The sequence below is a fragment of the Danio aesculapii genome, chromosome 13 (assembly GCF_903798145.1).
Source record: "Danio aesculapii chromosome 13, fDanAes4.1, whole genome shotgun sequence".
Classification (NCBI taxonomy): Eukaryota; Metazoa; Chordata; class Actinopteri; order Cypriniformes; family Danionidae; genus Danio; species Danio aesculapii.
This window is the reverse complement of record NC_079447.1, coordinates 43126489-43188725: the sequence shown is the minus strand read 5'-3', so window position 1 is coordinate 43188725 and position 62237 is coordinate 43126489. Positions and strand designations below refer to the sequence as shown.

Below are 62237 nucleotides of genomic sequence, written 5' to 3'. Positions count from 1 at the left end.
GGCAGTTGCAGATTAGGAAGGAAAGTGGAGACTAAACAGTTGCGTTTTTAGCCGTTTCTTGAAGACAGCAAGTGACTTTGCTGTTCTGATGTAGTTAGGGAGTTCATTCCACCAACTGGGCAGATTGAATGTGAGAGTTCGGGAAAGTGATTTCTTCCCTCTTTGGGATGGAACAACGAGGCGACGTTCATTCACAGAACGCAAGTTTCTGGAGGGCACATATATCTGCAGAAGTGAGAGCAGATATGAAGGAGCCAAGCTAGAGGTCACTTTGTAAGCAAACATCAGAGCTTTGAATTTGATGCGGGCAGCAACTGGCAGCCAGTGCAAACGGGTGAGTAGCGGAGTGACATGTGCTCTTTTGGGTTCATCAAAGACCACTCGTGCTGCTGCGTTCTGAAGCAGCTGAAGAGGTTTGATAGAACTAGCTGGTAGCCCGGCTAGCAGAGAGTTGCAATAGTCCAGTTTGGAGAGAACAAGAGCTTGAACAATGAGTTGAGCTGTATGTTCAGATAGGAAGGGTCGGACCTTTCTGATGTTGTAGAGTGCGAATCTGCAAGATCGAGCAGTTCTAGAAATGTGGTCAGAGAAGTTCAGTTGGTCATCAATTGTTACTCCAAGGCTTTTTACCATTTTGGATGCAGTGATGGTTGCTCCGTCCATCTGGATTGAAAAGTTATGGGGAAGAGTCGGGTTGGCAGAAACATCTAATGGGCTAGACTGACTGGCTAATTCGCCTTAATGTGCCCACATATCCACCTGATTATACACATTTTCTTACATTTTTTTTTTTATTTATTTATTTTTGCAGCTAGGCCTATGTATTTTTGCACAAACACACACAACTTATATATATATATATATATATATATTTTTTATATATATATATATATATAATTTTTTTTTTTTTTTGAGTAGCTCATTTCAGTTATTTTATATTTTCATTATCAATTATTTATCATTTTAAACAGTATTGTTATTATAATTGATATTATATTTTGTATATCATGATTATATGAATTCTTTACTTATGAATTATTTTTTAAATGAATGTTTCAAATGATTAAAAAGAAAAATATGCAACTATAGTAAAATGAAGTTATTCATGTTATTAACTTAAACCGCCAGTAGGTGGTGGTAAGACACTGTCTTAAGTGAATAAGACATTTATTCAGAAACAACGCAACTGTTGTATTTATGAATAGGTCAATGAATCGACTCTCATTTAAATCCACAGATTTATTCAATAAAGTAACCCACTCCAGCCTAAATAAGGACTGGACCGATGTGAATGCTACCAGGTAGGAATAAGGATCAATATTCTTGTGGATTAAACATCTTTGTTGACATTATTGCAGTGGATTTTACTGAGTTACAAGAAAAGGTAGGAAATGGTTTTAACTGCGAACTGTACTGACTTTATGTGTGATCATGCTACATGCTAACACTGTCACAGCATTTCAGTCATGCTACATGCTAACACTTATTGAGTTTTAGATTACAGAAACTCTGTATTTCTTTTCTATATTTTTGTTAGGCCACAATTTTGAAATGACATTCTGCAGGCTGAGGTGGGATATTTGCACAGCGCACAATTAACCATGGTTTTACTACAAAAAATACAGTTAACTTAGGTTTATTTTGTGTGGATAAATGTAAGTTTACTGTAGTGAAACTAAAATGTTTTTCTCATATTGCTTAAATGGTCTCATGAAAATGTTTCACATAGAAATGAATTAAATAATAATTAATAATAAAAATTCCTTACATTTATATAGCGCTTTTTCTGGACACTCAAAGTGCTTTACACATTGGGGGGAACCTCCTCATTAGCATCCATCTTGATGATGCAACGGCCATATATAAATATTTACTATAAATAAAAGTATTCTTGTTATTATACAAATATTATTCTAATAATACTGCAATTTATGTAAATAACAGTTTTTTTTCATGTCCAAAAACGGCACTTTTCAGAAGTTAACTAATACTGCATTATTTCTTTAAAAACGGCAATATTCTTTAAAAAGAAACCAGTAATTTTTTATAAGGAAGTCAATATGGTGATTGCAAATAATTCCATAAGGCTACGAGAAATTCAGCAGCGCATGAGGATGACACCACCTTCCAAGACATACACAATGTGAGCATTTCTGTATTATCTCGTGTACTTTCCCGCCACAGAATCCATATGAAACAAGTCCCTTTTGAAAGAAACAGTGAACGTGTAAAACAACTGTGATATGACTATGTGCTGGTGAGCTATAGTATCATTGGCAGGGGCGTAACAGCCATTTTAAAAGTGGGGGGGACAGCTGTATGGTCACCCAAAAGTGATTAATGATTTATTAGCAATAAAGATTATTTAATAATCTTTTAACCAAAATTCTAAAATAATTACAAAATATTAATAATAACAATAAATAAACAGAACCACACACATTTAAATTAAGCATTACTCTGTGTGAAAATATTTTTAAATACTACAATACAATTGCAAAATTGCAAGTTGATACTATACATATAATGTGTATAGACATCGCCATGTGTACTTGCGGCCGATGCGTCATTCATAAAAGCAGAACACGCATGATTCAACACGTAAATTCACCAATTACTCCCCAAATACATGCAAGTAAGTGGTTGGTGAACTTAGAGAGGAGTAGATTCAACTTTATAGTTACTTTCAGTATGTGTATCTGATATGATTAAAACACATCCGCAAATTATATTTGAATGGATTGTTAGACTTCCTTGTGTGTTTTACAAACGCTAAGTTCTTGTTTTACTAGTACTTGTGTGTATTTACATGTCTAAATCATAAATTAAGCAATAGGCCGTAAAAAAGTCTGCATAATTGTGATAATATAACACGTCTTTCTCAGCGGGGTTAAGTTAGTCTTGTTTTTGAAAAAAAAAAAAAAACAAACGTAAAAAAGAAGCACTTTTCCGACGGTCCCTTACTGAGAGATTAGCTCAGTGCGAGCTTTCTCTGGCTAAACGCATATTGCGACTGCTCAAGCAATGCTCGTAATATCGAGCGAAAAAAGAAAGACAGCTGTGAAACATAACCAGCTTTGTCTTTTTGTAGGGAATACAGTTTAGATGTTTTTAGGGTTAGAGGTTTCAGTTAATGCTGTCTGTCACTGAATGTGTCAGGAATACCGAAAACAAAACCATCTTAACCCCGCTGTCTTTCTCTGGCTCAGCGCCAGACAAGACACCAGCACCAGGGACTTTACGGTTCTCACTTCGAAACGGAACAAAAGTAGGATTCTGTAACGTTAGTGATTTACCGTGATTTACCCAGCTGTAGCTGTTGCTCCCTTCTGCATCATCCCTGTCTTTGACTGCAAAGTGAATGAATGAAGCTCGTAGCAGACGCTCAAGAGATTCGCGCTGTGATTGGCTGAGTGATCGTTCACTCAAATAAAGTAACAAATCAGAGAACACGGGCGGCCGCTAGGTCAAATAAAACGTGTGGGCCAGTCGGGGGACAGAATAACCTGTTTCCAAAAAGTGAGGGGGACGTGTCCCCCCCGTCCTCCCGGGTGCTACGCCCCTGATCATTGGTACTTACTGTAATCTGGAGGTGCATACTACTGTAGTGCTGTGCATGCGCCTGTTCTGCTGCATTTGTTTAGTCTTATCCAGAGAGTAATGGAGCTGGAGGCAGATGCAATGGGTCATGAGTAGCTTTTTGTGGATGAGGCAGGTTTTAACTTCACTACAACAAGGAGACGTGGCAGGAACATTACTGGTGTCATAATCAATTTTCCAGGACAATGTGGTGGTAACATGACTATGTGTGCATAACTATGTTGTCTTAAGTCCTTTTAAGCACCATTGTTTTAAATCATTTTAGTTTCCTGCAAAGCAGAATGACAACTTTTTCAAACATCCTCAGATCACTTGGTTTTCAGTTTAAACTTGTTAAATGTGTTTAAAAGTGCATAAACTGTTATTTAAAGCAGAAGGAATGATGATTGTCATTGTTTTAAGCAGCTTTTATCACTTTCTGTCGCTGTCTTGGCCTGAAAAAGCTGTTTTTTGGGCCTGAAAAGCACTGTCTCCTTCAAGAGTTCACACTTAGCTGATGTCTGATTATAAAGCTTGTTTTAGATGCTGTCCTGGGAGAGAGCCCTGAGCTCATAAGATCCTCGATCCCTCACGTTTGCAAGACGAGAGGGGAGTTTGAGCTCAGGTAGATCTTGAGAACTCCCCTGCTGTAGTACCTAATGAACAGTGATTGTTCTTGAGAGATAACTACTTACTGGGAGCATGTCTATGGTGCTGATTTGGATTGGTCAATTAACTTAAATTGCACGTTTTTGATGGTAGGAGGAAACCAGGGAATCGGGGGATGTAAACACGATTAGAATGCACAGAAAATTCGGCTGGCTTGGTATGGACATGAACCAGTGATGTTCTTGCTGTGAGGCAACAGTGCTAACGCGAATGCGTCAGACCGGAAACGCAAGGTCATGCGTCAAGTTTCGCATGTTGCTGCGGTGCAAAGTTTAAGCTTGGTGAACTCTGACCTGCGAAATCACATCACTTGACTGTGTGAGACCAATCGAGGAACAAAACAGGACCTCTCTGGACAGAAATTTAAAACATGGAGCAATCGCTCGCTTTTTTAAATGTCTAATCATCTTGTTTAATCCCGCCCCTTTTCTCAGCGCCGCACGACAGAATTTCACACGCACAAAGCCCAATGTGACCTCAGCTTTATTTAGAACTTATGGTATTTATAGTGGCCTAGGAATCGTCTGATTGGTGAATCATAAATTGAATAATGCAGGACCGGATGCAAGCAATCATAAGCACATGATCCTCTCGAAATTAGTTTATAAGTTAACTTAACCTATTGCTGCTTTTGGCCTAAAAAGGTAAGAAATGAGCAGATTGTTGTTTTTTTACTTACAAAGCATTTATTTTAAGTTTGTTTGCAATTCCTGCTCCCCGTCAAGGACACCTGTTGGACTATACAGGCTTACGCACACACACACACAGATACATAGCACGACACTTCCTGGCCCCAATCCAACGCCTTCGTATGCTTTCACCCACTGGAGGGGGTGAGCAGGTCTGCGACCAGCGCCTCCATGGCTGCAGGACCTGATGGCTGCCCGCCCTTACCGGACTATTTCCACACCCCCTGTTCCCATCCCCTGTGGCAATGTTATGTCTTGTCGGTGTGTTTTTGTGCTAGATTGCTGGGGCTTTTTCTTATCCCTGATCTCACGGTGCTCTAACTTAAGAGCAAGGTGAGAGGGACTTTTTTTTTTTGCCTCTTTTTCCTGACTATTTTATTTCCTGTTCCACCTCCCGTGACCTGTCTTCCCTGGAGTTGTGATGTCTGTGCACGGTCGGGGGGTTCCATTTACAGCATTTCGTTGCCTTGTACTTGTACATGTGTGATGACAATAAATTGAATCTAATCTAATCTAATCTAATTTTGAGCTTTCATAATGTGCAATAGAAGATTGATATAATGATAGTAAAGGGCAAAACAAATGTTTTAGTTTATAAAAAGGGTTAAATAAGTTCAGTGTACAGTATACTGGGACCTTGCAAAACTGACTGTAAGGGGTTGGAGAGGGCAAATTAAACATTGCTGAGAACCCCTGGGGGGTATTCCAGAAAGCTGGGTTAACTTACCATCTGCTAAACCCTGAACTCTTGGTTGATTAACCCAAAACCTGCTTACCGCGAGTATGTCGGTTCCAAAAGAGCTGATAAGAGTCAGTTAGATCAACTTCCTAAAGATAACCGCGGGTTAATGCGCGCGCACAGCACACACCAGAATGCATTTTCAGTAGGGCAAAAAAGGGCAACACATTTTACAGAGGAGGAGTTGAAGGTTTTAATGCTGGCGTATGAGGAATTAAGGCTGAATATAAAAAAAGCAATACACATTTGCATCAAAGAAGGAAAGAAATACAAGTAGATAAATAGATAACCAAATAAAAAATAATAAGAGAAAATTAGTTTATTAAATTACATATGCCACCCTCCCTTTTATTGCAGAGAAAATTTAAATGTAACTTTAACATCCTTTTTGAGTATGATGTGTAACCATTCATGCATTTCATTTTCCTGTCAGTAATTTCTTAAGGCCACAATAATAATGTGTATTGACTAGTATATAAGGCTAATAGCAATTGTAATCCTTCTGGAGCAGGAAGAGCTCTGTTCAATGTCAAAATTAAACACAAACATTCTCTTAAAAGATAATATTTGACTATTAGGGCTATGGATTAAACACTCTAGAATATTCTTTCTGTCATGTAGCTAAGAGAAAGGAGGCTGAGGCCTGTCTAACGGCTTTGGGCCACCAAATAACTCTGCTCTGTCCCTTAATTAAGGCTTATCAGTGTTTGAATTAGTTGAGCTTAAACCACAAATTCTGTCCCAGTTGTAAGTGATTGATGTCAGGTAGCTTTAGGTTCTTGATTTGCATGCAGATAAAGTTCCTTCTGCCTCAACTAACAAGCAATGTAAGACTTTATCTGCACTTTTCCATATTGGAATTTCACTATTTTATCAGAAAACAATCTTTTATTTATTTATTTTTTTTCTAAAGTAGCTTTATAAGGTCCATCTTCAAATAAAGTCTCAGACAAATAGTCATCACCTTAAAGTGAGAAATGTATAGGGGGGGGGGGGGGGGGGGGGGGAAAGTGACATGTTGTGTGAATGTAAAAAAAAAGTCATTCATTTTATTTCAGGAAATAAAGAAATGAACAGGACTTCAGAAAAAAACATTTAATTAAACATATTTTTGACAAATCATGTCTCGTAGAACTCTTCCATCTTCTTGGTCTGCTAGGGTCACTGAGGGTTCCCTGTGTAAGGCTGAGTGCAGGGTGTCATCATATAAGACAGAAAGGGGTATCCTGTGTCATTCAGCAGGTAACCAATGTAGTGCCCAGTAATGATGAAGGGTATAATACAAATATAGTATAAAAAAAATTGTGTAAAGCAAATGTATCCTGTTGGAATGTGTCATAATGAAGACTCCCTGAAAATTCAGGTATCATGTACAGACCCTGGCTATTAGCCTCAACATAGTGATGAGGTGGGGTCATCACAAATGAACTAGTTAGTGGAAGCGGTAAGGAGTTTAACAGTTGCAACACCAAAGGATTAAGGACAGAAAATGAAGTTGTTACCTGCACATTTATACTATGGACAGATTTCATATTATCAGTGTCCTTTATTGACTGATGGAGCTTGAAAAAAGTCTGCAATAGACTGATTTCACGTGGCCATTTTGAACAGCGAAATCGAGGCTGCGGTGGGAAGAAATCCACAAGTATCGCCTGAGTCACAGAGAAATGTTGTGTACCTGGCTGTATATCTTATAAGCGAAGAGAAAGCGACACGAATTTATCATTTCACCGCCTTCCGAGTGACCCGATGGTCCGTTCTGAATGAATAGTGAAAATAAAAAAGGATATTGGACCTCATTTTCAGCTAAGTTTAAGGGAAATGGCACGAGTTAGCTAACGTTTTCTTTCCAAAACACACGTTTTAGATGCCTTTTATCAAACTTAAGTTAATGAACTGATTCTTTTACTATATTAGACTTGTCATGATACAAAATTTGGGTACTGAAATGTAAGAAAAACATCCATTTCCCTTTAACATTTAAGCACTGTTGATGGCGTTTTTAAACATTGCTGATTTGCCATTGTTTTCACGTGCTCAACAGAAATGACTGTGATTGGCCGAGAAGGTCATCAGTTCACCCACTGCTGTTTACCGAGTACAAACACAGACGAGCGATCCGCTGATAAATCGACTGATCTTTGAAACGCTCGAATGTCCTATCAGTGTTTGCAATATGTGAAGAGCGGTATACTGATGACCTTCACAGCCAATTACAGTCATTTCTGTTGAGCACAGGTGAATACTATGGCAAACCAGCGCTCAGTGGCGCTTAAATGTTAGCAGGAAATGGAGGTTTTTAAAACTTCAGTACCGGTGTAGCAGTCGATTCCGTTCCCTTCTGGAATTCCAGTTCCCCCTCTACAAAGCGTGTCCGCTAACAGCGTATGCAGTAACAACCAAACACAACTGGATGTACGGAAAGCAAAGTGGTTCTAAAAGTACGTACTTTTTCCGAACTTGAAAATGAAAAGGACTAACATAACTGTAGGCCTACGTGCAATATTAGGGTGCATAAACTCAGGCATTATAAAAAAGCTAAGAATACAAGCAAGAACCAAAGAAAATATGTAATGGGAGTGTAAGATTAATTTTATTACGCTACTTTAACATTGCAAGACATGAAAGCATTGCCAACACGTTTGTCCCTTTTCATTTTCCATACATCCAGTTATGTTTGGGTGCGCTATTAGGGGACACGCTTCGCAGAGGGGGAACAGGAATTCCAGATGAGAACAGAATCGACTGCTCCACCGGGAAAACACTGTTATAGGCAACATGATGGTGCGCTTCAGAGGACTGCATTGTTTTATCGCTCATCAGGTTACATAGGCTGAAGCAGGGAAGCGTCCCCACTGTGTTTACCTGCTGCCCTGAACTGAAGCCTAGGAGGACACTTCAGCGTATTAAGCTGCGGTCACACCAGAGTTTGAGCTTCCAAAATTCTGTCGTATGTCGCTGCGAAAAGGATCGGGATTAAACAAGATGATTAGACTTTTTAAAAAGCCAGCAATTGCTTTATATTTAAATTTTCTGTCCAGAGAGGTTGTGTTTTAATCCTTGATTGGTCTCACGCAGTCAAGTGATGCGATTTTGCAGGACAGAGTTCACCAAGCTTGAACTTTGCACTGCAGCGAACTGCGAAACTGCATGACCCTGCATTTCCGGTCTGACGCATTCGCGTGTGTATGAATGAAAGACTATGGGAGGAAAAGCCCAGTGTGACCGCAGCTTTACCCTTAAAGAGGTTGTGATGTTGTTTGATGCCTAATATGCTTTTAATTGTTTAAATTAAACTGAACTGAATGATATTAAAAGTGATGTTTACACTATATCTGCGTTTTGATATCGCGGTAACAGCTGGAGGTTTGAGGTACACAGCATGTGGTTGCAATGTTTACAGTGCCGATCTTATACTTCCAGGTTTCTTCCCACCGCAGCTTCGCTTTCGTGTTTTAAAATGGCGGCCGCATTAAATAAGCGTATTAATGTACTTAATAGCATTTGGAAACCCTGAAAAAAATTATATAAAAAAATCAAGTGTGTGTGTGTGTGAGTGCATTGTGAATAGATGTATACATATGAAAGACTACATCTTAAAATGTGGATACATTTTACTAGAAAAGACAAAGCTGCCACTTATAGTATATATAGGCTACGGAAAAATGTGAAGGGTGCAGAGAGAGAGAGAGAGGAAAAGAAAAAAGAAACTACGCTACCACTACGCTATTGGTGCAGTGGTTTATGGCCAAGGAACTGTACAAAAGTGTATAAAACAGTTCAGTGCCAGGCATACTGTACAGATGGTTCTACACACTATTGCCACATTGTAGGCTACAGTAGCCTAAAACGCCCTGATGCAAAAACAAAGAGCTGCACTGAATGTTTTCTGTGGCAAGCCCCGCGGTTTGTCAAGGTTGATTTCAAAAGGTTTGTTACAGTTTTTTACGATTGCTAAAGCTCAATTTGGAAATTAATGCTCATTTTGTCAAAACACTACACACAATTTACACATCCACACAAAAACAGCAGAACACATCAGATATTAAGCAAAATAAAACACTTCATTCAAAACTTTACAATATAACAAAACACATTTTTAACACCATACGGAACACACACGTTTCATTCATATACGTCTGTTTGCTTCATTTACACACTGATGTAATCAATCTTAAACACCCGTATCATTTCTAACTGACTAATACTGCTATAATCTAGGTTTGACTTGTTTCAGAGATATTGCTATAAAGTACATGAACATACTGTATATGTATGCAAGCTAAATATTGCCCTATCCTAACTAACCATACAACAAATATAAAGCGTATTTATTCAGCTTTCTGGTGATCTTTACGTTTCAATAGCAAAAAAATAAATAAAAAAAACCCATCCGCTGTCTCCTGTTTACCAATCTTCCTCACTTTCGTGTTTCCTCTTCCTCTTACTGCAACATTGTCTTCCGGATTTAATGAAGACTAATATTTATAGCTATACTACTGTAAACATGTTTATTGAAGACCAGTGAAGTTCATACCTATTGCTTTTTATTGTGGTTTCAGCTGATTGATGTGTCTACAGTTTTGCATCAGTGTGCCTGCACACCTGATAGCTGTGTTTAACCAATTGGCTCGTGTGTTCAATTGGAAGCCTTTGCTTTGGAATTGCAAGGAAATTCCATCATGAAAAATTTGTGTCAAAAGCATCCAAGTGTGTTTAGTGATTTGCAAATCACTGTGTGTAATGTTTTGCAAAAAGTGTGAAGCTGACTTTGGGCTATCAGTTGTGAAGATCTAGCCTTGTGTTTTGCTCCTTGAGTGTACGGTTTTGCTAGTTGTGGGGAAAGTTCAATTTTAGCAGGAAAAACTGTAAATACATTAACGATTCTTTTGAAAAACAACTCATTTAAATATTCATTTGGATATGAAAAAAAAAAAACCCTATGCACTTATAACCCTCTCACGATTAAAAAAAAACTTGTATATCTGTATTTGTACGTCGATCAAAATTCTCATCAAAAGAGCCCACAATGCTCAGTAAACTCTCTGAAGCAGACCAACTCTGGAACATAACTTGCTCCAGAGCAGGTTATCTTCAGAGAGTAAGTTGCTATAGCTACTTAACATACCCCAAGAGTTACCTCCGTTTTTGATTATCCACTCACTTTTAAACTTACCCAGGTATGTTGCATAACCTGCTTTTATTAACCCCCGTTTATTTTTTTATTTTTTAAACTTTGTTTAACGGAGAAAAAATTTTTTTGAACACATTTCTAAACATAATAGTTTTAATAACTCATTTTTATTAACTGATTTATTTTATCTTTGCCATGATGACAGTAAATAATATTTGACTAGTAATATTTCAAGACACTTCTATACAGCTTAAAGTGACATTTAAAGGCTTAACTAGGTTAACTAGGCATATTATTGTATAACGATGGTTTGTTCTGTAGACTATCGAAAAAAATATAGCTTAAAGGGGCTAATAATTTTAATAATTTTGACCTTAAATGGCTTTTAAAAAATTAAAAACTGCTTTTATTCTAGCTGAAATAAAACAAATAAGACTTTCTCCAGAAGAAAAAATATTATCAGACATACTGTGAAAAATTTCTTGCTCTGGTAAATATAATTTGGGAAATATATATATAAAAATAAAATAAACATCTGACTTCAACTGTATATATAAGTGTGTGACTGGACAAACAACATAAAACTGAAAAGTCATTATTCAAAAAACATTAAGTCATTTTCAGTCACTACCACTGGGCATACTGCCCCGTCTGCTCATCTGTAGCTGCATCATCCCAGTCCGGTTTATAACTCTTTTCAAATAATTGCGGAAGACAGAGCTGGAGAAGCAGTAGATAACCGGGTCCAGTGCACTGTTTAGGTAGGTGAAAGCTATAGAAATAGAGAACAACTGACTGGTAATATTGTAAGCCTTACAGTACACATTTCCCAGTTTTTTTAAATGGAGTGCCATCAGTCCTGTTGCAACGCTTGGAAAAAAACAGAGAATGAAAACACCAACAATCACTAAGACAGTTCGAATTGCCCTTTGCCCTCTTCTGTCCTTGTCAATTTGGCGAGAACATAGAACACATGCAATTCTCACAGAGCAAAAGACCAGAAGTAACAGAGGCACAAAGAACTCCAAGACAAACAGAGCATAATGAAGTCGGATGCGTAGTGATGGCTTTTCATAGTTACTGAAGCTTCTACAAAGCGAAACATTTTTCTCCACAGTCAGAAGGGTGTTGGTCAGCAAAGGGATCTTCAGAGATATCACAACAGCCCAGATGAGGCAGGCAACACCAGCTACTTTTTTTGTGCCAACATGATTGATTTTGTGATGTGGGTGGACCACTTTGCAGTAGCGATCAAAAGCCACAGCAGTCATGAAGGCAATGCTGGCTGAACGATTGACTGACAGCATGAAGAGGTTGATCCGACACCAAGCATCTCCAAATATCCACTTCTCACCACGGATTAAGTTGTCAATACGGAATGGCAGGCTCACAAGAAGCATGAAATCAGACAAAACCAGGTTAAAGAGAAATGTGACATTGGCCCTCCAAGACCTAAAATTTTTGCTGAAGACTGACAGTGCTAAGACATTGCCAGGCAGACCGAGTAACAGCTCAATGATGAGGACAGGAGGAAGGACAGATGCCACCAGTTTCTGACTGGATGTACCACAATGATGTAAACTGGTGTTGAGCGTCATGGCTGTTCAACGGTAAGAGCTGTTTCTGAAAATACATTTAGCATTTTTATGTTTAGAATTTAGTTATAGAACAGGAAAATTATTCTGCTGTCAAATTAGGTAAATGGATTGTGTTGCAACTACCCTTACGTAGCCTACCCTTACGTAAAAAAAGTGATTTTGAAGTTAATTTTATTAGTTTTTTACAATAGCTATGACAGTTTTTTTCAATACATTCAACCAGTTTTCTAAACTCCTAATGCATCAACACATCTAAAACACGCGATGAGCAAAACGTGCCGGAAACAAACGTAAAATAACAGCCATTAAATTACAGACATTTACCATAAAATAACGAACTTTAAATTACAGAAATTTCCTTAAATTAAAATTTTGGTAAATTTATGTAATTTACCTCCGTTATTTTACAGTAAATTTCTGTAATTTACTGGCATTATTTTACAGTAAATGTCTGTAATTTACTGGTGTTATTTTACAGTAAATTTCTGTAATTTACTGGCGTTATTTTACAGTAAATTTATGTAATTTACTGGTGTTATTTTACAGTAAATTTCTGTAATTTACTTGTGTTATTTTACAGTAAATGTCTGTAATTTACTGGTGTTATTTTACAGTAAACATCTGTAATTTACTGGCGTTATTTTACAGTAAATTTATGTAATTTACTGGTGTTATTTTACAGTAAATTTCTGTAATTTACTGGTGTTATTTTACAGTAAATTTCTGTAATTTACTGGTGTTATTTTACAGTAAACATCTGTAATTTACTGGCGTTTATTTTACAGTAAATTTATGTAATTTACTGGTGTTATTTTACAGTAAATTTCTGTAATTTACTGGTATTATTTTACAGTAAATTTCTGTAATTTACTGGCGTTATTTTACAGTAAATTTATGTAATTTAGCGGTGTTATTTTACAGTAAATTTCTGTAATTTACTGCGTGATTTTTTGCTGTAAATTTCAGTAATTTACACACGTTATTTTATTTTACAGTAAATTTCTGCAATTTACCGGTGTTTTTACAGTAAATTTCTGTAATTTACTGGTGTTATTTTACAGAAAATTTCTGTAATTTACTGGCGTTATTTTACAGAAAATTTCTGTAATTTACTGGCGTTATTTTACAGAAAATTTCTGTAATTTACTGGCGTTATTTTACAGAAAATTTATGTAATTTACAGGCGTTATTTTATTTTACAGTAAATTTCTGTAATTTACCGGTGTTATTTACCGGCGTTCTTTTACAGTAAATTTCTGTAATTTATCGGTGTGATTTTTTTATTATTATTTTTTTTTTTCAGTAAATTTCTGTAATTTACTGGCACGATTTTACAGTAAAATTATGTAATTTACCCGCCTTATTTCACGGTATATTTTTGTAATTTATCTGCATTATTTTACAGTAAATTTCTGTAATTTACCGTCCGATTTGCGGATCATCACCAGTAAATATCATGCCTCTTCTAGCATGCAATCTGTTGTGTAAATAATGCCAGTGCATCTGTATCAGAGCCTGAGCCAGACACGGAAACCAAAGAGGACATAGCTAAACTTCTCGCCTGGTCTCTAACACAAAATTTGACAAGTGTCTTTCAAATATTTTTGGGTTATAAGCATGTGTAAGTAATACAAAACTTTCACACATCTTTTGTAAAATCAATTTCATTATTTCAAATGTAGAATGCATGGAAAGCAGCCGCATAGAGAGACCTTGTACGTGCAGAGAAGATTGTGTGTTTACAGGAGTTTGAGGGATAACATATGAATTTGTAGATAAATTGTTAATGGTGCCAAACACCATTTCATGTTGTTTACATCCTTGTTTACGTCCTTTTGTCCTTGCTACAACATACAGTTAACACTACAAACTATGATCGTAAGATATCCATTTTAACTAATAAAATTACTTGCAGGTTGTGGTTCACAATTCACAGCTTCTATTATTCTACACAGCCTCTATTATTGTTGAAACTGCTCCTCCTTTGAGAAGTTTTTGGCGGAATCCAGAACTGAACTTTATCTTTCTCTAATACGTTACACAACTCTGTGGACATGCCCTTTTGCTGCACATTTCCTTAGGTGTAAACTGAAGGGTTTTTGACATCATTAAGCCAGATGCATTTTTTTGTAGTCCCCAAAATTTGTTCACTGTAGGCTTTGCTAAGCTAACTCTGTAAAAGCCAATGTCTCTCTTTGCGTTGAACTTTGAAGCATCATACCTTCAAAGGTGTTATGCCCGCACAGCTACATTACACAAAAACTAAAGTTTAAAATACGATAGCATAGTGGACCACCCCTTTAACATACTATATGTCACTGCTAGTTATTATCAGTTTGGCAGTATTATCAGCTTAGATCAGTTTAGAGCTTTTTAAAAACTTCCTCTTTTTGAGTCAAGTATCATCAAGATTGAAAAAGCACGTCTTCAATACAGAAGCTTTCTTTTTTCTTTCTTTCTTTTTCAGAATTGGTTCAACAATCTGCAATATTGTATACAAAGTATTAAAACTATTTGTATTATTTGGTGCTTAAGCAACATTTAAAACTAACATGGAAAAATGATTAACTCTAGAGCACATGCACATGCAAGTGTGACACGCAAACAGCCAATCTCACGAGACATGAGAGAATCAGTTTGATTCAGATCTTGCAAGAAAATTGTTCTGTGATGAAGATAAGGCAATATAATGAATGATAACACATATCACATAGTTTAGACATGCAGTTTAGTCTAGACTAGCTGGGAAGTATGTAATAATATGTGAAATAGGCTGCTCAATTACGAGTAAATTCAACTACAAACAAAGTATACTTAGAATATGTAATTATACTTTTAAGTATGTGTCAATGACCAAGCATATGTCAAATATACAAAAACTTTTCTGTCAGCATAATTGAAGTATACTTAAAGAGCCCGTATTATGGGTTTTTGAAAATGACCTTCCATGTATGTAACACAGCTCTAACTGAAGGAAAATATCCAGCTAAGGCTTAATTCAGAAAGTGTTTAAAACTATTGATTCATTTATAAAAGAGTCAGTACGCTTTTTTGGTCCGCTTTTGGTGCGCACTCAGGTATGATTGCTACATTCACACCTACCCAAATGAACCACACCAAGAGGGAAAATGAACTCTACTGCGATTCAGCTGAACTAAATAAGGCAGGTGTGAAAGCACCCTAATTGTGTTTTGTTACTTGTAACCACTTGTACTGTATCTGGTTAACTCTTTATATTCTCATACGCGTCTAATGCCACGTTGAAATTACGGGAGTTTTCCGGGATAAATAACAAAATGGGTGGGTGGCTAGAGATGGGTCTGAAATACAGGAGACTCCTGGGAAAAACAGGTATGCTCACACATACACTGTGCACTCTGACTACTTCAATATTGTTGATAAGCCATGGTGGAATTGCTCTCTCGTGCTGAACGCTGTCGACCAATCGCAACAGGCTGTCATTGGTCCAATCGGCACAGATTAGCTTCGTGCTAAGGAGGGGTTTGGGAACAAATGAATCGCTGAACGAATCATATGGTAGTCGCTGGGATAATTAGGTAAAAATAAATGCAGATTATAAGACAATGAAAGTGTTTTTTTTGTCCTTGTATGCATATCAGCCTGTTGTTGGAGACCCTTAAAACCAAAATATGATATTTTTTAATGTATAATAGGGGCTCTTTAAGAGTAATATAATTCTAAAAAGAATATAAAAAGTAAACTCAAAGTATACTGTTTTGTTTGTTTAAAATAAGCAGTGTTGGGGAAATTTACTTTGTAATTGTAATGCATTACAATATTGAATTACTTTTCATTGCCTGGCTGAGGCTTAATCTCTTTCACAACTTGTTTTTTCTTTCTTTTTTAAGAGGAGCTGTGCAATTAACAACACATTATACAACCTACACATTCATTTACCTTAAAAAAAACACATCAAAAAAACTATTTTAGGATAATGTTATCTAAGAACTTCCTGACCCCAAAGCTCTACATGCCATATTCCGATTATTAAAAGTTTAAAGCAACATGTTTGCTACTTTTATACTATTTGTCTTAAGTAAAATCACTGACCATAGAGACAATACCCATTTCCTTTTCTTCGATGCATTCAAAATAATGAACACATTCTCTCCTTGACTACATGATTTATTGTGACTACTTAAATTTTAATTCACGAATTAATTAAATGAAAAGTAACTTGCGTTTTATTTTCAAAAAATAACTCAAATATTATTACTATTTTTTTTAAAGTAATGCATTACTTTACTCGTTACTTAGAAAGTAATATTATGTAACTCGCATTACTTGTAAAATAAGTATAAAATAAGTATAATAATAGTACAATTGAATAAACAAATTTTTTTGTAAGGGTTATTCACTATCCTTTATGAACAGGAAGAAAAACTTGTTGCAACAAAACATGATGCTTGCAATTTTTAAGGAAGTGTGTTCCTGCGCAATGTAAAATACTGTAATAGCAGAAAATGTCAAACATTGTTGCATGACCATCCACCACACCAAAATGATATAACCCAATGAAAATAACCCCAGTATATTGCATGACATACATAAAAGTTGAAGTTTTAAATATTTAATATATTGTTTTCAATCTATCTTGTTACTTATTAAATGAAATTACTATTATTATTATTAATATTATTATTATTATTATTATTATTATTATTATTATTATTATTATTATTAGTAGTAGTAGTAGTAGTAGTAGTAGTAGTAGTAGTAGTAGTAGTATGTTTTGGAATCAGGTCAGGGTTCACAAATCATTCCAATAACAGAAAAGGTATTTTGCTGGCAAGTTATTACATATAAAGCAGATGGAAATTTCTTTAACTCTAGAAAACAACATGGCAATTTGACACTCAAATCTGTCAAACTTCAATCCAGAAAATTACTTCATATATGGATAACAAAATACATTTTATAGGCTTTCCTCTGAGTGAACTTAGACAATATTATACATCAAATCTTAAATTTACGACGGCTAAATTTGTAGACATACAAAATCTTTTTTTTTACTCGGCACATGCAAGTATGTGCTTTGTCAGTATGTAAGGAAAAAGGAGCTTTCTCACATAACAATTTTATATATTGCTTTTGGTATTCGAGTTTCACTTTTTTATATATTTTTCTATATAATTTATTTTGTCTTGAGCTACAGTTTTAAATTAGTAACACTCTTCAAATGTATCAAATACTACAAATCTTTTATAACATAAGAAAAGTTTGTCATGACTTACCAGACTAGAAAAACTGCTAGTAAGCTGATTCTGTCTCACTTAAAGTGTGAAACAAGAGTTTTGCAGCTTCCTCTGTCTGAATCATAACAGCACCAGGAAGGCAACATCTCAAAGTCTTACTCAATCACTTTATTTTCTTTAATAATGCAATATGCAGATATGCTAGCCAAACTATACATATATACTGTATATTTATACATTTATTATTTTATGGAGTATGTATGAAAAATTTTGTGTTGGCACAAGTTTAATGTTCTCCTTTAAGGGAAATGTATATCAAAGCAAACTTCCTCTTTTTGTGTCAAAGTTAAATCCAGATTAAAAAAGGAAGTCTTCACCAATACAAAAGCTTGCTTTCTTTCTTTCTTTCTTTCTTTCTTTCTTTCTTTCTTTCTTTCTTTCTTTCTTTCTTTCTTTCTTTCTTTCTTTCTTTCTTTCTTTCTTTCTTTCTTTCTTTCTCAGAATTGGTTCAGCAATCTGCAATATTGTATAAGTATTAAAATATTAATATTATTTGGGGCTTAAGCAACGTTTAAAACTAACTAGGGTTTAGTGATTAACTCTGGAGCACATGAAAGTGTGACACGTGCAGTAAACAGCCAATCACACGAGACATGACAGTCAGTTTGATTTAGTTCTTGCAAGAGAACTGTTGAAATAAACTGAAATAAACACTCAATATAGCGACAGTTTGAGAAGAAACTGAAGAAAACTAACTAAAAGAAAATATTATTATTATTATTATTGTTATTATTACAAGTTATGTTTTAGATTCAGATAGCAACTTAAAAAACATTATACTGTATAGCATTATACAAGATATGTAGGGATAGTCAACATCTGCCATGCGTTAAAGGATATTAATGCACGATGTGGAGGCGAAGGACCCCAACGACAGCAAGTGGAGTGTGGTTGCCTCCGTGAAGTGCATTAAAATCTTTTATATGTACATATATACACTTCACTGTTGGTGGAGCTGTTGCTGACAGCCTGGAGCTCAGAGTCAAAATCTTTACATTCTATCCTTAAATTTAAGACTTTTAAAGACATTTTTAAGACTATTATGAATGAGATTTAAGACGAATAAAGCGCTAAAGGCTGAGGGATTCTTCAAATGTCCCAGATGGAAAAGATTTTTATTTGAGCTATTTAAAAAAAAAAAAAATGTACAAAATGATTTATATTACAATAAAACATTCATAACAAAGAATTTAAATATTTTAGATTTTATTTCTTAGCTAAATATTTAAAAAAATTGTGTAAAAACAAGCAAGCTCTACTTCTATCCATACACTTTTTCCCAACATAAATTTCTTTAAAATAAATTAAAATTATCAAATGTTTAGAAAGTTTTTAAAAATTATTTCAACTAAATCTATGCACAACTATCTGTCAAGGTTGGTGTCCTCCGCAGTAAAAATACATAGAGAACTTTTAAACAAACGTTATTGGAAGCAAATTATTTAAATCGTTATGATAAATAGAGTTAAAAATGACCTTTTTAAATAAAATGTTTAAAGTTTTATTGAGATGGATTGTTGGTGATTGTATGGTTTTTGACCAGATTGGCTAAATTAGCTAAACATAAACAACTGAAAATTAAGACCTGTTTAGAAAAGAAGACCTACAACACAATATTTCAGTAATTTTAAGACTTTTTAAGGCCTAAAATTTGGATTTTGAAATTTAAGACTTTTTAAGCCACCGCAGAAACCGTGATAAACTGCCAATTCGACTTTAAAATAACTATATTCTTGCTTGAAACACTCTTCAAACTTGATTTTGTGGCATAATTGATGAGTATTTTTCTAATTTTGCAGATTTTCCATCTGCCATTAAAAATAAAGTGAAAGTTCAATTCAGTTAAATTGATTTATTGATTGCATTTATTCATTTTATATTTGGTTAAAATAAGACATACACATATGGCTTCTGTTTCCTTAGATTACTTTATTCGTACACACACTACATTCATAGCTATTTGGGTGCACACAGATAAGTTCATGGTAATGTATGTTTTGTTAATTTGTTCATTTTCTTTGTGTTTTAAGTTACCATGCTGCAGCACCTGTGGGGAATGGTGGAGGCAGTGGTGCCAGATTGGAAATGTCAAAGTATCTAGAACCTCAAAATTATTGTAATTGGAGGAAGATTATCGTACACGAGTCGAACGGAGAGTATAAAGATATTATCTAGAGAAGTAGCATTTTGACACAATGTGCAAATAACCACAATATGTAAAAAAAGAAATAAATTAGGCATACCTTAGTGGGAAGGTTCGAAGTAAACTCCACCTCTAGTTGCTGTCGTTAGATATCTGCGTGTTTCCAACGTGGATGCCGTCATGGACCGGAACATAGTGCTGGTTGGCTTGAAAGCAGTGCACCCTCCTGAATTTTAACACACTCTTGAGGTGTGCACGAGCCCATTCAGAGTATCTGTAATGAGCCGATTTTGTGGCTTTGTTTTGATGAGATTAACTTGTGAACGTGTTTTTTCCAATGACACATGAACTGGGAAAAATGAGAACATCAAGGTCAAACTCCCCTGTCCTTCTCACTTTTCTTTTCAGCACAATTTTTTTTTCACTTTATTGCTTAAACTATCGACCTCAACCTGAAAACATGGCCGCGCGGCAGGAATGTTAACTTGTGAGAGAGAGCTATTCTCCATGTTGATTGGCTGAGAAGATGTAAAGTAAGATGAGATAGAAAACGTGTCTAACTCCACGTTCTCCTCACACAGTCGACAAAAGATGCAGCTAGATCAAAAGCCTTAAGATTACAATGAAATTAATTTTAAATGCCATAAAATTCTGAAATTATCGTACATTACAGGATTTTTTTCATTATTGATCGTACATCAAACAGAGGTCAAAATTATCATACAAATACGATAATTAACGTACGTCTGGCAACGCTGAGTGTAGGTTCCAGGTGTTGTCTGACTTTCTAAAAGACAGACGTGCCACGGAGATCGCTCTTTTAGTTCCATCTGCTGGTACCATCTAACATGGTTTGGAGAGAAGCTGATTGTTTAATTTAATCCTGTTCATTTCAGACATGGTTTATTTCTTTGATTTGTATTTAGTTTAGCTTGATCTAAGATTTATTTGATTATTAGAGAAGTCTTGAGTTAGATATATTTTTAAGTTTATTGTTGTTTATAAAGTGTATTTTCTGTTTCCCCTCTGGTGTTAAATGTGGACTAGTCCCCCTGTATAAATGTGTCTGTCATGTTCTATTTTTTGTTTTGTTTGATTTGAACTTTTTTTTCAGTTGACCTAATTGTTAAATTTTTATTTTTGTGTAACCTTTATGGCTATATTAAAGAGCCCCTATTTTGCATTAAAAAGGTCATATTTTGGTTTTGGGGGTCTCCAACAACATGCTAATATGCGCGCAAAGTCAAAAAACACTTTTTTTGTCTTATAATATGCATTTATTTTCACCTAATTATCCCAGCGACTCCAATATGAATCATTCAGCGATTCATTTGTTCCCAAACCCCTCCTTAGCCCGAAGCTAATCTGCGCTGATTAGACCGATGACCCAGTCTATTGCGATTAGTCGACTGCCTTCAGAGATGAGACTGAGAGAAATGCCCACCACGGCTACAGTATGAAGCATCAGAAAGTATGTGAGACACACATTCAGTATTAATCCACACTGTGGCAAAAGTTGAACTATTTTAAAAACTGTCCGCAATGCGTGCGTCAGGAACAGCTGATAGTGCCCATAGCAAAGACAAACAGCAGAGGATCGCCAGTTCAGAAACGCATTTAAAATTGGTAAAGGAAGAAGCACTCGTCACGTTTTTAACATGGTTTTGGACGCGATATGTGAATAGCCACATACTGATTTATCCTGAGAAATACAGTACGAGCACTGACCTATAATAGATACGTGATTACAAGCCACGCGGAGCGATTACAAGTTACAGCACACAATTAAACACATATTTTACAAACTACACAAAACGAGACAACAATTTTAATGACACTTACATGTTATGATCTGGAGGAAGTAGAAACTGGTCCATTTGAACTGTAAAAGTTACTGACAAAGTCCCTGTCAAATCCCATAGTCTCTGCTGCTCCTTCAATAGCAAACGGCCGGCGAATCCCGCATTGCAGCGTAGGTTATTGTATCAAAAATCAGAAAAGTGACAGGAACAAACACAGCACTAGGTCGGCTATTCTGTGGTATTTTTGTGAAAATGAACTTTAACCCTTTATTCCCCGCAGTCGAATCTCCATCTGTCAGTGATCGTCATCTTCACGTCATGATCAGTCTCGTGATCCCCTGCGCCTCTCCTAGTGTCTGAAGTGAAAGCGCTTTCACATTTTATAGGAACTGGAACTACATATTTGGTGATGTACTGCATCGAAGTCGATGTGATCAAACAAAAGATCCGAACCCAACTCAATTCGTTTGTTTGAATCTGAGTCAACTATTTTGCTAAAGAATCAATAGTTTTAAGCAAGGTGCACTTTTAGATTTAAACCTCAGCTGGATGGGAGCTCATTTTCAAATATCATAATAGGGGCTCTTCAAAATTAGGTATTTTGAAATATATTTCTTTAGTATGCCCCCTACTGCTCACTGATTCGGTCCTCACAACGCCTACTATATGCATTGGAAAACATAGACCTCAATGCCAAAAGAAGTGGGCTAAATATTTGACCTGTCTTCTGTGGGCCCTTGAGGTCTCCACACACAAATAGGCTTCACTGTTCAAATAATATTCATTTTATTCTGTTTTGTTACACAAAAATTATATTGAATTATTCATTAATTTTCTTGTCGACTTAGTCCCTTTATTAATCTGGGGTCGCCACAGTGGAATGAACGGCCAACTTATTCAGCATATGTTTTATGCAGCGGATGCCCTTCCAGGTGTAACCCATCACTGGGAAACATCCATACACACTCATTCACACACAAACACTACGGACAATTTAGCTAACCCAATTCACCTGTACCACATGTCTTAGAACTGTGGGGGAAACCGGAGTACCCGGAGGAAACCAACATAAACACTGGGAGAAAATGCCAACTGACCTAGCCGAGGCTTGAATCAGTGACCTTCTTGCTGTGAGGCGATCGTGCTACCCACTGTGCCTATATTTAAATATATTATTATATATAAATGATTATATTATATTATACAAAATTCTATTGAAAAATCAGTGGTGTGTAAAAAGTTAAAATCCATTGTGTCACTGGTCATCATCCTTAATTCATAATGTTAAATTTGACCCCAATGACCACTAATGTTAAATTTCACCCAAGAATTGTCACTTAACATGTTAATTTGTCTAATAATGTGTGAATTTGATGATTGTTGTGGGTCCGAAACAAATGTTCTCATCCATTTAGGTGTCTCAGTAGGGTCTCTTCCTGTCTGGGTCTTGAGCAATATACAAAGCAACACAATCCTGTGACCGCTTCCATTTATACCTAAAATATTCACACACAAGCACACACACGCACACGGTGGTTAGTCACACAACTGTGGTTATTCACATTGATGTAAATGTTTGTTCATGTGTTTTCATATCACTGAAATATCCCATCCAAAACATTGAAATAGGCCCAATGCCAATTCTACCCCTTAGCCCTACCTCTACCCCTTGTTTTGCACGTTCAAGTGAAGGGGTAGGGGTGTCCTAATTCTCTCGCACAAGGCTAAGGGGACGTGTTAGATACCCCTCGAAAGAGAGATTTTTCAGGACCACACTTGAAACCAAGGGGTAAGAAAATTTCCCAGAATACACCAGCCACAACGGCAGTACAGCTGCACCCGGAAGTAAGGAGATCCACAAATTAGTATTTTTTTGTCATTATTACGATTTTTTACAACAAACAAACACATGTTTTAATATATTCATAACCACGTTCATATTTACTGTCATGCTTAAAAAAACCCGCTAAAATACAAAACGCAAAATTTCGCTATCTATAATCCATAATAATAACTTCTGTATAGCAGTCCCACAACATTCCGACACTCGATGACACTCGAATATCCTGTCAGAAAAGTCTAGTGGCTGGGAATGAGCTTTTTACAGTGTCTGCTATAATGTTAATGTTGTTTTTAGTGTGTTTATGTAGATAAATATGGCTACGATCTTATTGCCACATGATATCATTATGATAATATAATATATGCCTTCAGTGATTTCCTGAAGATAAATACCAAAACTGGATTAAATAAACACAACTGGAATTACTACAGCAGTCGCCATCCTCTGATCTCATATGAAGCAAGAGCTCACCATGACGTATGATGACGTGTGCAGGTTTGTAGTGCTGTCCCACTTCTTAGGGGTAAATTTTGAAGTCCTTCCCCTTCACACTTGGTTTCAAGGGCCAAGGGGAAGGGGAAGAGGTACAAAAATAGAATTGGGATTGGGCCATAGTCACTTAGCCTTTATTCATTTGATTTGTTAAATAAAACCTTGTTTGTGTACAAATGAGTGCATGCTTACTCTGTCTCTCCAAAAATAAGAAGACAATCCCCTGCAGACATGCTGTACTCTTTGTCATTCATGAAGACGCTGGACAATCCTTCCTGAAAATGCAATAAAACATAAGTAAGAAACATAAAAAAATGCATCTTTTAAACCATTTGTTAAGCATTGGCAAATAGTTAATTCATAATTTATTAAACATTAACCCTATTAACCCTACTAACATCACAGTTTATCATGATTGTTTTGCCACAAATTTCAGAACTCTAGACACAAAATTAACAACCATTGCCGAAATTGTTCATTATAATAGTTCATATAAATTGTACATATATAAAATGTCATATATGTCAAAATATTGCCATTTTTTCAACTATTAATTTACAAATATGTACATATTTGTTACATAAACATATATGTATATATCTATTACAGTTTTTTTTTTTCAATCATTTTGGCAAATTTTAGAACCCTGCTGTCAATTTTCAAATCTCTAGACACAAAATTTACAACCATTGCCAAAATTGCACATTTTTCCAAATCTCTTAACTCTTTCTTTAAATGCCTGGATACAATACACAAAGATACTATACAAAGATACTTTCACCTTTTCAATATAACACAATTTAACATCAAATTGATCCCATTTCAAAATGCAACTCAAACATTACATTTAAAATAAATGCATATTCATTTACTTAACATGATGTTATTTTCAACTGATACAAGCACTCAAAATGATAAACAACTATTGCATTACTCGATGCGTAGAAGCTGATGTAGAATATTACCTGTTTAGATGATGAAAGTTTCAGGATAGATCAAATGACATCAGTTACCACAGAAGATGACCCAACTGGACTACATTATCTATAGATTTTATCTTTATTCATCCTTATTCCATATTCATGGTTTCTTTGTTCCATGTTCACTTTTATAGACAATGTTTGCATATTTGACGTTACTGTATGCACGAAAGCCCAATCATAGCAAAACAGCAGACCAATTTACATAGACAGGTCTCTAACATGGGACACTCATGTAAACTGGATCTGTGAAAAGCTTCACCAAAGACTGTATTTTCTACGAAGGTTATGGTTTTATGGTGTTGATAAGAAAATCATGTACTTATTTTATCAAGCTGTATTTGAAAGTGTTATCAGGTATGGTCTATCTACATGGTATGGCAATCTTTCTGTAAATCTGAAATCAAAAAATGTCAATATTATCAGAATTGCTACAAGACTAATAGGACCTGAAACTTTTACTAGAATACAAACACTCGAGCTATACACTCTGATTGAAGCGAAAATAATTTTAAGTAACCCATCTCATGTACTCTTTCCATTTTACGATCTTTTACCTTCTGGTAGAAGATACAGAACTTTCCGCTGGAAGCAGAACAGACTGAAGAACTCTTTTATTCCAGTGTCAATGGGACTGTTTAACACTGATCAATAGTGCATATAATTCTTTTGCATCCTGACTTATATTGACTTATATCTTGACTTAAAATTTCCCCTTGAGGGACAATAAAGTATACAAACAAACAAACAATGTCAGGACTGAATTCACATTGACAGAAGGTTCTTCCCAAGATGTTTGACTAATGAAAACACCACTGTGATGTGAAGGAGAAGCTGTGACCAAATCCACAGCCCCAGACTGATGGAAACAATTAAATCTGATATAAAATATACGCAAATTACATATGTGACATAGTAATTCATATGGATATTACATATATGATAGAATATTGCAAAAATTGCCATTTTTAAAATCATATTAGAATTACAAATATGTAAATATATGTTACGTAAATATAATACCTGTTACAGTATGTTCTATATTTTACCTACAAATATATCACCTATAATTTATATAGGTGTCCATATATGGCTGTATATGAATGCGCACACACGCACACACACACGCACGCACGCACACACACACATCCAAATCCAAATTAATGATGAAGAATGTGATAACACCTTTTTAACCGTAAATATACACCACAGTAGAACAATAATGTTTCAGGGAAAATGAAGCCTGTCTCATCTCTGTCCAAGATAACTTTAATCAGCTCATAGCTCAGAGCAACAGAGACAGCCAGAGAAAGCAGACCATCAGCACATCAGAGAAGCATTCTACCCCAAATTCCAGAGCACTTACCCACAATTCACTGAGTTAGACAATAAAATAAAACACAACTGCAATGTTTACTGGACAATAAAACACAACTGCAATGTTTACTGGACAATAAAACACAACTGCAATGTTTACTGGACAATAAAACACAACTGCAATGTTTACTGGGGGAAAAAAATGATTGTATCCTTCTAGTGGCACAATACTGTACATTTACGCCTGTCTCAAAAAGAGAGCAGACCAATAAAAACATAAGTGATGCGCTTGCAAACACACACACACACACACGATAAATTTGTATTTTACCAGCTGCCAGATCCAGCCATCAGTTTGTCTTCTATATGCAGATGTTCCAGATCCAAACAGCAGTGTCTAAAAGGCAGAAAGTGTCAGTCAGCAAATTCATTACTTCCATAATGTGGTTCTAGACAAAGCCTAACTACATTTATAGCTCAATAATATAACAACACATACATTAAAATGTGGTTCAATTCCTCTAGATAAAAAAACAGCAATCCTTAATGGTGATAACAGTTTCAGTTTTACACTATACAATACATTCCAATATGTAAAGGCTATTTAAAACCTTGGTAACACTTTACATTAAGGTTTCTAATCATATCCATCAATGATTACAGTTTTTCACAGACGCTAGGACACATTTCTCAACACTTACTATAGGTCAGTTTTGCAAAACTCCTCACACAAAACCGTCTTTCAGCTTGGCAAAGCAGTTCATTTCACTTTCAAACTGGACTACAGCTACCAAAACACTTTCTTCAGGTCTCAAATAAACTCATTCTTCCAGAACACTAGCAAAGGTTGACAGTCAACAAACACACTTTGTCACCAACAAAACAATGACCTAAAACACTAACAATATGTAGCATTACACGGTGTTTACTTGTGTAAAACAAAGACACATCTGTTTATAACTGCAATTTGTGAAGTTTCACAAACTAATTTTGAGAGGAGCACGTGATATGACTGACCGCAGCTGGTCTCTCATCTACAACCATTAGTTAGCCAATCAGATAATTCCAAACTCACTATAAGTAGCCTGAGGAAAAAAATACTCCCTTATCTTTGTTTTCCGAAGAAACCCTCCATCCACCCCTTCTCCACCTTTCTTCCTTTACCACAACGAGCTCTCGAGAACTACCTGATCTCGTACTCCCCTTTCATGCTCAATTGACCAGACGGGAGCCCTGGGCTCAATTATCTCTGAGCTCAAGGTTCTCTCCCGAGACAGCATGCCTAACCTGCTAACATTTGTCAAAAAATATCTAAGTGTGAACTCTTAAAATATTGTTGATAACTGTAATATGTTACTGAAATGAATCAGACATGATTTAGAATTCCTCAATATTTTATGTCATTCATTTATTTTTATTGTTTTGTAATTCCAAAATACAAGAATTTGTATACACACCATCCACTGATACAGATACAGTAGTAATGCTAATCTGGCTGGTTAAACTGCATTTTTAGATTTGAAATATGTTTCAATAAAATATTGCTGTTGAATTTTGCTGTCTTATTCAGCTTTGCATTATGTTATTGTTTTGAACAGAAGTTAGTAAAGATGCAAAGGCAATAATGTTTTGCTGTCCTTGAGTCAGACTCAGTTCATCAGGTGGAATGCCAAACAAAGCAAATTCTGCACATGGCTTAAAGGGCCACGAAACCCCCATCTCAGCATGGTGTTTTCACACCTCTAGTTTGGAAAAAGTCAGGGAAGTGGGTGAGTCCAGCTCTGTTTAGGTGGGAGTGTCGGGGGAGGGAAAGAGGGAAGATTTTGCGTAAAAATGGGAGTTTCCATTTGGGCACACGCTGATTTTCACAGAGGCAAAACAACACACAGACACCGGGGAGATAGACAGTGACTGTGTTTACATGGACATCAGTAATCAAATTATTTGCCAAATTCTTAATTTGTTGACTTTAACTGCAGTTGGGCACTTTCACTTTCTCTCAGGAACATTTCATGCATGCCCCTGTGACAAACGAGATATTGGATGCGAGGAACTGCCTGAGAGTGTAGTTTTAATGGAATGTTTGATACCACATGGCGAATAGGGAAAAAAAACCTTGACATTTCTCAGTAACTTAGATACACTCGGTAGGTAACATATCGTCAGAAAGCCGTGTGTGTATAGACTATTCTGTCACAAAATGCGGTGAAAATCCTACACGACGGTAATAGTTTTATTAAGGTGTTTACATGTTTACACTCGAAGAGCAGCATTTACATCGGATCTTTTAGCCTATAATGTTGTACTATAATATTGTAGTGATATTAACGCACTGTAAACTTGGTAACTATATAATTTTGACTAAAATATGTCTTTAAAAACTGAAAGAGTACTGCTGACGATACTAACTAACTTTGCCATCTGAATAAACAAACAAAGACCGCTGATCACTCACTTACCAAATCTGTAGCGACAGGACAATCAACACCAACTGGAACTGTGTCTTTTTTAAAAGGAGACGAGCAGCAAATCCGGATTTCACCATTTCCCGATGAGAAAAGCTCTCAGGTAAAAAATGTCCCAACGTATTTCCGTGGCATGCATTGTAATCCACATGTGAGTCCAGCTGCGCTCTCATAGCGGGAAAATATAAACAAAACCTTCGTTGCAGCAACTTATAAACGCAACACTGACGACCCCTGTCTCCAAACAGTTCTTGTACTTCTACTTGTTTTAGCAACACATCGTGGCATCTCTCTGCCATCTGAACACTTTAACAGGTAAATCAGTCTTCGAAGCTATCATGCTTATTAATGAAGTTGCACCGCATACACAATAGAGTGCACTGATTGGTTTGAACCAAGTCTTTCTCATGAATTAATGCTGCACACTCAGAGATGTCACGATGCACTCGCCTGTACAGACATCCAGTCTCCATGCTGGAATACACGCAAGTATCTAATCACCATGACGCAGATTCAAAAATTTCAAACCGGAAGAACGAATTTGCTCAAAATAACGCAAAAACAACAAATTTTCACTTTTTTTTGTGAAATATATGTGTCCTCAGGGGTGTAGTGGACATTTTAAAAGTGGGGGGGACAGCTGTATAAAATCCAAAGGTTTACATTCTTAATCACCTTTTTCCAAATGGTCTGCCTCTAAAAGTGCAGGGGACGTATCCCCCCGTCCCTCTTGGTTGCTACGTCCCTGTGTGTCCTAATAGTGTTTTTAGCAGTGTGGGACACATATATGACTGTCAACCTCTCAAAAATGTGTTTTGGTGTTTCGTGACCCTTTAAGCAGTACTTCATACACTTTAAACAATTCTTTTCTCACTCTGACACAGCAACTGCCAAAAATCTTTGTACGTACGGGACATTTTGCATGTGTTTACATACTGTTTTAAAAACTGTTAAACTTAAGTTTGTTGGCCGCACACCTCCATTGGAAACAACAAACTTGTGCGATCTCCATCAGTTGATCTTCCTCCACAGCCATGGTGGATTCACCTGATTTGTTGACAACTTGGTTGCGGATCCATACCTTGGCAGTTCGTGGGTCCTTCACTGGGCCTTTTCCCCTTAAGTTAGCAAAGAAACTTTCCAGAGTCGTCTGTTTATTACTCATTTTGTTGCTTTTGGGTTCAATTTGGGCAGTCAAGTGACCGAGATGTAAAATACGGTCATATTCCAAAATAAAAGACTTTTCGAAATAAATGATGGTTCAGACTCAGACAATAAATAAAACGGAAATAATTAATGATTTCTTGTGTGGCCTGGTACCAATTGATCCATAGACTGGTGGTTGAGGACCACTGAGCTAGGGGATAAAATGAACTAAGGCAATATAATAATTCTCCTAATTGTCCACTGCTAAGAAATTTTTAAAATATGACGCGACCCCCCACAAAACTCGCCAAGGCCCCCTTGTGGGCCGGGACCCCCTATTGGGAACCGCTGAAGTAGTACACTGAACAACACTACATTTATAATTTATATATTAATCGATCCAGTAAATAGCTTCATAGCTTAACCTGCAGTGTATAGAATTATCTCTTTATATAATTATTCAGAAACACTGATCTATATTTTTATCAATTTGCTGTTTTTTTCTGTTCTTTGTTATGGTTATATTGAACAGACAGACTCTCTTCTATGCATACAGTTGAAGTCATAATTATTAGCCCCCCTTTAAATTTTTTTTCTTTTTAAATATTTCCCAAATGATGTTTAACAGAGCAAGGAAATTTTCACAGTATGTCTGATAATATTTTTTCTTCTAGAGAAAAGTGTTTTTGTTTTATTTCGGCTAGAATAAAAGCAGTTTTTAATTTTATTAAATCTATTTTAAGGTCAAAATTATTAGCCCCTTTAAGCTATATTTTCTTTCGATAGACTACAAAACAAACCATCGTTATACAATAACTTGCCTAATTACCCTAACCTGCCTAGTTAAGCTAATTAACCTAGTTAAGACTTTAAATTACCCTTTAAGGTGACTACTAGTATCTTGAAAAATATCTAGCAAATAATTATTTACTGTCATCATGGCAAAGATAAAATAAATCAGTTATTAGAAATTAATTATTAAAACTATTGTGTTTAGAAATGTGTTGAAAAAAATCTCTCTGTTAAACAGAAATTTGGGAAAAAATAAACAGGGGAGCTAATAATTCAGGGGGGCTAATAATTCTGACTTCAACTATGTTGTTGAAAATAACTCACAGTCAGACCTGCAATTAATTACCAGGTTATCATCTGACTTTTTAGCACACTTTCTTCTCACCTCAGTCTCAAACTGTGCTCCAAACATATCCACTGGACAGCCACTGGCAAGGACAGGCTTCTGCTTTTCCACCCACTCTCTGAAGCTGAATGGTGTCATCACATTCATTGTGTTGAGCGGGTATGGTGCTGGCTTGATGGGATTCGCTGCAATCATTAAATAGTTACTGGATGAACAGATTTATTAAATTAATAAATATACAAGTTAGCAGTTTACATTGGATATTTCACATGAACGTAAATACCTGGATCAGGTTTTCCTGTTTCATTCTCTTTGGAATCCATAAACCTAAAATATACAAAAATCTAACTTGTTATTTGCAACCACATATTTCTGCACAGAATCTTAGAGGAAACAGAGATGCCAGGGCATATATACAGTTGAAACCAGAAGTTTACATACACATAACCATTTAAAAAAAAAGTCAGATGTTAATGTGAAACTTTTTCTCTTTTAGGTAAGTTAGGATTATCAAATTTGTTTCTGTTATGCTTAATAGCAGAATAATGAGAGAGATATTTTTTTGAGAAATTCTTATAACTTTTCTTGAAAGTCAAGTTTACATACAATAAGATTATTATGCCTCTGAAAAAGCTCAGATGATGGTGTCAAGGTTTTGGAAGTTTCTGATTGGCTAATTGACAACATTTGAGTAAACTAGAGGCACAACTGTAGAACAGTATTTAAGGAAAACCTCAAACATACTGCTTCCTTGTGTGACAACATGGGTAAATCAACAAGCCAGAATCAACAAGATTACAATCTGCTAAATTACACGGGGAAAAAGACAAATTTTTGGAGACATGTCCTGTGTTCTTATGGAACTAAGATTAAACTGTTTGCCCATAATGACCAGTGTTACATTTGGAGGACACAGGGGAAAGCTTACAAGCCTAGGAACACCATCCCAACTGTGAAGTATGGGGGCAGCAGCATCATGTTGTGGGGCTGTTTTGCTGCAGGAGGGACTGGTCCACTTCACAGCACAGATGGCATCATGAAGAAAGAACATTATGTAGAAATACTGAAGCAACATCTTAAGACATCAGCCAGGAAATTAAAACTTGGCCACAAATGGGTCTTCCAAACAGACCATGACTCTAAGCATACTGCCAAATTAGTTCAAATGTGCTTTAAGGACAACAGAGTGAAAGTTTTGGAGTGGCCATCACAAAGCCCTGATCTCAATCCTATAGAAAATTTATGGGCAGAGTTGAAAAAGCTTGTACGAGCAAATCTGACTCAGTTACACCAATTCTGTCAAGAGCAATGGGCCAAATTTCCTTCAAACTATTGTGAGAAGCTTGTGGAAGGATACCCAAAACATTTGACCAAAGTTATAGTTTAAAAGCAAAGCTAAAAGAAATACCAAGGTAATGTATGAAAACTTTTGACTGTCTAGAAATTAATTTAAAAATTCTCTCATTATTCTGGCATGTAGCAAATGTAAATGATTTAGGTAATCCTAACGGACCTAAAACAGTAAATGTTTAATATGATTTACCATCAGACATTTAAAAAAAATAGTTATGTTTCTTTTTTTAGAGTGTATGTAAACTTCTGGTTTCGACTGTATTATGTAAAAACAAACCCTTATTATTAGGCATGTGACAAGATCTTGTGAGATTAAATCGTGACGAGATTTCTCGTCGAGGTGAAAAGTTGTCTCATGAGTTGTGATGGAGCGAGAGGGCACTGAAGCACTGAAGATTGGAGGCAGGATTTGATTTGAACTGCAAATCAAGTGCTTTGCTCAAACAGGCAGGCTGGCCTCGGGAGTTGCGCGTGTCACTCGGTTGGGCGGGCAGTTGAAGTAACTGCTTTTTCAGTGAGTTCAGTGGCCGACGCGTCCAACAGAGGCTACAACTGCAGCCACACACATTAACCATGCTTCATGTCCATGCGGTGGAATAGCATTTTAGATATGCTTAAAGTCATAATCATCATAAACACAAATGGAATACATATGGAGTATTCCTATTTCAGTCTGTAGACTGTAAACAATCTATTACCGTTGTGTAGGTCTTTTAGCCACATTTTGCAACAAGATAAGACATGCACACACGACTGATACGAATCAGTAAAACACCACAGACACATCGTCACCTTGGAATTATAAGGTTCTATCTGCGTTCTGAATGACTTTGAGATATTGAGCTTAAAAATGTTTCATTCCATAACAAACAGTATGTGTGAAAGATTTGTTTTATTAAATAAAAAGTCTTAAAATGTAAACAACTTATAAAAAACATTCCATAATGTAAATAAGTTGTCATTTAATAAGAATATGTCAACAACTCACTTTTGACAATAATGTCAGATAAAACCTTATAATTCTGAAGACATCTCTAAGCACACACACACACACACACACACACACACACACACACACACACACACACACACACACACACACACACACACACACTAAATCTCTGAAGACTTGAGACACACATTTATGCTGTTGGCCTGTGGTCTCAAATTACATTAAAACAAACTCTCTCTCCCAGGATTGTGCCAGGTTGATCGCAAACTGAGAGCGGGGATGGGGGTGGCGAGGTTGAGCCCTACCTGTGTACGTGGCTGCTCTCTCCTATCAGTCTTTACTTCATATTTGCATTCAGGAGCTCAGAGTTTGTGACGGGGCATGAATGAAATCTTGCTGAATGAAAGTAAAACTGCTAAAAAAATAAAAAATGAAATACCAAAATTTACAGGAATTTTAAGTTCAATTTGTGAAAAGGAGTTCGATTTCTCATGTGAAAGACACAGGGGATGTCTTTTACTGCACAGAATTTATTAAAACAGAAAAAAATAGAAATAAAATAAAATAGAACTAAAATACCATTCATTACAATTTTATAAAGCACCTAAATTGTTTGTGATATATTTTTTCTGTTTTCATTCATATATTAGCAAATATTTTGCTATATTTTAAATGCTATATAAAAAAAATTTCCATTCACGTAGGCTATTAGCTAAATATTTTGCAGCATTTGTTTACAGCATAGAATTCATTAAAATATATGTTAAATAACATTTATTACAAGTTGATTTAAAGTAGTTTGCAATTTGTGTTTTTTTTTTTTTTGGCTGAATAAAACACTATTTTCTATTCATAAATTTCATCATTAAAGATTTCTTATAAATAGTGTAAAAATCTTGTCTTGTCTCGTCCTCGTGACCCCAATTTCATGTCTTGTCTCGTGGAGTAAGCGTCTTGTCACACCCCTACTTATTATACAGTATATAAAGGATCATGATTATCAGAATAAGGAGAAACAGACTAACAAAAGTGTTGATGCCATTCAAATTATAATGTCTTTATTGCGAAGTGTTGCTGGCTCCAGTTGTCCTAATTAATGTAGCCTTTCAATCCATTAGAGGATTTCAAAGGTTATGCATTCGTATTTTATGTGTATGCTAATGCAAAGAGACGTCTACAGGGTAACCATTTAGTAATGCATAACAATCTGAGAGTCATGTAAGTATGATTAAGCTTTTCTGCATTAGACATTGATAGCACATGTCCAAGTTTGGCAACATTTATAAGATGAAAAAAAGCAGCTTTGCAGATGCTTGAAATGTGGCCTTCAAATTACAGGCTGCTATACTGTTTTTTTGTGCAAGAGGTTTTTGGGTCCAATAGACCTTTTTTACGAACGGTCGAACGCACATCTGGTAGAGCGATAGTTGCGCATCGATACTTCCAGCCGGAGCAATGGAGTCAGATACGCTAGTTTTCACTAACTCTTTGAAAACTGTGCCAACATTTACCATTTACAGTGGATGTTTATTGTCTAATTGTTTAAGTTTTTCATAAAAATTGCATTTTTAATTACGCAGGGGGGTGACAATCCATACGTTAGCGGGGTTAAGGAAAGGCTATTTACATTTGTGCGAAATGTACCTTTATCATAGCGTAGGCTCAAGAGTAGTTTTAAACTGTTAAGAGATGTAACGGAGGTAACGTATACAATAATAAATGTTTAAATACATGTATAATATGTAAATGTACAATAAATATGCGATGTAATAAATATGTGATGAGAGGGACCCTGCAGCCTTACTATTTCTGTACGTAGCTGCATGGATGAATATCTTAAGGGAAGGCAATATGCTACATTTGACTCATGCACTGTGCAAATCTGTTAACTCAAATATGGTTGCTATACACACATGCACACAAACACACCCACATGGTAATACATTAACCAAACTTCTTGTCTGAGTGTGATATGCCTTGCATACTAATGAAGCATTTTTGCAGGAGTAGATGAAGCTGAAAGAAATGCAAAGGCCTGAGCTTGAGCTCTGCAGCTAAACTTCCTTTGAGCAAATATTGACTTCCTGTCAATATTTGCAGTTGAGAAGTCTTATGCTTTTAACGTTGTGCAGAGAATTCATAGAAAAAGAGAAAGCATGTGTGGGTGCTGCCACCAGAGGACTGGAGAATGACGAATTCCACTAAACTCCAACTGTTAATATCAGCTGTGTATAAAAGCCTGAGTCAGGAAATGTAAGTGGTTGCGCACCTCCTGAATGTAATTCTTGCATTGCATTGAAGATACCAGAATTCTGTGAATCGAATTACTAATTTTTATGCAATAAATTACTTATATTTTTGACATTGAAGAAACCCCTCTCCTGTTAAATATTCCAACATAATGTAATTCTCCCCCCACTTTATCTCCTCACTTTGCTTTCATGCTCAGCTGGTTTTGGGGGTTGGTATTTCATTCATGTTTGAAAATGTTTTGCTCAGGGTATAAGAAGAAAAGGGTCACTGTTGATCGGGGAGAATGGCTTTTCTTCTGCTTTTCCATACACCGGTACATAGCCTCATCCACTAACAAAGGCAGTTGCCTTTCGTCTTTGTTACACAGCAGTGCATATGTTGTGCATATGAAATGTATTTCAAACTCTGCTGTGTTACCTTCAGTACGGCAACAGTGAAATTATTATCAGTAACATGAATAGCAGCACCACAACATTATAAATATAATCTGAATTGAACGATACCATACATTATTGAAAAACTGGACAATACCATCATTATACTTACATATATACACCTTGTCACAAATCACAGACTTTGTCACTTACAGTAACACCAGGATTGACCAACAGGATGAAATATTGGCTACCACCAGTCAGGCCAGAGTTTGCTCAGCCAAATTTCTACACTCTTTGCTCAGGTTCAACAGCTGACTACTGGATCAGTACCATGGGAAATTATATCATGTCCAGATTTGTCGCCCACACCAGAAGTAGTGAACCACTCTTCAGAACCTTGCCTTCCTCCACCAACTTGTTACTCTGGGGAGCCCCACTTGTGTCGATCCTTTTTGTCCAAATGTTCCTTGTACGTAACTTTACAACCATCATTGTTTCCCATAGAACAGTTAAAGGTCGCTTTTGTTATTACTCTCTTTCCCGAAAGGCTGCTCTGTGGGGTACTATGGTCTAGGAACAAAAACTCCTATGCTGTTCTACCTTCGATTTGTTTTCAGAAGACCTTAAGAAGGTTTTTGATCGTGCAGCTTCTGGGAGAGAGGCCATGCGAATCCTCACTGAGCTCTATCAGGGGAATAGGAGCATGGCGAAATTTCAGAATTCAGACCTTGGCTGCTGAATGCGGAGGCACAGTGGGACATGTTCCTTCACGGATTGTTAGATTGCCTCCAGGATGAGATTTACCTAAAACTTTGGGGGGCTCTGGCGATTTGGGTAGACAAATTTTATCACAGAGAGACTCGCACTCGACAAGGGAGACTTTCTGATCCAGGTCCTGATCTTTTTGCATTTTCGATGGCTTCAGTGGCTGGTAATGCCAATCCGGAACCAATGCAGGTGGGTTGGTCCTGCCTATCTGTGCAGGAGAAGTGCTGACGGAGGAACGAGGGACTCGTGGAGGAGAAGGACATCAAGCGGCTTCCTGTCCGGTAAAAGACAACACCCATCAGCAGGTAAGAGGATACTTTATGCAGCGGCTACTTTACAGCCTGTTACCTTTTTCTGGGTCTCAGAAACTCAGAACATCTAAGCCCTCATTATCCTGGAGCAGAGGGTAATTTCATTGACTCTAGTTTTGCTATCAGTTTTAAGCTTCTGGTCATTTCTCTTTCCCAACCCACTGCAGTACACTCCCTCAGAAGGCTTTCTCTTCCTATCATCAATCAGTCCACTAAACCCATAAAACTTATTACGTCAAAAAAAATCATGTTGAATATATAATTTTTTTTAACAGACTTACACACCGGTGGTCTTGGGGAACCCTTGGTTGGTCCTCTATAAGCCTCATATTAGTTGGGGTCCTAATAATAATAATACTGTATTTTTGTGGAGTGAGAACTGTCATGTGTCTTGTCTTTCGTCTGCTCATTCTGCTGTGTCTTGTTCTGTGTTTCAGGAGGAACACACAGATCTGTCAAACGTGCCCAGTGAGTCCCTTGACCTGAAGAGAGTGTTCAGTAAGTCTTAAGCTGCTTCTCTTTCTCTTGTCCCTGTGACTGTGCTATAGACATATTGCCAGGTACATCTTTGCCTAAAAGCAAGTTATACTCTCTTTCTGTTCCTGAGAAGGAGGCCATGGAGAAATATATTTCTGGTTCTTTAGTGGTGTGGATCATTCATCCCCCACTTCATCTCGGGGGGAGCAGGATTTTTTTTTTTTCAGGAAAAAAGGATGGGTCTCTTCGACCATGCATTGATTATCAAGGGCTGAATAAGAACACTTATCATTTGTCGTTGATGTCTTCAGCATTCCATTATCTGCAGGGGGCGTCCTGTTTCATGAAATAAGATCTCCGCAACCCTTATCATTTGATGCACATAAGAGGAACGTATGAAAGGAAGACTGCTTTTAATACACCCTGGGGGCATTCTGAATATTGCGTTCTTTCTTTTGGGCTTTCCAATGCCCCTGCAGTCTTTCAAGCACTCATAAATGACGTGTTGAGACATATAATTGATCAGTTCATTTATGTCTACCTGGATTTTTCCCGTTCTCTCCAGGAACATGTGCAACACGTCAGGCGAGTGCTTCAGAGGCTGCTGCTGTCTTTTTGTCAAGGTGGAGAAATGCGTGTTACATGCACATTCTGTTTGTTCCCTTTTTAGGACACATTATGTCAGTCAAAGGAGTGCGCATGGATTCAGAAAAGGTTCAGGCTGTGGTAAATTAACCAATTTCAGAGTACCACAAGGCCCTGCAGAGGTTTCAGGGCCTCCTTACAGACATGGATTCTGACAAGAGGCCTTGGTTTGTCTCTAAATTTTGGCAAGAAATCTGTCATTTATTGGGGGCGACTGTTAGCTTTTCTTCTCGTTTTCATCCTTGAGCATGTGTTACGTTGTTTGGTTTCCCCGAATCCCATCTCTTGGAGTCAGCAACTCCCATGGGTGGAGTACGCACACAACTCATTACCAGTGACAGCCACGGACCTATCTCCGTTTAAGAGTAGTTTAGGGTTCCAGCCACCTGTTTTTCCCAGTCTGGAATCCGAAATCACAGTTCTCTTCACACACGCCTTTGTCCAGAGGTGCCGATGCACTTGGAACAGGGCCAGACAGACCCTCCAAGTGGGTCAGCCTACCAAGGCTAAAGCCAATCGCCACCATTCTTAGTCTCCAGTTTATGTTGTCAGTCTAAAAGTGTGGCTTTCATCCAGGAATATTCCCTTGCACACCGTATGTAAAAAAAAAAACTTGCACCCATTCATTATTGGCCCATTCACTGTCATCAAAATCCCTAGTTCGGTGGCAGCATACAGGATAATCCATAATAGTGAAACTGTGCATTATTATAAAAAGTATATTACTGCCTTAATTCAGCAACTTTAACAACAACTAACCTATAAAACGAACAGTAGGGACCAAAGTCAGTCAGTCTAGTGCCCCCCTATGGGTTTAAAATGCCTCCTCAGTTATGACATCCTAGCGCCAGGCCTGCATTTGCTGCAAGTAGACATATAGAAACAGTGTGTATGTTAAACCAATGTGTGTATGTATGCGTGCACTGCAAACTTTGTAACAGCATTTGTGTGTGACTCATCATTGCAGAAAGGCTTGAATAATCCCCACAATATATACATCAAATAACCTTACTTGGTATTTTGTCTCAAACTTAATCTTTGCTTCATTCGCATCTGTCTCGGACTGCTGTTTATCTGACATGACACAGCAGGAGCCGTTTAAAGTGTTTTTGATTTTTCTCTGTTTTCTTTGATATCCAAACTAGATATCCAAAGATATCATTGGTGAAACAGGACATGGTCATTGTCAATAAAATGGCTTATTTCTCTGGTTTTGAAAATTATTTGAAACATTCGGTATAGTGTAAGAACATAAGACAGATAAAAAACAGATAAAATATAAAAACACAAATATTTCCATACTCAGGCTTGAACCCCTTAACTGTCTGCCACAAAATAAGAATTTACACCTCAGAATCGTGTGTGAAATATGCATATTACACATTAATGTACTTAAAAATGTCATGTACGACAGTTAAGGGAAAGCAAAAACAGACTTATTAAAAGAAACACTGGTTACTTACTCTTTGATGATGGGAACAAGTTGGGTTCCAAGATTTTCACAGTAGAACCAACGCTCAAACAAGACTTCCGTACTATTAGCCACAAAGTATCTAGAGTAAAGAAAAGTAATCTAGAGTAAAGACAACTCTGTAATACTTTACAACATGGGTGCACTGATATGGATTACATAATGCTTAACTAATGCACAGATAATTATGAGTTAATGTATAACTGATGATGAGCTTAGCAATTTATTAATGAATACTGCATTAACAAGAAATGAATATTCCACATGGTTCATATATTAAAGAGCCTTTATTATGCATTATAAAATACTTTATTTTGGTTTTGGGGGTCTTTAACAACAGGTTGACATGCATGCAAGGTCAAAAAACACCTTCATTGCCTTATAATATGCATTTATTTTTGCGCAATTATCCCAAAGACCCCCATATGATTTGAAGTTGTACTCTCAGGCCCCGTTTACTCTAACACAATTTAGTTTTAAAACGCATACGTTTTGCTTCCGCCCACGAGCCCTGAAAACGAAGCAATTTGGAAATGCTAAAGAGGCCGTTTTGGTTTTAAAATGCTGCTGCTCCATGTCGGTGTGGATGGGGAAAAACGGAGACATCTGAAAACAGAGGCGTGGCTGCTGATCTGATTTTTCCTCATGGCTAGTGCACAAAGTTCAGTCATGCGCCCTTTTCATAAGTTTAGACTTTGCCAGCTTGCTATGGAAAACAAACTCCCGAGGACACATAGAGTACATTTTCAAAGGGAACAGTGTACTTTATAGCATCATTCACATCACCCTGGCTACGTTTTTTCACTATCTTAACAAAAAAAAAAAAAAAACATGATATAAGGAACTGCCTATTTTCATTTTGATATTAACAACTTAACAGACACCAAAAATGTTAAAGCGGCGTGTAGCTACATATTTATATGAGCGTCATCTTCACTGTATGCATATTAATAACAAAACGGAGCCTATAACATTACTGCCTCCTTTGATTTTCATTGAATAATATGAAACATACCCTGTCTCTTTTGTTGGATATCAGTATAAATAATCAATAATGGCCATTATGAAAGTATAACATACAATAAGCTTATAAAAATATAGGGAATAGAGGCAAGCAATCAGTCAAATGTGCAGAATCAGGTTACATAAATTAATATATTAACTTGGCAGCACGGTGGCGCAGTGGGTAGAACAATTGCCTCACAGCAAGAAGGTCACTGGTTCAAGCCTGGCTGGGCATTTCTGTGTGGAGTTTGCATGTTCTCCCCATGTTCGGTTGGGTTTCCTCCAGGTGCTCTGTTTTCCCCTACAGTCCAAAGTCATGCGATATAGGTGAATTGAATAAACTAAATTGGCCTTAGTGTGTGCAAGAGTGTGTGGGTGTTTCCCAGTGTTGGGTTGCGGTTAGAAGGGCATCTGCTGCATAAAACATGTGGTGGATAAATTGGAGGTTAATTCCACTGTGGCAACCCCTGATTAATAAAGGGACTAATCCAAAAATAAAATTAATGAATAAATATATTTTCTTATGTTTGCGCTCAGCCAAAACACGTTACCTGAGAGCAAGTAATACATTCCAAAGACCAAAGAGTCATTAGATAAAGACAAGATGAATTAAATATCACATTTAACAACTATAGCGAGATGAAATCCAGCGGAAGATCCTTGGTGAACTGTCCGACGTGCGCTGCTCTCTTCTGGGGAGGTATGCTCAAAGCACCGGCTGACTGCCTGGAGCTGAGACGTGCGCAGACGCTGCAGCACATGCCAGAATGTGCGTGTGGTCACATGATGTGTGTTTTCAGCGGTGTAGTGTGGACGGAGAGCTGTTCAGAAATGCTAGGTGAAACATCAGTGTGGATGTGGATCGTTTTCATTCATTAAAACTAAAACTTATTAGTGTAAATCCTCAGTGGATTGCAGCTCGAAGGGCATTCATAAAATATGTCAGAAAAATTTGCCGTTTTTGTGAAATTGTACACAAAAACCCAAAATCAAAGGTAAATCTGTGCTGGTTTATGCAAGCAACAAGCAAGCGACAATCACACAGTGTAAGTTATTAAAAAAAATATTTGAGAAAATTACTGACGTGTCGTTGTAGCCTGTGAAATATCTGGCATGTACATATCAGCAATGACTAGGCCCACACAGAATTAATTTCAGTAATATTTTTCAGTAATATTATTGACTAATATGAAAATATTAGTCTTATAAATATTAGATTTATTTACGATACAGTTTGTACAGTAATATTTTAGTAGATATATTATATGAGAATTATTATTTACTAAATAAGTGGATCTAATTGGATTTGCATTGTAAACATTAAATACAAGATAAAAATGTATTACTTTTTATTTCATATGTTAAGGTTTTAGTTATGATACTCCCAAAATAATCCTACATAAATCCACAGATTTATAACAAAATTCCGCGCAGAAATAGCAAGAAACATCCGCAGATTCCGCCTGGCCCTAGCAATGACCAACAGCCAATGAGAGAGCAGGATACAGGTCAGTGAAGAGTTCATTGAGGAGTCATAAACCACAAAATTATAATTAATAAGCTTTACAATAATATTACACAGAAGCAAAGAAACAATTTAGAGTTTAGATTCTCTGCCCAAGCCCAAACTCGCAGTCTTGGTCGGGCCGTTATTTCCTGCCACTATTTTTGTGTGTTTTTGTGTTTTTGTGTTTTTGTGTGTGTGTGTGTGTGTGTGTGTGTGTGTGTGTGTGTGCGTGTGTTTCAAATCATTTCTAATTAGGTAGAAAGCTTTGCCATAATTAGATATGAAGAGTTAGGGTTAGGGTGCAAAATCCTTAAAGTGCCATCTGGAATTTTCTTCTATAATTTTTCTCTGCTTCTTATGTTTATATTCAGTTATTTCATGTCATTATAGTGAAATTACTGAATCAAGACACAAGAGTAAGAGAAAAATGCTAATTTTAGAAGAAAATGTCAGATAGCATTTAGAGGTTTTTGCATCTGAACTCTTCATATATTATACGAATATTTTAGCAGAGTTAGCATAAGCAACATGTGTGGGTATACAAAGTTGCACAATTCGCAACACGTGCCATACACAGCAACACTCTAGCTCCTGCAACAGCATTTCCTCCACTGGCACACATTCATACTGAACACGCAAGCAGAGCGCATATGTAGAGCAGAAACAGTGCATATAATTCAGTGGATCCTATTGATGCATTTCTTGGGTAAAATTGTACTTTTTACTGTCATTCATTGTGATTTTGGTCAATATCAATGCACTGTCACTTTAATTGAGCGTGAGCAGTGGTAAAAATAGACCCAGCACCGAAAGGATTGTGGCACTGCAGCTTCAGCTGTGCTCATGCTCCACACTGACGCCCTGTTTCTGTGTGCGGTATGAAAGATCTAATCTGTTAACATGGACGCCGAAAAAAACACACGCTGCTCAGGCTCTGCTCACACGTGCGGTATGAAAGAGATGATAGCAAAAAAAATGGGGACTTCCACAATGAACAGACACATGAAGCAGAAAGGCTGATAGTCAGGCCTCAAAGTCCTCTACGATCCATTCTGAATAAACAAACAATGCAATTTACATGCTTCATCCTTGTTCCATTATGCATCAAGATAAATCTAAACTAATTTCTGTAGTTCAAACAATTCAGAATTGTAGTTGAGAACATCTGTTATAAAGGCGGCACACGTATTAAAAATTATTTGTGTTTAAACGGGCTCAGGATCATAATTATAGTTAAAGGTGCAGAAAGTGATCTGCCAAAATGCTAACTAGTTAGCATAATATCTTTGACAAACAGTCACACCCCTGCCGTCCAAAGCTACACCTCCTGAAACACGAATGCGCGCATGACAGCAGACAGCCCACTAGTTCATGTCATTCGTCGACGGTGTGCAGGAATTACACTTATTACTAAGCCATACTTACATGCTATTTAAGATTGAATATTTAAAGTAGCATGGTAAACTATATAGGGAGCGTGTCACAGGCTGTCATTTTTTAAATATGAACCAATGTAATGTTAATATGAAGCCAACTTCACCTCAGTAAAGCAGCCTAGGCGGAATAGCGCTATTTACTTATGTTTTGTTGTTGAACTAAATAAAAATCTACATTATCTATGCTGTAAAAGGTCCCTCGTGAAACTGAAAATAGTCACATCGGTTTATCGCCGGAAGATTTCAGCGGCTGAACAACACTTTTGAAACATAACATTACCTGTCAAAAAGAAATACTTTAGCCATGGTGTCGTCTTTCCTCCAGCGTGTAAAAGTTACTTCAATATAGATTCAGGATTTTAAAAAGTTTTGATTTTACATTTGATTTTATCGCTGTGATCTCATGTGTCTGGTGTGCACATGAACGCCCGGGCACGCATCTGCAGATGCACAAATCAACATTTGTTGACAGACAGTTTGGGCTACTTATCGGAATTATGGGAGATGTCGGCACGACAATGTTTATTTGGATGAACATTTTTTCGTTTTATGCCTTACCCAGAATATAAAGACACATATAAATACATTTAGATCATTTACTTTAATCATTACTATTGGAATGTTAAGAGACTTTCAACCAGCACAACAAAAATTGTAACTGAAGACAATCACCAGGCTCGGACAAAAGGTGCACGGGGGGGTCGGATTTAATTTCAGGGATCAAGATCTAAAACAATTACTTGATCAGCCACAGCAGCAGCAAATTATTTATTGACCTCCACCTATTTACATCACATTTAGTCATTTAGCAAGTGCTTAGTCCGAAGCAACTGGAGAGACATTCAGCGATTCAACAAGAAAAGGCAGTACACAAGTTTTAATTAAACAATTTAGCTGTGCCTAAGTAAGAGGAAGTGTGTTTTTTTAGAGAAAATAGTGTTTCTATAGGTGGTTTGTCACTCACCTGTGTGAAGCACACTTCATAAATGCAGTGTTGGAGTAAGAACGTTTCCAGTGAACATGTGCAAATGTTGGTTAAAGTGTCACAGAAATGAAAAACTGTGTTTTCTACAGATGGTTTGTCAAGCCCACTTCCCTGTATAAGGTATACTCAGAATTGGTAAAGTTTTGGGGTTGTTGTGGGGTGAGGTGGGGAAGACAAGAGAAGAGGGCATCCTGGTTTTGCTCACAAGGGGTTCAAGTGAGACCCGGGGTTGGGTTTTAGTTGTCGTTTGAATAATACTAGTAAATCAGCACTCCATGTGGGAACGGGAAGATAATTCCACCAGCGTGGAACATTGAATGAAAAAGTTTGGGAAAATGAGAATTGTTTTTTTACAACTGTAATGAGTTGAAGTACAACAGAGTTGAAGATACAAGTGCAATTTATTAAGAGAATCATCAAACAGGCAAAGGTCAAAACGGGGACAAAGTAGTCACAGTACAGGCGAAAGTTCCAGCATAAACAGTAAAACAAAGCAAAGGTCAAAACATGACAAGGCAAGACGAGGAAAACGACAAGAAGGGATAGAGGGCCAGGTCCATGCAGCATGCAGCCTGGAGTTGCAGAGGGCCTGGAGTGTGGAGCTGCAGCGGACCTGGAGTGTGGAGCTGAAGTAGGTCTGAGGACTGGTGAGTCAGGAGGTTCTGGTTCAGGAAATACTGGCAGTTCAGACAACCCCAATAAGTCAGAAGGCTTAGGGTCAGAAGACACTAGACGTTCAGACAACCCCAGTAGGTCAGGAGGCTTTGGTTCAGCAGACACTGGTGGGTCATACAATCCCAGTGGGTCAAGAGGTTTTGGTTCAGGAAATACTGCCGGTTCAGACAACCCCAGTGGGTCAGGAGGCTAAGTATCAGAAGACACTGGCAGTTCAGACAACCCCAGTGGGTCAGGTTCAGGAGGCACTGGTGGTTCAGGAGGCACTGGCAGTTCAAACAATCTGATAATGAGCTGATCAAACGAGATCTTAAGAAGTTGAAACTGCGTCCCTGGATCAGGAAAGTCAGTCACAGAACATGACTGAAAAGCAAACTGTGGGCTCTTCTTGAAGATTAGATTGAGTGAGTCATTTAGTTATTATTTTTTACTTGGAACTAAACTGAAATAACACTTAGAGAGTTAATGACAAAAGAAATCAAAGTGATGCATACGCGACTGGACAAAAGAAAAGTAAGGAACTCAATGCAACTAATGTAGTCGTCTGCAATCACATACTGACACCTGTCCATCGGCAATAAGAGTCCCCGGTAAGCTCGACCAATTATAGGGTCGCACCGTTATTTGTGGGTCATTTGCATCATGCTACTTGCATTATATTTGCATTGCCTCACACAATGAACATCGTATATATTTCTATATGATGTAAAAGTAGTCAAGACAAAGAACAACAACACAGTGTTGCTTCTTTTTCCTGTAACAAGAGCACAGTGGATAACAGTAGATCTAATTATTATTATTATTATTATTATTATTACTATTATTATTACTATTATTATTATTATTATTATTATTATTATTATTATTATTATTATTACTATTATTATTACTATTATTATTATTACTATTTATAACTGATTAATGTTTATTTTCTTATTAAATCTTAATTTGTGTATTTCTTCATCTTATTTTGTGCTTGGGATTAAAAAAAAAAACTTTTTCTTGGGGAAAACCTGATGTGCCCAACCTCACCCAGACTCTGCCTCCAGCAGCCCCCAGGTAAATTGAGTTTGAGACCCCTTCCCTAGATAGTAATGCAGTGTGAAAACAACAACAGTCTGGTGATTATGAAAATTATGGAGTGTGAACTCCAGTCCTGTCTGTGCCTCAACAAGTCATAACATAATGATACCCTAGCAAATCATTAGCTAATGATAAATTTAAGTAGACAACTGGCACTTGAAAGACATGGCTTTGACCTGTTGTGGTAATTAAAATGAATGTACACCATTAGTTAATATAATATGTTATTAGGGGATTAATACATTAAAACACAATTAACTATAAATCATTAATAGATTACTTCATGTATGAATCATGTAGAATGTTCATCTGTTGCTCAAGCAGTAACCATAAATAAATGGTTTAATTTCATAAATGAACCAGTAATTGTATACCATAACCTATGATCATCTGTACATCAGATAAGCATTATGTAATGCATACCAGTGCACCCATACAGTATATTTGTAAGAGTGGACGAACAAGAAAACCAAATATAACACAAAATTATAAAAGAAAAGTTGACACTGTAGAATGAGGGTGACGGAGTAGTAAATTATCATACCTAAGGCCATCTGTTTCTTTGTGAAGTCTCCTCCGCTCTACCACCAGCCCTACAGTATTTGCCTGTCTCTGAGGAGAATGGGGAATTCGTGCTGGAAGCAGGAACATCTGAAAATGGTAGAAAAACATAGATTTAGCATTGGCTAAAATAGATTTTGGGACAATATAATATAAAACTGCAATCAGATCAAACAGCAGAGCAATTTCAGTAGTTACACACAGACTTATTCAAATGATTCTTACCTCACCTTCTCGAATATGCACATCTTTATGTTTGCCATTCTCTATCACCTTCAAAACCATGTCACCCCTCACCTGGTAAAAAAGCTGAAACGAAGTTTGTGAAAGTGATATTATTACCAATCATTAGAAATATAATGTAAAATTGTATATCTATCTGAAAGAAACAGTGTTGCCAACTTTGTCACTATATTTAGCGACTTTTCGGACCCCCCTAGCGACAAATTTTCAAAAAAGCGACTAGTGACAAATCTAGCGACTTTTTGTGTGTTACTGGAGATTTTTATAGACTGTTGCTGCGTCCGAATTTGCATACTATCCATCCTAAATAGTATTTGAAAGTAGAATTAGTATGTTCTAAATCGAAGTATGTTTAAAAGAGTATGCCAAAGGTTCCTGTATAGTTCACTATTTCCGGTAAAAACTCGAAGTGTAGAATTGTCCATACTCTAACCGCTGATATTGCCCACAATACATTGCGCGTAGGACGTGAATTCCATTTAGAACTACAAACGCGGGTGAAAAGTGTAAACAAACTACAAACATGATGTATGTGCGAGAAAAACCATCAAGTAGAGTGGCTTCGGTAAAGATGTTTGTATGACTGTTAATTAATATCTAGCCCACTGGAACATGTTTTAATCGCGTTTTCTGTAATATTTCATCTGCAACAACAATACTGAACTTATATAAAGACGTGTTTGACTATTAACGTCTGAATGCAGAATTATCCAAAGACCTGAGGAAATTTCTCTGCATAAAACACTTGTGAATGGGAGATTAACCTGCTGCTGCTTCTCCAATAAGGTAGGGAATTAAATATGAAAGAAATGTGGATGATGTGTGGATGATTGACAGGGCTCGTAACTAAGCAACACAAAGATCTGTTAACGAGGAAGTAGTGTGTCCCAAAAGCTTGCATACTCTTCTGTTACACACTCAAAAGTGTGTACTGTTCCTTCACAAAAAAAGTACATACTTTTAGGGTGTAGTACAAGTATGTGAATTGGGACGCAGCATGTCATACTCTACTATCCTGACTCTAACGAGCGGCAGGTGATGCCGTCAGCCCCTCCCTCGCTTCAGAGCACTAACAGGCGACCCAGTCCTTGTACAGCAGTCTCTCTGAGTAGGGTTTGTCTGCAGACTGGAGTCAGCGAGTGGAGTTGCATGAGTTGCTAAATTGATGAACATAATAATACATCAAATGACTTGGTCTGGATAAATTTGCGTACAGATGGCAAATGATTTAGCACCAGCAGTGTGAGATATTTCCATTGTACAGTCAAACCGATCTGTTCTCCTTTAATTTAACAATTTAATTTGACCGTTTATTCTTTTCTTGTTCACAATCACAGATATTTTAGTGACAGTTTTGGAACTTGTCTGAGTTTATTATGTCTGGGAGATTACTGCAAATTCACTACACATCTATACTAATATACAGTATTCAAAAAGCAATAAATTTAGTTACATTGACAAGCTTACATAAAGCGTAGTGCAAATATAAATACCCCTTTATTAACCACAGGCTGTTAAACAAACAGAAACGGTAGAAGGTGATGACGTCGGTAATATGCAAATTGACATATGACATAATCTAGCGACTTTTAGGGCGGAGCTTAGCACCTTTTCATTGAAAATAGTTGGTAACAGTGGAAAGAAATGCTCTGCAATCAGAGCTGCAATACTGCAACATTTACATCATACTTTCTTTACAGCCTGTAGTGCACTGGTATAGTATCTCAACATAAGAAGACTATCACAAGACATAACATGAATATAATAAGTATAATATACTTGTAGTGTATACTTCAGTGTAGATGCTCAGCACCATTGTTAAAGACAGTGAATAGGAAGTGATACAATTGTAAATAATGTTCAGTTTGTTACACCGATCAATCATTCCATTTCCTGTAAAATGATCTCTGATTAATTAAAAGGAATCAATGATAATAACGTGTGATACGGAATGACAGTGTGATACAGAAGAAAGGAAAATTTGATTATACTCAACCCTCATGCATTCCTATGGTAATTTGTCCTTGATCTTCTTTTTGATAAATTTGCCTGTGTTAATGCTAACTGACTGCATATAATTTGCCTCAGGTGTGTATTTACACAAGTAGGGTCAAAGAAGTTTACTGAGCTTTCATTTTTATAATTTTTCCATTCAAAAACATATCTCACTCTTTTACAAGAATTTAAATTTTTTTTTACCGACATAAAAAGGAACTTTTATTTTGATGTAGTAGTTCAGAAGTTTAGTTTTCACGTCAAAGAAAATGCAGATTGGATTCGTCTGGTAGATTTTAGACAAAGTCTGAGTTAACACAGCTGTTCGCACAGCCAAACCTATAGATATATGGGGCTGGAGTCCTTTCAACAGAGCTGTAGAAGCTGTAGCTACAGAGCTGTAGAAGAAATAAAACTCTGTCTGATATGTATAGTTCTGTCCTTCAAGGACCTGATTGGTATTGTTTTTGTTTTTAGGAAAATATTTTAGGAAAATAGCAAATCAATTACTGACAAAAACCTTTAGTTAGCATAACATTACACATTATATTAATTACGTATTATATTATTCTGTCTGTGTTCATGCTAATATTAGGCTGGTTTATTGCATATTTGCAGATCTATTATAAATCAAAATAAATGTAAAAATTAATGCAAATTAAAAAAATGGTGTATTGTAGTCAAAATTTGTAAAAACAAAATGATAGTCAATATTGTTTGGGGAACACTAAAATATATTCAATACAAATTAGATCTTTGAGGCAGAGTTTCATTGCTTCATCACACAGACTTTGTCCTTATAGTGTTTCTGTAAACTATTGCAGTCCACGGACTATGTACTGGAGTTTGTGGTGGAAAATGTAATAATTAACAAGCTTTAGTGCATTTAAAGAAAATCTGCCAAGATTCCCACTGTCAGTATTAGATCCACTTTAAAGAACTTTAAATGAAGTCATTAAGCCATGATAAGCAATTCAACTCAATTGGTAGTTCACGAACAGCACCTTACCTCTTCTCCTTCCTCAATGTGATAATCTCTCCTCACATTTGGACCACCAACATACATAATATTCAACTGATAAAAAAACCTAAGACAAATGTGAAAATATATAAATTAATATTAAATAAAAAAGTGTGTGTATATATATTGATTATTGTATATAATATATATAATTATATATATATATGATTATTAATTACTTACATTAATTTGTTGCATACAGGCGGTAGGAATGAAGTCTCATTCTCAGCAATCCACTTGTCAATATTGACATGCATAGACTGGTTGGTCATTTTTCTCACAATCTTGTGAATACAGCTTCGCTTGGAATAATCTGTCTGAGTAAGCAACAAATTTGTGAGCAATGGTGTATTTCTTCAGGCAGTTTTGACAAACCACCTTTGAGTTACTGAATAATTGGGCGGTGCTATTACATACAGTATGTGACAATGAGGTTGAACTCCATGTTTACTCAGCTGAACAGTAATGCTAGTAGCCTAACAATACGGACAGCACAGCATAACTCACAAAAATGCATACAATTATTATTTATTTTTTCACAATTCCCAAACACTTTTGTCATTCATACTCTACAAGTGGAAAAAATTCAAAGGTTTCAGCACGTTTTTCACATTAGAGCTAGACCGTATGACCAAAATGTTATTTTACAGCATGAGGAAGTTTATTTCACGGTAACAATATCTTTGTAGATATAGTTATTCCAGAAAATCTGCAAAGAGGCTTTTTATAGTAAATAAATTTAAGAACTTGATCTTATTTGATTAGTATTTTATTTTTAACCTTATAAGTACAGTAAACAAAATATTACTTTAGATGAACAACAAATTCCACTGTATGTCACATTTCACAGTTTTACATGGACAGACATTATTATAAACATTTCTCAAGTAACATATTCTCCACAGCGTGCCCCATCAAGGCTTCGAGCCATTGTGATGGTTCATCCCCCGGTATACCCGTGTTTTCATTCGATGACAGCAGAGATCAGATGCCCACCACGACATCGGAGGGCGAGCTGTCATGTTCTTCTATACAGCTTACAGTGACATTTAAAGGTTTAACTAGGTTAATTAGGTTAACTAGGAAGGTTAGGGTAATTAGGCAAGTTATTGTATAACGATGGTTTGTTCTGTAGACTATCGAAAAAATATATAGATTAAAGGGGCTAATAATATTGACCCTAAAATGATTTTTTTTTTAAATGTAAATTTAAAAAAGAAAATAAATTTAAAAGGGGAGCTAATAATTTTGATTGCAACTATATATGAATATTAAAATCACCACCAATTAAAACAGACAACAATTGTCTGTGGCCAAAAAAATTTCGGATAAGAAATGAAATTCAAGTCGGTGTAGTGTTCTGTAGGTCTATATCCAGTTGCCAATACAGATTTAGATTTATTTCTTTTATTATACACTGAAACCAGTTAGTATGTAGTGATAATTTATTTGGTTCGACTCAAATATTAAAATGAACAGTATTAATATTAATATTGAAATTTTGGTCACTCCTTTCTTAAGGTGTGTGTAAATAGCAGATTAATACCTCGTTTTAAATGGGGCACCAGCATCAGCTGTCGCAAAAATTAACAATCAAATTGTTAATTGAATTATACTAATCTAAATCTGTTTATTATGTGGCCAAAACAGAAGGAAAATGAGATTGTATGGGCCTTTTACTGTATTGTTAACACAAGGGACACAAAATTGTAATAAATTAGTATTTATTAACAAAAGAATAAACGAAGGAAACTACTAAATGTATTGTAAAAGTCCATCTATTACCCCAATGACGAAACTAAAAGTATGGTCTAAGGTTAAATCCAATTAGTCCAGTTGCCTACCTCACACTCATACTAAAAGTGCAGTTAATTTAGTCATTTCCATACAACTTGCTGAATCAGTGATTAAAAAGAAATTAAAAGGTCTTCATGCTCAATGAAATTTAAATAAAAGCCGAATCTAGTTTTTTCATGTTCATAAAAGTGAAAGCAACCGTGTGGTTATGCTGCTCTCTCATATAGGGGTGCTGAATATAGGCTAGGTACATGTCAATGCACCCTTATTTATTTAGAGGTCATATGTTGCGCGGCTCTGGGCGAATTTTATTTGGAGGGAAAATTATCAAAATGTAACATGATGATTGAAAATGATAGGAGGGGAAATAAAAATATATTTCAAATCTCTGTACATAACAGAAAAATAAACAATGATAATGCAACATTAATAGTGCACTTGTATTATAGTGGCACAAATATACTATTTTTGGACAGACCTTGTCAAAAGTGAGCGGGCACTTTCATTAATAAAAAATATAGCACTTAAATTATTTAATTTTTAACAATCAATTAAATTACAAAGCGGTTTTATATCAAAAGTTGATAATGATAAAAAAATGTACAACATTTTGATAGTAAAATATAACCTTTTAAGCAATGGCTGTTATTTGTGTCAGTTTTAAAACATTAAATAACGAAAACATCAAGTTAAATAAAAAACAAATATGAAACAACACATAGATATCAGTATATAAAGCATATAAAGCACTATTATATTTAGCAAAATGCTGCTCTTTTATCTTTGTATTTTTATCAATTTTTTTTATGTCTTCATAATTAACTAACAAGCTATAGACAAATTCCTGCTTGACGTTTTAGAAAATATTAACCGTGCCGAGAATTCTGGGCCGAGAACAGTTTGCAATCGTGCCGCGCCGTTCCAGGCTCAGTGGAGAAACAACCGTAACCATACTGTAGTGTTCTTAGAACGGTTTGGCAGATAGTGGAAAAGCGGCTTTGGGTTAGAGATGGATGAAGTACGTTGCAGCATATAAATCTTGATGCCAAAGTTCAGAGACTCACACACTGCAATGAGAATCTTCGCTACAAGATCCCAATGAGATTTTGCAACTTCCCCTTAAATACTCAATTCAGTACAAACAGCCCTAAATTCAACACAATAAGCTTTAAGCTTTACAAAAACCCTTGTCTGGTAATGAGTTGATGTGTAAACCATTTTCTTCGGAGTGGAGCAAAGATCTTATCAAAGTCAAAACCCAAATTCAAATAAATAAATTTGAATTATTACTAAGAAATATATTCCACTTTACCAATCCCACAGAGACATTTAAAAGGATACCAAACATGAAAGAGAAAATGATAGATTTACAAGATACACCATTGAGAACTTAGAGATTCTGTGTGGAACAGTGTTAGTGACCTGCTCTGGTGGAGAAGGTAAAGTAGAGGGCAGAGAGGGGGACTCAAGGTGGGTGATTGAGATAGTTGAACATCTGGTTTCCAAGCTAATCTTCTCGTGGTCTTGCCTCATGTAATTCCGTAACAGTTCTCTTGGTATCTCTCTTTTGTATTTGAGTGTTTGAGCTTTCAGCAGTGACATTACATTACACTGACTGAACTGATTCTAGATTTCTTCTAGTCCCGGTCCTTTTAAGTGACAGCTGTAGTTCTGAGTGTTCAACAATAGGAAGCAGTGTGGAGCTTGACTAGAGTGCTGACAAAATTAGTTTTTATTTCCATATTTGTTTTCCTTTTTAAAAGGTTCCGCTGGTTGAATGGTTTCAACTGACAGCAAACACAGAGTTATTATTAATAAGTTACATTTTAAAAGAACAAAGGAAACATGCTGTAGCATTGATTTAGTATGTATTTATCATGACCATTTGGCAGTGGAGACAAGCCTGATAGTTGACCCTAACCATACTGTGAACACTCAGTACTAGTATTGTGTAATACAGTGAAAATGATAGCTTCTGAATTACTCAGCTTGTTTTGATTGAGTTAACATTTCCCATTGTATTAAACTGCGCAGTAAATAATATTAAAATATTGAAACTTACCTTGAATGTGAAGTGGCAGCACTCGGAAAAGTAACAAAATATCTGAGAGGCAAAAAAAACAAAACAAATGTTTGTTACACAAGAGAACAACAACATGACAAAATCTGAAGGAAACCAATAGCAACTGGAATAGAACTGAAGATGGGTATTTTAAATGAGAATGAGCGATTAATTGGCTTTAGATATTCTGACCTCAAAGCTCAAAGTATTAAAACCATATGACATTTCTTCGATTTATTGCAAACAATGGTGTAGCCTACAATTTTTAATACATTACTTAGTTTATCTCAAAACAGCCCGCTAATCTACAGTTATGGTTGTCGAATGATATTGTGTGAGAACAACAATACGTAAGATTATTAACTTTAAACCTGGTTATGCGACGGACATCGTTTATGTTCACATTAGGGAACTCCTTAAACGCACGCACAGAAGACCTGAAGTAACCTTTACGGAAGCAACACAACACTCACGTGACGTCAAACTGTTTTTGTGTTCTTGAATCCATGGTCATGTTTTACAATGAACACGTTTTACATTTTTAACAATGCTACGGGTAACGTAAGAGTAAAACAGGTACAACTATTGAATAATATTATTATACATTGTTATGGTATGTAGTATAAACATTAAATTCCGGGGAAATTTTCGGACGCTCCAGTGGCGCAATCGGTTAGCGCGCGGTACTTATATTACAGTACGTAGCAGAGCCATGCCGAGGTTGTGAGTTCGAGCCTCACCTGGAGCAGTGTTTTTATTTTGCGAATTGCAACTTGTAAATGCAACTACCATCATTACACTTGTAATTACATACTTTCAAAATGAATACACAACAATAAAATAAATTACCTATGCGTTATGGAGAGTTTAACAATAATTAGGCCAGGGGTCAGGAACCTTTTTTCAGCAAAGAGCCCCTGATTTTTTTGGCACATGCATTTTTTAAAAAATAGCCATTGGGGGTACGCACACACGCATACATACATATATATACATACAGTAGAAGTCAGATTTATTAACCCCCCCCCCCCCCCCCCCCCCCCCCCCCCCCCCCCCCCTTTGAATTTTTTTCTATTTTAAATATTTCCCAAATTATGCTATTAGAGCAAGGCATTTTTCATTGTATATCTGATGTTTTTTTTCTTCTGGAGAAAGTCTTATTTGTTTGATTTCGGCTAGAATAAAAGCAGTTTTAATTTTTTAAAAGCCATTTTAAGGTCACAATTATTAGCCCCTTCAAGCCATATATTTTTTTAACAGTCTACAGAACAAACCATTGTTATACAATAACTTGCCTAATTACCCTAACCTGCCTAGTTAACATAATTAACCTAGTTAAGCCCTTAAATGTCTCTTTAAGCTGTATAGAAGTGTCTTGAAAAAGATTGTCAAATATTATTTATTGTCTTCACGGCAAAGATAAAATAAATCAGTTATTAGAAATTAGTTAATAAATATGTTTGCCAATTTCAATGACATGATTAAAAAATGCAATCTTCAAAAATCAGATTGTTTTCGATACCTTCAGGTTCATCACTTTATTCAGACCCAGTGCTCTGTATTCCCTCAAATGCCTGCTGAATCTGGACTGGACTTGATTTTAAAGACCCCTGTACACCCCAAGGGCCTCATTTCATGATTATGACATTCCGTAACATAACGCTAGAGAAGATTAAAATGGAATGGATAGAAGAACTAGGAATTATTATTTTAAAAGAAGCTTGGGATAAAGCAGTTGAAATTATAAACAAGACTTCATCATGTGCGCGGCTAAATCTGATTAAGATGAAAATTCTTTACCGTATTCACTACAGCAAAACAAACTGGCTAAAATATGCCCCAATATAGATGAAACATGCGATCGTTGTAACTCAGGCAAGGCAGACCTAACCCATATGTTCTGGTCATGTGATAAACTGATACGATTTTGGTGTTTAATATCTGAGATTTTAAACTCAACCTTCAATATAAGAATTCAACCTAATCCTTTGTTTGGACTACCAAATGAGGACATGCATATAACCAAAGAAATACAAAATGCCTTTGTAATGTTAATAGCCAGAAGAAGAATTCTTATAGAGTGGAAATCATCAATGCCACCTAAACTGTCACTTTGGCTTTTAGTGATGTAATGCTATTTTTGAAAACAGAAAAAATTAAATATTTTCTCAAAGAATCCACCAAAACATTTTTTTAAAACATGGGACCCTTTATTAATTCATATTGAGACTAATGTACTCCTCCAACCATGAATTCCCCCCAACACCCCATAGTTTTTTATATTTAATTTAATTTAATATTTTCTAGGTTATTTTATTCAATTCAATTATTTTCTTTTTCTTAATCATTTTTATTATGTTCATTTGTCTATCTCAAATTAGTGTGTGGTTTAAAAGAGCAAAAAACAAAACAAAAAACAAAACAAAAATACTTTTGTCACTGAATACCTGTAATGTATTGTACTTTTTATCAAAAACACAATAAAAAAAAAAAAAAGAGTTATTAAAACTATTATGTTTAGAAATGTGTTGAAACAATCTTCTCTCCAGTAAACAGAAAATGGGGAAAATAATAAACAGGGGAGTTAATAACTCTGACTTCAACTGTATATAGACTAAAGACCTATCTCTTTAGTAAAGCACTCAGTGCATCACTTAGCGGTGTGATACATGAATGGCTCCACACAGGTTTCTTCATCTCATTTATATACACTATGAACAGCAGCTACGCTAATTATTCTCTTTATTCTCTATTTCCACCTGGGGATTCTCATCCTGAGGCCCTCATACCATGCAGCGGCACTGATTTGATCCAAGACCAGCGATGAGATGATCCCAAGGTTTTCATAATCCTGGACCAGGCCGTATCCTGAGCAGCTGCTGTGGTGGTCATGGAGGAGTGGAGAGCTTGAGACTGATTCCTGTGATGCTCCAAGGACAGACGAGTCTTCGCTGAGGTCCGGCTTCCAGCCTCCGGTGCTTAGACTGCAGCTCTGCACAAGACGTTTGGCCAGCGGAGAAATGATCGTGCCCAACTGAGCCTGTTTCTCTCAAGGTTTTTTTTCTTCACTTTTGCCAATTGGTGAAGTTTTTTTTCCTCGTCGCTGTCGTCACTAGCTTGCATGGTTCAGGATATGTAGAGCTGTGCATCAATGGATTTGCTCTTCAGTGTTTGGACTCTCAGTAATGATTATTAAACACACTGAACTGAGCTAAACTGAACTGAACTTAAACTTTAAAAACTGAACTACACTGTTGCAATTTACTATGATCTTTTATGTGAAGCTGCTTTGACACAATCTACATTGTAAAAGTGCTATACAAATAAAGGTGAATTTAATTATATATATATACATATACACACACACACACACACACACACACACACACACACACACACACACACACACACACACACACACAAGCATAAGAATGTTGTTGATTAAGGAAGCATCTTTCTTACTGTCATTACAAGTCCAAAGATGATGTCATTCACATTAAAGATCCTGAGATGTGGAATCTTTGGGTTATGCCAGTCATAAACATCTGACTATAATGCATCCACATCCACAGAGTGAAAAACAAATGATCAGTCATTTCAATATCATCAGGAAACACATCTAGTAGACTCAAACCAAATCTAAGTATTAAATATTCACTAGATCAGTGTTTCCCAACCCTGTTCCTGGAGGCACACCAACAGTACATATTTTGGATGTCTCCATTATTTGACCCATTCATTTCAGGTTTTGGAGTCTCTTCTGATGTTATGATAAGATGATTCAGGTGTGTTTGATTAGGGAGAGGTTGAAAATGTGGACTGTTGGTGTGCCTTCAGGAACAAGGTTGGGTAACACTGCACTAGATTGTTATATCCCACTCAAAAATTTAAAATGAAGTTTTAAAAGAATCTAGTGTTCGGAGATAGAACTAAATATTTGAAATTTCCTCTAAGTATGTGAATAATATCTTTAGAGAATTTAGGTGAAATTGAGTTTTCTATAAACCACTAGAGAATATGCAATGTTACCTTTTTCTTCTGTTAAAAGAGAGTTTATTCCACTGTCACACCAACAATTATGGACATTAAATTATGCAAGTAAAATTTTGTGGACAAGAAATAGACAAATACCTTTATTAGAAAGTGTCTTATACAGGAACGCTATCCTGGTCTCATTAAAGGTAATTATATTTTCCAACCTTTTAATGAGAATTTAGTTAATAAAATTAGATGCAAATATTTGACATTTCCTCTTCCTCCAAAATACAAAGTACATTTTAAAATCACGTATGATATTTACCTGCAAAGGAGTTTGTGAGAAAAAGATTTAAGGTGAATTGTAATGTTTGCCAATACTGCAATAGTGATACTGAAGCTGTTGATATATGTGCCCTCCAGAAACTTGCGTTCTGTGAATGAACGTCGCCTCGTAGTTCCATCCCAAAGAGGGAAGAAATCACTTTCCCGAACTCTCACATTCAATCTGCCCAGTTGGTGGAATGAACTCCCTAACTACATCAGAACAGCAGAGTCACTTGCTGTCTTCAAGAAACGACTAAAAACGCAACTCTTTAGTCTCCACTTTCCTTCCTAATCTGCAACTGCCTCTCTGGCTATACCACTAACTGTTCTCTCTCTCTCTCTCTCAAAAAAAAAAAAAAAAAATTCTACTAATGTTTTGCTTCTTAGACTTTTACACACCTGAAACTTGTCTATAGCGCTTGTTCACTGCTGCTCTTATAGTTGTGTAAATTTGCTCCCTTGTCCTCATTTGTAAGTCGCTTTGGATAAAAGCGTCTGCTAAATGACTAAATGTAAATGTAAAATGTAAATGTTGAACATCTATTTCTTCACTGTAACTTGGTTAATCCTTTCTGATGTGGACAACTGGATATATGTTTCCTTCTATTTGTTGGGACATTGTAAAATTTGGAGTACATTTGAACAGCAAAGAGGATGACTTAACTACAAATTGTTAACTTATTTTACTTAAATTCTTCATTCATAAATGCAAAATATAAAAAAACTTTTTCTGATCTTTTATGGTTGCTGGCAAATGAACTAAAAAGGTGCACTACTGCCACCCACCAGACTGGAACGTGAAGCACTAATAATCATTCATTCATTCATTCATTCATTTTCTTCTCGGCTTAGTCCCTTTATTAATCTGGGGTCGCCACAGCAAAATGAACCCCCAGTATATGTTTTACGCAGCTGATGGCCTTCCAGCTGCAACCCATCTCTGGGAAACATCCATACACACTCATACACTAAAGACAATTTAGCCTACCCAATTCACCTGTACCGCATGTCTTTCGACTGTGGGGGAAACCGGAGCACCCGGCCGGAGGAAACCCACGCGAACACAGGGAGAACATGCAAACTCCACACAGAAACACCAACTGACCTTCTTGCTGTGAGGCCACTGCGTTGCCGCGCTTATAATCATTTTAGGAAAAATTAAAGGAAAGGCATTGAAGAGAAAGTGAGAGGGGGATGATTTTTTTAATACTGAGCCACTATCCTTGATAAATTGTATTATTACTTTGAAATTGTGCTACAGTATATCTTTACAAAAAATGTTTTTATACTTTTACTGTTTATTTTTTGATAAGCTCTATTCTTTCTTTATCCTGCCCCCTGCAACACATGTGCTACATGTGTTAATACATGTGCTATTGTTTCTGTTTGACCACAGTGAGTACATTTAACAACTTTGTTTCCCAATTTCAAACAATGATGGGTTTAACCCATAATGTCCTATATGCGTGTAAGCAGGGATGGGCAAAAATACATTGAAGTGTATTCTAAAATAACTACCAAATACCTCAGTTTCACATGTATCAAAATAAACTACAAAATAGAGCAGACACAACAAGTATCAAAATAAAAGACTGTATTTTGTATTTTGAAAATACTACAAAAGATTGAAGGTGTTTACATGAGTTGCTTATTGAATGTTCCTTTGATCCCGTTTTACATGTTATAGCACAATTCGTTAACGTCATTGCGTCACCGCGCTATCCACGTTTCCTCTTATGGCAAGCCTTTTTGACTTTTATTCATTCTCAGGTTATGTATTCTTGATATCAACAATTCAGTTCTTGATATCAAAAAGGTAATTGCTGACATCAAAAATGTAATTGTTAATATCAAGAATTTGAATTTTTGGTATCAACAATTACATTTATGATATCAACATTTACCTTTTTGATATCAGGAATTGAATTTTCACTAGTAAAATGTCACCATAGGCTGCCATTCCAATTTAATTGTTGATATCCAGAACTGATTTCCTCCAGTTGAAATGCAATTCTTGATATCAATAATTTAATTGTTGATATCGGGAATTAAATTGTTGATATCAAGAATTGCATTTCAACTAGTAAAGATGTTCATTATTGATATCAACAGTTGGTTTGTCACTAGTGACAATGTTAATTTCTGATACCATCAATGTCATTTTTACTTGTGAAATTAGTGATTTCAGATATCATAAATTACTTCCCTTATTGCTGATATCTAGATATATCTAAATGCATATAGAAATACATTTTTAGATCACTAAATACATTTTAGATTTGACATTTTTAGCTGGTCATGCTGGAAAATGACCAGCTAAAACCAGCTTTACAAGCCTGGTTAGGCTGGCCATCTCCCAGCCTGACCAGCTAAGACCAGGGAAATAGCTGGAAACCAGCCTGGAAATGGCCAAAACCCCTCTAAAACCAGGCTGGTCAAACAGCTAAAACCAGCCAACCAGCCTAGGCAAAGCAAAGATGCTGATGCATTGTACACTATACTGTCATTAAATATTACAGGTCTTTGCATTGTGCAGTATACCATTTTTAATGATTGTTGACTTGCTGCCAAGTCTACGCATGCCATTTGTCTGTCATTTTCTTTATGCGTGTTGTATAATTGCACCAAGCATTAACCACCTTCATCAATATTAATCGATTTTCTGTTCTGATCTGAAGCGTAGGCAAATAACTGAGAAAGCATCAATCAGAGGACATGTTTATGATGTCATCATGTAGACTTCTTACAAAGTACTTTACAGTATTTTAAAAACACAACACACTAAAGTATTTTGATACAAAATATTAAGCCATTTTCATCAACCCCATAAAATACAAATGACAAAATACTATTTTGTATTTGAAATACATATTTGAAATCCATGTATCATAAATACTGCCCATCCCTGTGTGTAATGATATTATCCTTCTTTCTACTCCTAAGTTTAATTCTTCCTCTTCTAAATTGCTTCTGTATATAGATATCTGCACTTAGTTTCACAGCTCATTGCCTTGCTTCATTGTTAGTTTTCATGCATTTTTCATTCGTTATTGATGAACTCCCTCATTTTTCCTTTAATATCTCCCTTGATAAAATCTATTTGTACCGTAATCCTGATTTAGAACTTGTTTAGCTAATTTATCTGCTATTTCATTATCTTTCACTCGTACATTGGCAGGAATATCACCTTGCTTTCACTGCTTACTCTTAGAAAACTTGCAAGTCTTCGTAATGTCTTGCCTGCACTGTAAAAATAAATCTTGGGGCTTCAAATTTTCATTTAAAAAACTGATCATGAAAAATAATGTGCATATTTTTGATCAAATTTGATATTCTGGCTTTGTTATAAAATATTGGGAAATTTTCACAAATTAAACCAAGAGATGAATTTCACTTTTCTAAGCAAACCAGTGCAATTATCAGACTTAATTTGAGGAACGACCTAAGCTAATAAAATTGAGGAAAGATGGCTTCATGTTCATCTTAAGAAAAATGACTCCATTATGCCGATTTGATGGAGATGTTTGCATTTCAATCTCAACAATGGCAGTGATCAGACAACATTTTGAAGAGCAGACCAACAGTGAGCATGTTAAGAGGTAAGTATTAACAGCAGGGCTTATTGTGCAGGAACAAGCAGGATCCAGCACCTCCTTTTACAGATTTTTTCACCTCATTTTAACCTTAAACAACAATCAATATCGATGAGGTGACTGGTACAGAATGTACAAGTTTTGTACTTGCTTACTCACTCTTTTTCCTTTGGCTTATACCCTGTTGACACTCCAAAACATTACATTGTGGCCTACTGTATGTGCTGTTGGACTTATTTAGTTAATACTAATAAAAGGTTGCAGGTTTGATTCCTGTTTCGGGCAGAATTAGAAGGGGAGTCCTCACTCTCTCCATCTTCAATACTGAGGTACCCCTGAGCAAGATACCTAAAGA

The 62237-nt window shown here is 36.2% G+C and overlaps 2 protein-coding genes and 1 non-coding gene across 6 annotated transcripts; 1 reads left to right on the top strand and 2 right to left on the bottom strand.

Annotated features, from left to right (window-relative positions):
• Positions 1 to 10990: 10990 nt before the first annotated feature.
• hcar1-3 (hydroxycarboxylic acid receptor 1-3) lies at positions 10991 to 22302 on the bottom strand. 2 transcript variants are annotated; one of them, XM_056470629.1, is made up of 2 exons: positions 19928 to 22302; positions 10991 to 12433 (listed from the first exon to the last, which is right to left on the bottom strand). In XM_056470629.1, exon 2 carries the CDS (start codon positions 12406 to 12408, stop codon positions 11431 to 11433), a length of 978 nt encoding a protein of 325 aa, XP_056326604.1. In that variant the 5' UTR covers positions 12409 to 12433; positions 19928 to 22302; the 3' UTR covers positions 10991 to 11430. The 2 variants fall into 2 exon arrangements, with proteins under 2 accessions (XP_056326604.1, XP_056326603.1); XM_056470628.1 differs by lacking the exon at positions 19928 to 22302 and adding an exon at positions 17664 to 17784.
• Positions 22303 to 22398: 96 nt separating this feature from the next.
• Positions 22399 to 54426, bottom strand: haao (3-hydroxyanthranilate 3,4-dioxygenase). Of its 3 annotated transcripts, none has more exons than XM_056470633.1 (12): positions 54359 to 54426; positions 53988 to 54029; positions 50312 to 50441; positions 50117 to 50195; positions 47095 to 47178; positions 46853 to 46959; positions 39610 to 39699; positions 31294 to 31337; positions 31050 to 31195; positions 26593 to 26658; positions 24157 to 24239; positions 22399 to 23125 (listed from the first exon to the last, which is right to left on the bottom strand). In XM_056470633.1, exons 3-12 carry the CDS (start codon positions 50398 to 50400, stop codon positions 23050 to 23052), a joined length of 864 nt encoding a protein of 287 aa, XP_056326608.1. In that variant the 5' UTR covers positions 50401 to 50441; positions 53988 to 54029; positions 54359 to 54426; the 3' UTR covers positions 22399 to 23049. The 3 variants fall into 3 exon arrangements, with proteins under 3 accessions (XP_056326608.1, XP_056326606.1, XP_056326605.1); XM_056470631.1 differs by having other exon boundaries at positions 50312 to 50445; positions 54359 to 54425; XM_056470630.1 differs by lacking the exons at positions 53988 to 54029; positions 54359 to 54426 and having other exon boundaries at positions 50312 to 50522.
• A 215-nt stretch (positions 54427 to 54641) lies between these two features.
• Positions 54642 to 54735, top strand: trnai-uau (transfer RNA isoleucine (anticodon UAU)). Its single transcript has 2 exons — positions 54642 to 54679; positions 54700 to 54735. It is a non-coding gene; the product is annotated as a tRNA-Ile (tRNA).
• The last annotated feature ends 7502 nt before the right edge of the window (positions 54736 to 62237 follow it).

Bases quoted from the DNA above. Each gene is read 5' to 3' on its own strand.
- hcar1-3 (XM_056470629.1), bottom strand. From the start codon at position 12,408: ATGACGCTCAACACCAGTTTACATCATTGTGGTACATCCAGTCAGAAA.
- haao (XM_056470633.1), bottom strand. From the start codon at position 50,400: ATGACCAACCAGTCTATGCATGTCAATATTGACAAGTGGATTGCTGAG. The intron at 46,960-47,094 runs GTAAGAATCATT...TACCATTTTCAG, and splicing joins TGCATATTCGAGAAGGTGAG to ATGTTCCTGCTTCCAGCACG. The intron at 31,196-31,293 runs GTATTTACGTTC...TAATGATTGCAG, and splicing joins AACAGGAAAACCTGATCCAG to CGAATCCCATCAAGCCAGCA.